Source organism: Colossoma macropomum, unplaced genomic scaffold, assembly GCF_904425465.1.
Source record: "Colossoma macropomum unplaced genomic scaffold, Colossoma_macropomum, whole genome shotgun sequence".
In the NCBI taxonomy this organism is placed as follows: Eukaryota; Metazoa; Chordata; class Actinopteri; order Characiformes; family Serrasalmidae; genus Colossoma; species Colossoma macropomum.
The window spans coordinates 42,758,180-42,830,268 of record NW_023494788.1 but is presented as its reverse complement, the minus strand read 5'-3'; the positions used below and the strand labels follow the sequence as shown (position 1 = coordinate 42,830,268).

Below are 72,089 nucleotides of genomic sequence, written 5' to 3'. Positions count from 1 at the left end.
AGCAAAGCTTTGTAACTAACCTTATGGCAGATAAAGAAACTACTTAGTAGACAGAGTATAACTGCATTTCTACTAAACTGGATAGCAGCAATAATACAGAAGTAAGTTCAAGACAAAAATCTTTTTTTTTTAATATTTCCCCAGCAATTTCTTTGTCAGTTTAGCTGGTTTACTGAATGAACAGCTAACATAGTGGTCCAAGTTCAGTTCTACTGTAAGTAAAATAACTTTGGAAGGTGAAGATGTATCTTGTTCAGGCCCCCAGTGGCCTGTGGTGGTCTTGCCAGGGGGCAGTTGGCTGTCATTTTACTGCAAAGATTCTTTACAATATAAGCATTTAACCTAATGCAATTGTAAGTCTGACAAATATTATTACAATAATTATTTGCAAAAATAATGCTCATTGATTAGTCAGGCAGAATGCTAGCTAATTATGTGTACAGAGGAAACTAAAAAAATAAGCATACACCAAAACATAGAAAATACAATAGTGAATATTTAGCGCTAGGCTTGACGTGCACTGGAACTGAAAATGAGCAATTGACGCTATGTGCTGTTTGTTCAGTGGTCTCATCAAATGAGGCTTTGAAGCCAAACGATTTATGTTCTCACTTGGAGACTAAATATTATGAGTATTATGAGTATTAATCTAAACCTTCCAAACTATGACTTCCCTCTCTTCAGCCAGTACTTGGTAGCTGCCAAACAACATCTATCTCATTACGCGAGACAGAAAACAACATCAGATGGGTTTAATCATCTTGTGGGCTGTGGAAGTGTTTGTGGTTTGTGTTGTTTGTGTGGGCCACAAGTTGCAAAAGGCTGGGGACCCCTGAGCTAAACCAGTTAGCTAGCCTGCTACCTCTGTTTGTCTCTGTCTCTCAGCTTCATAGTGGCTAACCCTGTGACTGAGGATGTCATGCAACAGTCAAAGCTGTAGCCAAACATATGAAGGTGTATGAAACTATTTTCCTTTGTTTAAACATTGTTTGCCATTTTAATATCTTTCATGAACTTATTTTGCCTCAGTCTCAGAAAAGGAATGACACTGCAAAATCATATAGAGAAAGTTAGCCTAGATTACCTGGGCATGTCATGATTTTTGATAACCTAATATTGCATCCTTTTTTAAGGAATTGCCATTTTTTCTTGGTTTTATGATAAAACAGTGATAAATGAACCTCTAATTGTCAAGAATCTACAAGCATGAAAATCACTGAAGTTCAGCCTTTTTTCTCTCAGAGTGACGCAGAGAAACATGTTCATGCATTTGTTACAAGCAGACTTGAAAAACGTATCTCTTTAACATAAATGTAATTAAAACTCTATGGCTCGTGGTATTCATCTTTTAATTTGATCTGTCATGAAATACTTAATTTTTTGTATAACTGTTTTTTATAACCTGTCTGTAAAGCACTTTGAGCTGCCACTAGCATGAAACGTGCTATGTAAATAAAAAATATTATTACTTTATTATTATTATTATTATTAGTAGTAGTAGTAGTAGTAGTAGTAGTAGTTTTTCCAGTCAGGGAAATATCTAGAAAATTACAAAGTTGTGTTCAATAGCTTTCAAAACTAAATCTACTTACTTACTATGTAATTTACTAAAATGTGGTGATGGTCAGGCCCGGATCATCAAGGTATTGGCCCTAGGCCATCAATAGTTGGGCCCATATCTAGCTACTTATTTGGTGGTCAGGGAATTTTTTACCCAAGCACAACAGAGAGGCAATGCAGATTTTGCCCTAAGCATTTTTCTCGTCTGACTTTTTAAACATCTTCGCTCTTTCAGCTTCAATAACCATAAGGATAGCAGTAAAGTTTATTGCATACTGAGGTGATGTGTATTGTTGTGCATTAAACGAAACCATCTGTGATTTATTTATTTAACATGTATCTTGTATTAACTGTTTTGTCTAAAGAAATTTGCTGATGAAGTGATCAGTGAATACAAAGAACATATGAGCAAAGACATTTTAACCTGCTTGCTACAGGCGGTCATGGGCCCTATGGGTCTAGATTAAATCAATAAAATCGGTATAATGCACAATGAACCAAGTTCCCTCCTGACTGATGTGGACAAATTGCGCAGACATGGTTTAGTGAGCATGGAAAGAGGTAGTCATAGGCTAACATTCAGCATAACAGACGATTAACATTACTGTGTGCCAGATAAATCACAGCATCCAAAAACTCTGAACTTTTGTTTTTTTTAATGTCGATGCACACACCACTGGAAACAGTTAGCAACTTCCAGCAGTGATCATTGTCTCAGTGCCACCCATTACTTCTCTCTTACTGTGTTACCTTCCAGAACCAGACTGCAAATAGCCATAGGAGGTCACATTTGGTTTGAAGTCAGTCTAAAGTATGAATCATCTGTTTTTACTAGAGCTAACCTTACTAGTCAAGTCACATCTTAGCATTTCACCGAAGTCATATTTACATTAAATTATTTTTTTAAATATCTGAATTAAAATGATATGAGCACAGTTAAGTTTAAGTAAACTTATCTTGAACCTGAGATGAATTTAAACTTGAGCTTGCATCATTTTCCTAAGGACAATAGCTGCACTCTGTCCCATCTGCTACACCACATTGCAGTGCTTCTCCACCAGTGTGCAGTAGAGTGTATTCAGTAAAAACCACTAGCCTCACCAAAATAACCCAGCTGTACTATAAACTATGGTCTATAGCATAATCATCATATAACATGGGGCAAAATGATTCTTTTTCCCACTGCAAGAACTGTTCCAGTGCAACTTGAAATTAATAGAAGTTTCCCGTTTTCTCTTTCTTCTCCCTTTGTTGGCTTAAATAAAAAGTTTTTAATAATGTCTTCAGTGTCAAAATGAATTTCCACAGTATGCCAAAGATACCTGGATGATGTACTACTATGAAAAAATAATCCAGTACACAGGCAGAGCTATCATCTTGATATACTGCATCCCAAAATCAGCACAGCCTTTTCGGGTGGACGTAACCACAGACATAACTGCCTGGTTTGCTCCGAACAGTTTAATAGCCCTGAATTCGGTCATTTCTGGAAACATTAATGAAATAATGAAAGGAAATAATTTATCCTGCTGTTGCTTTCTCCTCGGGTCTTGAGGTGGGTTTTTTTTAAAAGTTAACTTTCTGCATGGATAACATGGTTAAAACAGTAATTTAATAAACAATATATGAATAAATTTGAACTAAACAATCTGCACGGCATCTGCTTTTCAGGCCCTTTTAGGGGATAACATGGCTTATTATTCAGGCAAACTAGCTCATATTACCAACTACAAATGTAATGAAAATGAAATGACTGACCTTTTAGCAATTGGAGAAAAACAGGTGTGTCCAAAGCAGACATTTTGAAAGTTTATTTGCGGAAAAACTTTTTAGCTACTTTCAAAGCGTGATTATCAGAATGTTTGTGAATCTCCACCTGACACACCAAACAAGCCCAACTGTGAACAAGACACTGCTTTTAATCATGTGCCAGAAACATACAATTGAAAAGCTGCAAATACACAAAAAGATCACCAAAAAGTGAGTTTAAGTGTAACCAACAATCAAACATGCAACCAAAGGTGTGATATCCAACAAAACATTAGACCACGAAAAGGCAAAGTCAACCTCATTCCAGGTTTTTCCTAACAAAAATCAACAGAAATAACTGAATACAAACCATATACATACAATTTTGTGCAAAGCATTGTCAACTGTGGAAATAAAACTGCTCCAATTTAAACATTTCAGCAATATACAGACATTCAGAGTCTTTATTAAATTTCAGCAACACTTTAGCCTCAAAATTCTCATCAGTGACACTGGCTCTGCGCAGTACTGTTAGCAATAGTCTATTACCAACATTTGGTTTAGCTGAGCTAGGGGTCAGCATCACATTGCTCTTTTACTGTCCTGTTGTGGCTCCACAGCAGAATCAGATTTGTAGGTAAAAATAAAATAATCCTCCTTTACAGTAAAATAAAGCTCTGCTGATCGTTCAACACAGTTTAACAATAAATGGTCTTAAACTCTGGAGTTAATGTAGAACTGCTAATTTACCCTGTAACCCTGAAGATCAGCGCTGACTGCTGGTCACCATAGCAACACAGACAACAGTCTCGCCTAGCTAGTAGCTAACGAAAAGGCAAAGAGAGAGATTTAAGACAAACATAAATAATTTGGAGACGAATGCACTTATTTGCGTTTATAATCACTCCAGCTGGTTTCTTGATATGTTGAATCTGCAATGAGAAACTGACAAATACTGAAAAGTTGCGAGGCTCATTTAAGGTGGAACGAGACAATTCGAATGAGAAGTGACTTCAGCCTTGTAAACAGTCAAACGTTGAGAGACGTTTTACAAGAAACTGTTCTACTTTAGTGGAAAAGTTTCCTGCTGGAGATGGGAGAAAAGCAGCTATAGCTGAGCTAAAGCTCAAAGCAGATCAAAGTAAGTCTTTATTCTTGTTTATCTCATATTTTTCAAACCTGTACTAGTACATTAGCACATACTGAGACATTTTCACAGCCAAGATGATAAAGCGGCATAAATTGGCTCCCAACGTGGTTTGATTTTTGTTGAAAGGACAAAATGGCTCTTCTTACCATTTTGGTTGCGATCCTTGAGCTAAGCCTACTAGTAAGGAGTGATCAGCGCATGACAGTTTGCTCAAACTGTCCACGGCTCAGCCAGGATTGCACATTTCTGTTTTACCTTTGTTTACTTTTTTTCTATTACGACATGAGTCGACAAACTTGGCTCAGACACATGGTCCAGAGAGCAAGAAGGCTCTTGATGCTAGTCAGCACTCAGCAGATGCTCCATTTCCACTTGGGTTATATGCACTCAAGATCCGTAGCCTATTGTAATGCTTTCACAGTGCATCCTGGGGGTGTTTACACTTGGCTGTTCATGAGATCAAATGAAATCCGAATGCGATCGCAAGTTAATTCAAGTTAATAAACGCAAGTTAATTCAAGGTGAAATCAAGATCTGCTCTTCTTTTTCTCTTTTTAGCGTATCATTTCAGAGCTCTGCTCTCTTACATTTTGCAAAATTAACTTCACCTGGTTCCAGCTTTCAAGTCAGCTGCATCCCATACAGCCACCAATCCGCATCAGAGCTGATGTCTTGAATAAATCCAGCCAATCAAAAGTCACAAATAAAATGAAAAATAAAAAAATAACAGCGACCCTGAAAAAAAATTGGTGCCCTGAATTACTCTGGGCTCTAGGATTCAGCTCAAATACACTTGTCCATTTAATTGCCCATGTGGGAGATATTTTAATTAACTGAACATAGATATGACTGAATAAAAAGTGGTATATTTCCATTTTGTCTATCAAAAATTCTCAGTATAGAGGCTCATTGATAGAGCTTTGCAGTAAAAGGCATTCTGAAGCTGAGTGCACATGTCTCTATTTTCCCCATAAACAGATCACGCTCCCTTTCCATTGCCCCCCTGCTATGGTTAATAGCGTGCTGAACTATAATGACCTTGTGTATGTTGTGCAATGTAGCACCATCAGCCAAAGCAAATAGCCCAGGCCATGATAATTAGTCTAAAATACCATGTTCTCCCAGATTTGCAGGCCCCTGCTATGATTTAATAGAATCTTGCTGCAAATGGCTATATTAGCATGACATGGCCACAAGCTCTTGTTGCTCCACACTGGCAAGCAACCTTATTCAGTCAGCCAACACAACAGTGCATCACGCTGCACTCGCGAGCTCACAAGTGTGTGGAGCCAATACTGCGTGCGAGTTTGTTTCTGTGGGAGTGTGAGCAGGTCTGTTTGAGTAAGCAGCGTGCACGCCTGTGTTCACATGAATATTTATGAATGTCTGTGTATTCTTGCAAATGTGTACAGTAATTTGAAGTTGATTGGCTTATGTCCTTATGTTGCAATGTCTAATATGGTTAGACTTAAATAAAATAATAAGCTACATATTTTTAATTTAAACTTTTTGTTTTTTAAAATGTTATTATAACCATCAAAGTTAATTGATGCTGCTAACATTTTTTAGTTATAAAAATATTTTTAAATATGCTGGTGTAAAATCTGATTGTGACATTTTGTGCATGAATGAAGAATCTTTTCGTTTTTGAGAATTGCAATGTATCTAAGCATCAGCTGTTTTTCCAATACCTTACCATATATGGCCATGTGTTGTGTCCATGTGTTCATGAATATTTGTTTCTGTGTTAGGGGTGAAATTATACACTGCTCAAAAAAATAAAGGGAACACTTAAACAACACAATATAACTCCAAGTAAATCAAACTTCTGTGAAATCAAACTGTCCACTTAGGAAGCAACACTGATTGACAATCAATTTCACATGCTGTTGTGCAAATGGAATAGACAACAGGTGGAAATCATTGGCGATTAGCAAGACACACTCAATAAAGGAGTGGTTCTGCAGGTGGGGACCACAGACCACTTCTCAGTACCTATGCTTTCTGGCTGATGCTTTGGTCACTTTTGAATGTTGGTGGTGCTTTCACACTCGTGGTAGCATGAGACGGACTCTACAACCCACACAAGTGGCTCAGGTAGTGCAGCTCATCCATGATGGCACACCAATGCGAGCTGTGGCAAGAGGGTTTGCTGTGTCTGTCAGCGTAGTGTCCAGAGCCTGGAGGCACTACCAGGAGACAGGCCAGTACACCAGGAGACGTGGAGGAGGCCGTAGGAGGGCAACAACCCAGCAGCAGGACCGCTACCTCCACCTTTGTGCAAGGAGGAACAGGAGGAGCACTGCCAGAGCCCTGCAAAATGATCTCCAGCAGGCCACAAATGTGCATGTGTCTGCACAAACGGTTAGAAACCGACTCCATGAGGATGGTATGAGGGCCCGACGTCCACAGATGGGGGTTGTGCTCACAGCCCAACACCGTGCAGGACGCTTGGCATTTGCCAGAGAACACCAGGATTGGCAAATTCGCCACTGGCGCCCTGTGCTCTTCAAAGATGAAAGCAGGTTCACACTGAGCACATGTGACCGACGTGACAGAGTCTGGAGACGCCGTGGAGAGCGAACTGCTGCCTGCAACATCCTTCAGCATGACCGGTTTGGCAGTGGGTCGGTAATGGTGTGGGGTGGCATTTCTTTGGAGGGCCGCACAGCCCTCCACGTGCTCGCCAGAGGTAGCCTGACTGCCATTAGGTACCGAGATGAGATCCTCAGACCCCTTGTGAGACCATATGCTGGTGCAGTTGGCCCTGGGTTCCTCCTAATGCAGGACAATGCTAGACCTCATGTGGCTGGAGTGTGTCAGCAGTTCCTGCAAGATGAAGGCATTGAAGCTATGGACTGGCCCGCCCGTTCCCCAGGCCTGAATCTGATTGAGCACATCTGGGACATCATGTCTCGCTCCATCCACCAACGTCACGTTGCACCACAGACTGTCCAGGAGTTGGCGGATGCTTTAGTCCAGGTCTGGGAGGAGATCCCTCAGGAGACCATCCGCCACCTCATCAGGAGCATGCCCAGGCGTTGTAGGGAGGTCATACAGGCACGTGGAGGCCACACACAATACTGAGCCTCATTTTGACTTGTTTTAAGGACATTACATCAAAGTTGGATCAGCCTGTAGTGTGTTTTGCCACTTTAATTTTGTGTGTGACTCCAAATCCAGGCCTCCATTGGTTAATAAATTTGATTTCCATTGATGATTTTTGTGTGATTTTGTTGTCAGCACATTCAACTTTGTACAGAACAAAGTATTCAATGAGAATATTTCATTCATTCAGATCTAGGATGTGTTATTTGAGTGTTCCCTTTATTTTTTTGAGCAGTGTATATATATAACTGCATACTCCCTGAAAATAAGTGCTCCCCGTAGACTTACATTGATTTTCACCTATTTGTAAATGTCTTTTCCTTTAAGATATCAATCAGAATCGAATGTATTTTTGTTTTCTGCAAAGTACATCTTTTCATAATATAATGCATTTGTTTGTTTCACTTGATTTCTCTTGCTCCTCTTTCTACGGTAAGGCTAATTTTGGCCTCTCTGTGTCACCCTGTGACAATGGCATCAGGCTAAACTAAGGTATACTTTCATTTTCCACACTGGATTTAATACTATTTTAGCAGCTCTAAATAAATGCATTTGAGGCTGGTGAGACCCACAGTACTATGCAATAGTTTGGACAACACTTGTCAAATGTTTTGTTGATGTTTTAAATAGGTTACACATCCTTTACAGAGACCACTCTTAAATATGCCATTTTTTTTTTTGTTTTTAATTTAAATGTTTAATGCACAATTTTAACTTATTTACTGAGGTCAACATGTTGGGGGAAAATATATAATGTGCCATTATTTCTGCACAGGCCACAATTCCATTTTGTCAAATTCAGCAAATAAACAGTAATTGTGCATTAAAATGTGCAGAGGTGTGCTCCCTGTAGAGGATGTGTTAAACCACATTCTTACACAGTATGTTTTACTTCACATACACACAAATGCACTTTCTGCTTATGATGCACAATCTGACTGAAACTTAAAAATGACAAGATAATTCAACTTATTTTGTTTATTTTTTTATTCCAAACTGCACATGGATTTTTCAGCTACTTAATGTTGGATATCCATACATTCAAACAGCCACACCCAAATCCATAAGAAATGAATCAAATAGCATATATTATATTATACTAGTCATAAAAATAAAACTTCTACACTCATGAAATATCTTGCCACAGCCCATTATTTAGATATTGTTAAATTGTTCATTCAATTCATTCAGATATTGTTCATTTTTTGGAATATGTTTACATTTCATCTGTAGACAACCATTCATTTTACAGTGCAAGGAGAGAGTACCAATATGGTGGCCAAGTGGCTTTTCTTCACTATATAGTGACATCATCAGTAATCTATATACATATTTCTATGGGTGTAACAATGCACTCAGCCAGGCCCATGTTCAGACATTTGGGGGTGGCAGAGACTCGAGGGGATAAAGGGCAACATGAACATCAACATTAATTAAACTTAACCTATTTACAAAGGAAAATAAAGAGTTAAGTGTTTTTCCAAGTTACTATCTATGCAGGAAACTGAACTCCACTCGACAGCCTGCACAGTCATGGTTTTACTCTCTACACCATTTACCCACCACATAATATTTTTTAATAACTGTACTTAAAAATCCCAGAGCCTTTGTTTTATAATAATGAACTTGGTGTGGTAAATTATGAACACACCTTATTGCTGACATTATGTTTAGTTGTTGTTCAGCATAACCATATTTTGGAGTATGAAGAGGTTACTAGTGTTTTATTGGTGGTATTTCCAGTGCTGTGCTGTGAGTTACTGCAGAGAAATCTCCACAGGCAGGTTGGTACTTTACCAGAGGGGTCCCAAGATTAACGACTCTCACAGAAACCGAGATAGCCTATGAGCTGTATTCCCGTCCTCAATAAAACAGAAGAATGGTGGAGTTATCATACACACCAACCTAGAGGGCATTTGTACTTTCTGAGAAGGATCTGGGACTCTGGGATCTATCTGTGCCTATGTACCTGCACTCAGCCCATGATTCCATTTGAGTTACATTACTGGGTTCATGAAATTTTGAACAAAATTCTCATAAAGAAAAATGATGACTGTAAACATGATGTTGCAAAGTTGCTAATGACACCGGAGCTGCGAGGCAGGAGGAGTGTGTGTGTGAATGTGTGTGTGTGTGTGTGTGTGTGTGTGTGTGAAAGCATCTGTGTGCCTATATTGCTATGATTGGATAAAAGTCTTACATAAAAGTGTACATTTATGAATAATTGTATGTACAGACGTGCACACAAGTATAGTAATATCTGTGTGTGTGTGTGTGTGTGTGTGTGTGTGTGTGTGCACGCGTATTTATGCTGGAAGACGGGACATCAGGGGGAGTAGAAGCCCATTAAGAAAATGGATAAAAATCTCAGTGGTGCTTTCCAGCTGGCTGACGTCAGTGCTGCCGTCACACACACAGGGCCCAGAGAGTGATTCCCATGAGACCTTGGAAAAGGGGAAAAGGTCTAATAATTACCCTGCATCATCTAACTGGAGCTCCTCATCTCTGCCTCTGTCTCTGCCTCTGCCTCGTTCTCTCTCTCTCTCTCTCCCTCTCTCTCTCTTCTTTTCCCTCATTTCTTTGAGTCTTTACTTGCAGTGTCCCTCTCTGTATTTGATCTTTATTTCACACTCTTCTGTTTTGAATGTGTGTGTGTGTGTGAGTGTGTGTGTGTGTGTGTGTATGAGGCAGAGGGAGAGAGAGAGCGAGAGACAGAGGTGGTGTGTTCTTTGTTTCCCTTTTTGCTTGACATTGCATCTCCATGGCAACCTGCTATGGACAAACCTTGTCAAGGTTCTGTGATTTGTGAGGCTCTGACACCATCCACGTTACACCACATGCTTGAGCTGACACTTTCATCCCACACACACATACACACATACAGAGTGATGAGCCAATATACAGATGGAGCTGCTCTCTTTCCTTTAGATGACCATGTGTGATTTTGTCCTCAGCTCTGAATGAGATTTTCAGGTGAGCCCTGTTTTTCGCTTCATGGCCTGTGCAGCTGAAAGCCAGGCCTTCTTAAGGCACTCGGGGGCCCTAGCCTAACTCTATGTTGGGCCCATTACCATGTGCCCATTAACTCATCTGCACATCCATCATGAAAGAGAAATGCGGATTTCTCAGAGACATACAGTTCTATGCAAAAGTCTTAGACATCTAAGCACATTTTATTAAAAAAAAAACATTTGTCTTGGCTTTAAGTGTACTGGTGCTAAGAGCTCAGTTGGCCCCCAGACATTACATAGATTTGTTAAATTCCATCACCAGCACACTTGATTTGACATAACAAAGTACTAACTGGCCAAATCAGGTATTGGTTGATACTACAAATAATACCAGTCAGCCATGAGGAAAGGCTTGGAAACAGTTAAACAAACACACTGATATTTGTAAGATCACATCATATTAATATTTTCTCAGGTGCCAAAATCCTTTCCAAGGCACTGTATATAAAAGTATTATAAAGTAATACTGGTTTTATATAAGACTAAAAAATGCGGTTTGCATAAGATTTTAACCCGTGTGGTGTGGAAGCTCCAAGTTTACACAGATGAAAGATATCGTCCAAACAAGGATGTAATAGAATTATTTAAAAATGTACCTTTTCTGTGTAAATGACCCCCTTAATTAAAGCACCACTGATCAGACTGTGAATATGAAGGAAAGTCTACTAAAAAACACAAAGCTTGGGGAAACCTCCCCATTTAGCAGGATGATAATCCCAAGCAAGGCAGAAGCAAAGACGTCTTAATCCAAAACTGTGGTCCAAAAGCATCATTCCAACAAACCTGAAAAACCTGGAACAAATCTGCCTGGACAAATGGATAAAAATCTCTCCCACACAGTGTGCAGAGCTTAGCCCAACACATTTACTTAGTTTGCTATACAAAAAATGATAACTCTCACATCTATGAGGTTAAGGGCATTCTTATGACTGAAATTATTGCTCAGACAAACAGTATTTTTTTTTCTTTGTTGAGAAAACAGATTCACAACAAAAAGACATGTCATAAAACATGTTGTTCTGTTATGGAGCTTGAACTGCAAATTAAATCCAGATTTCACTCTCTGCGGTCACCAGTGATGCCTCAGTGACAGAAACAGAGACAATATGCAGTTTATATGATATTAGTGTTTTGCGTATAGTTGATATCTGAAATATCTGTATGGAATATACAAGAATTCGATCTGTGTTTTTCAGGTGTCTGTTTGATTGTCAGTGAAACTTATTGTTCACACTCAGTGCAATTTGTATTTACAAAAGTGGTGTGAAAGTGAAATACACTCTGCAACTGTAGGGGGAGCCCAGGATCAAAACATTCTTGGATAATGACGCAGATGATGGAGCTTCATTCTGTCCATCAGAGTAAAGGTTTTCTTTAAAAGTGAAAAGTTTGTAACTTGAAGCCATATTGAACCTGATGCTGCTTCAAGGACTATGACTTTAGAGTAACTGCAGCTGTTTATCTTTGCCCATTTTTAACCTCCAGGCTGCAGTCATGATGGCTCAGGAGCGCTGTTCCCATAACCTGCACCAGTGTCAGAAAGAGTTTAACTTGCCTGCTTTTGTAAGTATTATCTGGGATAATACTCATGTTTTGGCGCTTTTCCTTTTCCAAAAAAATAATTAGTTAGACCTGAATTTTAGTGCAACACTTGACATTTATTGTAGATAATTATAAAAACAAAGCCCTTTCAATCCCCAACACTGCATGACCGTAGTTACAATGAAAAGCAAAATTGCATGCATAAGTTAAGAAATAAAAGGTTTTATTTGTTTATCTTGTTAGGTTCGGCTCCTAATTCACTCAGTTTAGTTTGTGCTTTTTTCCTCTGGCTGAATTTGACTTGAGTGCAACTAGAGGCCTGTCAGGAGTCGCCATCTCTGGTTTATGATACTAAAACTAAAACAAACTAGATTGTGTCTTTGTAGGTGAACAAGCAAATTCATTTATAAAAGTTCTTATTGTGTTTAAATGCTGTTTTATTGTGACAGTTTTTGCAGTGAAGAAATCTGCAGTGGTGCTGTCTGATTTATCTCTGCATGGCTGTCTTTCAGAAGACCTCAGCAATATCTCACCCATTTCACTTTAACTCCTCATTGCTCACTAGCAGCTCCACACAGTCTCATTGGCTGCTCAACGCAGAGCCAGCAGTGTTCAACTGATAGAGTAAGGGGCAAAATGTTTTGACTAATAGGTATGGGATTTAGTGAAATATATGGATATATTTGAAAGGAATTAATGTATGCTAATATACGAAATAAGAAGTTTAAACAGTCCAATAGCTAGTGTTGTACTCCGTGTGTTGTCTCTTCATTCAGTGTCCAATCAAAGAACCTTTTTTTTTTTTTTTAAAAAAATGGCCAAACATTAAGTTCAAGAAGCAGATGGACAACTCTACTAATATCACTGAGTGCAGCATATTTGGTGAAATTAAAGACTATGTACATCTTGATATCACCTGAATGGGAGTTTTATTTTCTTTTTTTTTCTCCATCTCATTACCTCCATACAGACGATGCAGTGAAGAACACAGTGTGTATGTGGTTACTTTGTTCTTTGGTCTAAAGTGAATCTTAAGGAGAGTCTTTCACTGGAAAATGAATTCAAGGCAGATTGAATCTGACAAAGTAGCGTAAGAGATGCATGTTATGCTCCCTGAATGAGCGCCTTCGTTCTTTAAACTCACTCTCCCCTCAGATGTTTATCAAATGGCTCTGCTTTGGATGCCTACCGAGCACAGAACACAGGACTGTCACCTGAAGCTGGAGCGTTTCTTTCTTTCACTTTCCTTCTTTCTGTTATACTCTTACCTGTATCTCTCCTCTTCTCACCCCTCCACACACTCACACACACACACACTCCACAGAAAGTGAGCAGTGTAACGGGTTCCAAGATGCATGTGTGCCATGGAATTCAATTTTTCATGAAATGAGCCTTGTTTGTGTTTGCTGCTTATTTTCATCTGACCCCCATCTGTGCTCTTTCCGGTCCTCTCTATTTCTGTTTCTGCTCACGTGTTCACACACACACACACACAAACACTCACACAGTCGACATGGAGAGAGATAATGAACATAAAGGATCTTCGCTCCTGTCTATACAGCCACACCTGAACACAAACAAATGCAGATTAGAGTTAAATGTTTGTTTTCATACAGTTTCATGTAGGGTCACATATATATCTCGTATGTATAATATACACACATATTGTAAGTTAATGTAGGGTGACTATATTTTGGTTATCAAAAAAGAGGATTCTTGAGGCACAAGGTTGGCACAGGGCAAACTGTAGAAAGCAAACATCAACATGAAAGCAAAGCTAAAGACATTTTATTAAAAGCTAACGACATTTTGCACTACTTTGAATTTTGCAAGGGCCTTTTTCAGGTCTCAAAAAGAGGACATGTCCTAGAAAAAGAGGACGTATGATCATTTCTTGTTTCTTTGGATTTTTACCCAGTTTTCTCCCAAGAATCTCCCGCTAGCTCGATCTTCTCATATCACACAATGCTATCAAGCTGGGAGGCTGAAGGCTAGCATGTGCTTCGTCTGAGACACATGAAGCCAATGCAACTACTTTTAATGCCTTTGCACAGCTCAACACACTTAGCTAGTGTTTCACTGATTGTTGGGGAGAAGGAATGTCGTTCTACCCACCCAGGGCGGGAGGCCTCTTTACCCTAAATGGCTGCAGCATCACCAGTGATCGAACTCATGATCTCCCAATGAAATGGTCAGCAAATCTCAGGAGCCTGTAAAGAGCTTTTATTCCAAATAATTTTGGACCATTTCTATTGATCTATTCATCATAAATGTTCAAACAATGTAAAGGATCAGTGGTATTATGTCAAAAAATGAAAATTTTATGATTTTTTTTTTTCTGACAACAATATGTAACTTCTTATGTGGGATAATTATCTAACCCCAGCCCTAAGCCCAATCCTAACCTTAATCTTAGTAACTAAATATAAAGGGGTTTGTGTTTTTAATTAAAAAAAAAAAATAGAACAACAAACCTCTGTTAGAAAAACTGTGATGGTGATGTGCATCAGTAAGGAAAAAGAGCAACTGTTCCTCAGGTGACTGAGAGCTTCAATGCAGAATGTGATCAGACTGTCAGCAAGAACAGTTTGTCCATTAATACATTGATGGGGACATTATAGTCGGATTGCAACACAAAACGTACATTTCAGAGTTTAGTTGTGCAAAAAATGTAAACACTGCTCTACATGGAAAAAGTGATATAGTCAGAGTGCCTGAATGCTTGACCCTAATAAAAGGGGGTCCAGTGGGTCTGTTATGGTTTGGGGAGCATTGTGCTTGAATAGTTTGGAGGAAAATTTGGAATTCTTGAAACATATATAAGCTTAACAAGCTTCAATATGACATTTTTACCATATTTTGCCAATGTACGATGACTGTTGCAATAATATGAAACACACACACACATATGTATGTATACAGTATTTAACAATATGTTAAAGTTAGTAAATAAACAGTAAGAAGTGTGTTCTCTATACAGGATGTGCACTTATTTTCACCAAGTTATTTTAATCACTTAATTTGACCAGAGGTGGATATTAATGCAAGAAGTCACAAGAGGCTGTGTGTTACTGTGAAGGGTGTTCTTGGGTCATTTCATTTCAAGTTTTTGTCTACTATTAATGCTCATTTCATAACATTGCACTGTTTAATGCAAAACCTCTACTTTATAAGTACTTTTTGGTCACCAAATTACCACCGTGAGTTTATATAGTGCCAATCCAACTGCATCCTCTTTTGGTGCTGGGGCTGAAACTCAAATGGCACCCTGCTCCCTAGTTACATTGTGCACTATGTAGGAATTTAAATACTGGCACCTGCACTCCAAGAGTGCATAATATAGCTAAAAAAAATAAGTCATTAAAAAAAGTCATTTGAGCCACATCCACACTCGACAAATACTGCTCTATTTGTCTGTAGAAGCTAGAATTTCTAAACTTTCATAGCTAGCGCACTATTTAGTGAGTACGTAAGGCGTTTGGGATTCAGCCTGGGTTTGATGCGACTTCTGACTGAAACACGAACATTTGAAGCATGTCAGACATTCAAGTGACATTCTTTAGTCTTTTATATTGTTGTTTTATGGGAATCATACTTGTAGCCTGTTAGCTAGCTGACCAGCCTCGTTCTAGTTAATATGTTGTAAACCCCTCAGATTCTCACTTAATCAGTATACTTGGTGCTCCATGTGAGAAGCATCAGAGACAAAGATTATTCCATTAACAGCTCAAGGATTTTTCGTGCTGTGGCACAGAGAGTTAAGTTGTTATGAGGTGGTCATAAGTGTGCATATGTTGTGTATTTTACACTGCCTTCAAACGTGGCTCAGGCGATCAGAAATTAGGACCAGAACTATCTGTATATGTATATATGTAGCCTGGGGTGTGTGTGAGTTTATATAAATATATACATAAACCTCACACACACACCCAAGTGCTTGGCCCCCTGAAGCTTCCATAACAATATTCTTGCTTATTCTGTCAACCCTTGAATCACATTTTAAAAGTTATAAATGCTGCTTTGGCCAGTAGCGGTGAGTAATGTGTGTCATTTGGCCCGAGTCAGTAGCATTTGACTCTGAGCCGGGCAAAATGCACCAATAATCAAATCCAGCTAACCACGGTGGCAGGGGCTATGTCACTTATTTTGATTTCCTGGTGCTTTCCCATCTTTTCCCCTTTGTTCTTTTCTTCCACATCGATCTCCACAATGTCTTATGGGGATATCCCTAATGCCCACTGCTCATATATCTAGCTTCTCCTGCAACCTTCCACATGCCTTCTACAGCAGCAGCTCCAGCACCTCCTCCCCTCTCAAGAGGCTTCGATTCTTATTGACTTCAATAACAGGTAAATCAGATTACGGCTCATTTGCTGTGCGCGTGGCGGCTGGAGCCGGCCAGGCTCCTGACTGACAGGCAGGCCCTGACCACTTCTCTACTACTGCCCTCCCCCCAGCATCCTCCTCCTGGGTCCCTCTTATTGGTTTTTACACTTGGTGCAAAGTGAAGATTAAATGGTGTGAGGGTGTGTGTGGCAGAGAGAAAGCAAGAGAGAGCGAGGAATCTCAACCATTTCATTAGAGCTACTTCATCTTGGGCTAAGTGTGAATGAACCACCTGATGCTCAGTCTATTATCAGGACTCAATAGCACTGCAAGCTTTAATATTATGGCCATATTTAGTTACAGTAGTGCCAAAGCATCAGTGAAATAACAAGAAATAACATTAACCCCTTAAAGTTGCCCCAACAAGAGCACATTGCAAACTAATTACTAATTATTTCTCACACGTAGCTCATTAAAACAAGCAAATGACTGGCTGAGCTGTTGGAAGCCATTGTAACACACTTGATGTGGGCACAGCGATGACTGACACACCAAGACAACAACTGAATTCTTTGTTACTGAAAGTCACTAAAAGTAATAGTGCTGTAAATGGATTGCAATGCTGCTCACATGGACCACAAAGTGTACAAGTAGATGAAGTAAAAGCCCAGATTTGTTTAAAATGTTCTCAATCAGTACAGATAAAGCAATAAATGGATTTGCCTCTTCTACCTTTCTAAAGTCCTTCCTCTGTACATAACATTCTGCTCTCTTTTCTATGTCTATTTCTGTTCTATTCTTCCTACCGCAGTCTTTATTCGCTTGGTGGCAATACGATACGCTAAACTTATTACAATGGGGAAGAATTGTTGATTGTGGCTATTATTAATTAGAACTAAAATTATTTATTGAAAATGTATGCATTTTATCAAATTCATGGTGTCTTACAAAAGCGGTAAGCCACCTGAGACTTCAGTGCTTTACAATGATTTTACCACAGGCAAGTGGGTTTTACTCTGGTGTGCATCATGCCCAACATCACCTCTTACCTGTAATAAAATCAGAGGAATTTACTCTCATGACTGTTTCTCACTGTATTCACTGTTTCTCTCTCTCTGCTGTAGTAATCTGAGAAAGATCCACAGCTCACCAAACCAGGCCAACTAGCAGCCCCTTCGAATTCACCCACTACATGAATATTTGATTCCCTCTCTCAGCACCCCCTTCTTTGCAGCTCTTAACATGAATCTTTCTCATCATGCTGTGAGTTAAAACACTAGTATTTCTGCTGAGTGTAATTTTTGGTGGTTGTTTGTGGCCTGTGGTTATGTAATTGTGGGTGTGTCCCTGTATGGGGCTATTCGTCTGCGAGGGCTGCAAGCTCAATTCAGCTTCTGAGGGCTGCCGTGTGTGGCCATGCTGGGGTGAACCTCAGAGTGTGAGTGTTAGTGTGCGCAAGTGCGCATGCATTAATGTTTGTGCATGCGTAAGTGCGCGCGTGTATTAGTCACAGTGTGTGGGAAGCTCTAGGAGGAGGCGGTCATGGTGACATTAGCATGATTACTGTGCTCATTACCAGCCTAGCACAGTAAGTCTCTCTCTCTCTCTCTGTCTCTCTCTCTCTCTTATCTCTCTCTCTCTCTCTCATCTCTCTCGCTCTCATCTCTCACTCACTCATCTCTCATTCTCATCTCTCACTCTCTCTCTCTAATCTCTCATCTCTCTCTCTCATCTCTCCCCCCTCTCTCTCTCTCATCTCTCACCTCTCTCTCTCATCTCTCACCTGTCTCTCTCATCTCTCACTCTCATCTCTCTCTCTCTCTCATCTCTCACCTCTCTCATCTCTCACTCTCATCTCTCTCTCTCATCTCTCTCCCTCATCTCTCTCTTGCTCTCATCTCTCACTGTCTCTCTCTAATCTCTCATCTCTCTCTCATCTCTTCCCTCTCTCTCTCTCATCTCTCACCTCTCTCTCTCTCTCATCTCTCCCCTCTCTCCCCTCTCTCTCATCTCTCACCTCTCTCTCATCTCTCTCTCATCCCTCATCTCTCTCTCTCTTTCTCTCATCTATCGTCTCTCTCTCATCTCTCACTCTCATCTCTCACTCTCTTTTTCCTCTACATGTGTCTCTCTGTCTCTCACTCCTCATTCTTTTTACTCTCTATCACAGTTAGCAATGACTCTGTTTTTCTTGCTCCTTTCCTCTTTCCCTCCTTCACTCACTCACTTTCTCCCTCAGCCCTCTTACTTTCCTACTCATCCCTTTTCCTCTCTTCCTCTCTCTCTGTCTCTCTCTCTTTCTCTCTCTCTCTCAAACTCACTTTCTTTCTGTCTCTCTCCCTCACTCTCATTTATTCTCTTGCTTCACTGTTTCCCTCTATTTCCATCCCCCCTCACTTTGCTGTACACGTCAGTCTTTGATTACTCTGTCCTTTGACTATAGACACAAAGGACCTGCTCTCTCTCTGACTCTCTCTCCTGTCTCCCGCCTTCCCAAGCCTCCCTATGATGTGAGACGGATGACTGACCAATCACGTCGCTTTATCCCCAGTGATTAGGGAAAAAGTGAACCGCGTTCATTACAGATGATCATGAGGTGCTTAAGTGACTAATGTAGAGTCGTATTTGAAAAAAGCGAAATCTCTCTGTGGGGGTTAACAACGTTATCATTACTATAATGCACACTCTGTAAATTATTGTTTTCAGATGTGCTGATGGCATAAACGATTACCAGGCCAGGGAAGGTATTGTATCTCATCTGGCTTCTCTGCAGCGTAATGGTGCTGTTGAAGTGGCTTAATTACTGAGCTCAGGACTCTGGCCGTGTGTTGATGAGCACCCGGCGGTTTAATGCTGCTCAGATCCTTTCTTGCTGTCGTTTCATGCTCTGAGAGTCCGCAGCTCAAAAACTGTCTGAATGACATATTGGTCATCTGCAGTATGTCTGTATGTCTGTACATTCACATAGACACACCCACACACACTCCCACACTCCCATACAAACACATACATACACAAAGAAAATCATCATGTCAATAATCGTTGTCATTTTTATATACAATAATAACTTGTACAGTGTACAACAATAACATGTACAGTGTAGATTTAAATATTCTAAATTACATTTTTTCAACATTTTTTCCCAAGTTATTGGCCTTCAGATTTGATTACAACTTAAAATAAGACTCTGGATATTAATTTATTAATTGTCATTTAATTAATGGTGTCAAATGACATGTTTTGTTGATTTCTTAAGTGAAAATAAGTTACACATCCTCTACAGAGCTCACTCATCTGCACAGTTTAATGCACAATTACTGAATTTAACATAAGGGGAAGAAACATAAATGTATAAAGTGCAGCCTGTGCGAAGGTGCAGCCTTCCAGCTCCCAGCAGTCGCCACCCAGACTTCCCATCCGTGTTGTCAGAGTTGCCTCCCCTTCCTCAATCAGTCTCAGTACTACCACAGTCCAGTCTTGCATTTCAATCTAAAATATATAAGTTACTATTAAATAAAATGACAACTATAATTATCATCACATGTTAACGACAGTTGAACGCTAGTGTATGTGCAACAAAAAATCCATTACTGAAAACATTAATCTAAGGGTTTCTTAACCTTGGGGTCACGATGTGGTGCTTTTGAAGAGTGCATGATAGCTCTGCTGAAGAGCTTCACCTACAGGCCACTGAAGACAGGCTAATGACGATGAGCTCGTTACTGAGGGAGAGTCTTGCATGATCACTAAAGTTGAAGTATTTTTTCAGCAACAGGCAAAAGATTTGTAGTTTGTGCCAAAGTGCTAGGTTAGGAATGCAGCCCCAGCAAGTGAGGAGACTTATTCTACTGTAAGTTCTTTAATGTTTTTACTGGTATGTGAGAGGAAGAGGGGTGGGGGGGCTGGAGAGCTTGGGGGGAGAGTAGACATTGAGGGGGTCACAAAATATCTTTTAACCCCAAAAAAGGGTCCCATTGTGAATAAATCAGGAAAAGGTTAAGAATCCCTGATCTAACTTTGTATATCGCTGTTGTCAGAAGAAAACCTTGTATCTCCATTTTTGGCATTTTTCAGTTTTTGACATAATTTGAAAATACCTGTTGCTCTTTACACTGTGTGCAATTTCATGATGAATGGGCTAAAAGAAATGAACAAAAATGACTCTGAAAAAAGTCTGGTTCCGACAACAGCAATATACTTGTATATGCTGTTATATCAAAAACAGGATCATATAATGCCAGAGGGCATCTGTGAGTGAGTCCTAAATGAATAGGGGTTGAATGAAGCTAAAAGGCAAAAAATAGTTTCTAATTTCTTGCACAGGACCTTACTTTAATTTTGGAAAACAGAAAGATGTTTTCATTAAAAAAACAAAGAAAAATTACCAGTATGTTTCCTTTTTTCCTCAGCAAATGGGTTTTGGGCAGCAGGATGCTAACATTACTGCTACTGAGTGCTGATTAGTTAGCATTACTGCTACTGAGAGCTGATTGGTTAACATTACTGCTACTGAGTGCTGATTGGTTAGCATTACTGCTACTGAGTGCTAATTGGTTAGCATTACTGCTACTGAGTGCTGATTGGTTAGCATTACTACTACTGAGTGCTCATTGGTTGGCATTACTGCTACTGAGTGCTCATTGGTTAGCATTACTGCTACTGAGTGCTCATTGGTTGGCATTACTGCTACTGAGTGCTGATTAGTTAGCATTACTGCTACTGAGTGCTAATTGGTTAGCATTACTGCTACTGAGTGCTGATTGGTTAGCATTACTGCTACTGAGTGCTCATTGGTTGGCATTACTGCTACTGAGTGCTGATTGGTTAGCATTACTGCTACTGAGTGCTCATTGGTTGGCATTACTGCTACTGAGTGCTGATTGGTTAGCATTACTGCTACTGAGTGATGATTGGTTGGCATTACTGCTACTGAGCACTGATTGGTTAACATTACTGCTACTGAGTGCTGATTGGTTAGCATTACTACTACTGAGTGCTCATTGGTTGGCATTACTGCTACTGAGTGCTGATTGGTTAGCATTACTGCTACTGAGTGCTGATTAGTTAGCATTACTACTACTGAGTGCTCATTGGTTGGCATTACTGCTACTGAGTGCTGATTGGTTAGCATTACTGAAACTGAGTGATGATTAGTTAGCATTACTGCTACTGAGTGCTCATTGGTTGGCATTACTGCTACTGAGTGCTGATTGGTAGGCATTACTGCTACTGAGCACTGATTGGTTAACATTACTGCTACTGAGTGCTGATTGGTTAGCATTACTGCTACTGAGTGCTGATTGGTTAGCATTACTGCTACTGAGTGATGATTGGTTGGCATTACTGCTACTGAGTGCTGATTGGTTGGCATTACTGCTACTGAGTGCTGATTGGTTGGCATTACTGCTGACTGTGGTAAATAAACACTGTTCAATTCTGTAAAAAACAAGACCATTTCTGTCTTCAATGATTAGCACCGTAATTGTTAAGACTGACCACTGTTAGCCAGTTAAATGTGAGGAGAATCTTGTGTGTAATATTCAAAAGTGGGATTGCGGTAATAGTTGGGTAATTTGGTAACGATTTAGCCTGGCTTAGATGAAATTGGTTAGTTGGTGGTCATACTCAGTGTAGATTTCTCTGGGGCTTAAAAGGGAATTCCATTGATTTTTTCAAATCACCAATATAGTTTAGTCATTGAGATATAGACTAATTAATACTGAGTGGTTTGATGTGAAATACTACACTGTAGAGAAACTGACTGACTCAGATGTCTTTACAGTGGTGGTGATTGGAACCAGGGTTTGTGATGTCTACAGAGTAAATATAGACATTTTAATTACTAACTGTGAATAATTTTTACTCGGTAAGTTCCTCTAGAATGGAGCATTTCAAAACAAATCACTCTGAATGATAACCATTTTATTATGCATATTAACCATTTAATTATGCATTAATTTTTTTAAAAAAAAAATTGGAATTCACTTTAAATGCTTTCTAGCTGGCCTCCTTCACATTTAACCAGCCTCCTCCCGTTCATGCACATTCATGCACTCATTCACCATCGTGGCATATTCACGTATTTAAACACACAAGGGCACAGACATGCGTTGAGTCATACACCATCAGACACACAAACACACACACACGCACACACACACATCCTGGAGAGGATGATTAGGATTAGAGGTTAAAAACCCCAATTATGCACCTATGTGAAGTGCGTCAGAGATGCTTTGTGATGTGCAGCTGGCTTTGTGAACTTCAACACAGCGTCAGTCGCTCCTCTTCAGCGTGACACACACGCCAAGCGTCAAGGCTGAGCAGTTCACACACACACACGCGCACACACACACACTCACTCAGGGGTAGAGAAGAGCAGAGTAATAGTCCCTGTTATAACTCCATCATTGTGGTGAGTCCATAAAGTATTCATGTAATCAGTCCTGCTATTCTTAGCCAACAACAATGCTTGTCCCTTCTTGACCGTTTATCTGTCTCAGTGCTGTTGTTATCCAGTGAGCACAGTGGACCTGTAATAGCCACAACCTGAGAACCACTAGGGGGGCTGTTTTAGGACGTCTGGGGCTACAGGTATCTGCCACTTGAAAAGTAGCTACAGAACTCTACCCATATATTCGGATGAAGATAAATGCTGCTGTTCAAGGGGAATTCTACCATTTTTTTCAAATTTTCTACATAAATTAATAATGAAGATGTAAACACAAGTAAAGAGGTAAGTATGTGTGTGTGCATGTTAGTTGGGAGTTACAGGGGAAAAAAATAGTATATCATGACACTTTTCATGCCGCTAAAGTTGAAGAGGGCCAGCTAGCAAGCATTGAAGGGGCAATTCCATGGGTTTTTCTCAAAATCTTTACTTAATTAAATTGCTAAGATGTAAACAAATGTAAACGAAGTCATTGAGATGGACGTAAAATGATCTGCTTTGGAGAAGAGACTTTGGACAGAGTCCTAATTGTTCATAGCAGTAGTGATTGGAATTAATACCTCTAAAAGCTCCCTCACAGAAACTTATTACATGAAATGGTTATGAATTCACTGCCCAATGTCTGAGACATTGTGTGCCAATAGTTCTGAAATAAGATTTTGGCTTTGACATTTTACATTTTACATATATGTTAAAATATGTTTTTGGCAGAGAGGTACATAAATTTGTGTCATAGGCTTTGCAGCCCCTAATTTCTGTGACCCTGTAAATAAATCGGAGTCAGTCAAATTCTCTACAGTGCACAATTTTAATGAACACTCTGAATGACTTCTAATTATTATGATTATAATATGCAGACATTTTAAAAAAATCTATGGAATTGGCCTTTAAGAAATATTAAGAGTGTGTTACTTAATGGTCAAAGGTACAAAGAATAGAAATGGGCCAGGCCTGATCTTAAATGTGTTATACAGTTTAAATAGGTTATTGGAATAGTTTCTCTCTCTGAAATTCATAGACTGATATTTGACCATAGTTGCTGTTTGTAGAGTCAAACACTGTTGTGTATTATCAAATGACAGAGTCAGAAAGCTACTCTCAAAGCACTTAAAATGGGTCATTTTCAGCAATAAATCTTCAAAGATAAAGGTGTTAAATACACACACACACACACACACACACACACACTAGCCATATATATTTATATATTTTTCCATTTTATCAGGTCTGCTTACCACATAAATCTTTGTAGTTTTACAATTACAGGCTGTAGCTAGAAACTGACCAGTGGTAAATGGGGGCAGAGGGGACTGATAAATTGTTCATTGATAAACAGATAGGCTTCAATCTATAACTGTACACCCTACATAGTGAACCTATGAGGTAGGTGGAGCTCATAAAGGGGCCAGTGAGTGGAAATACATGGTCAGTCAGCAGTGAGTGTATATCCTGGTCACTCACTCTTAAAAGTGTTCCCTCTACTGGAGGACTCTGCCAATCACACATAGTGACCATTCTGCTTTCTACAGTGAGCTGCACAGCAGTTCTTGAAAGGCTCTAACAGAGCTCACAATTAGGTGGACTGTTTGTGGGACCAATGCTTAAAAGCTTTGCTTGAATTGAGTCCTCTACACTACATAGATTTGAAAAGAAATCATCTCTTTGTCTCTTCAGTGATATCGTCTCTTCATTGATAGGTTCTGTACCATAAATCCTAAAATGTATTGTTTGCACATTAATATATTCAGCTTTTGAAGAGATGTGTTCACATTCATTGCTGCATCATTCTTAAAATATAAGGGCTCCAAGCCCATCCAAGCCCAGAATATATATTCTGGGCTTGGATGCACGGTTCTTTAGTTGATATTGAAACTTCACATGACGTGTAAAAGAGCATCTTTACATTGTAAATGTCATTTATAAAAGAATCCATCTATTGAAATGTTTTTGAGGGAACCGAAAGTGGTTCTTCTATTGATTGCTCCGAAAAAAACTTTTTTAAAAGTGCAGGATCTAACATTCCTCTGCCCACCAGGTTCCTGTTTTTACTCTAACGTGTCTCCCAGTCCCCATACCAGGTGCTGTTAATGGGTTGGTTTGGCTGGGATAGAGTAAAATTATGGAATGTTTTAGGAGCCACAAGGACTAGTTTAAAACCCACTAATATTGAAGACAAATGGAAGCGTTTGGTTAAGTGGGTCAATATATTTTTTATTAAAGGTGCATAAACAAGCCATATTACTAGAAGAACTACAGAACTGACATCAACACAACCAGCACTAGAGGAGGGCAAGGAAAAAACACACACCTGAAATTATGAGGAAAAGCCATAGCTTTGTTTTAGAGAAGGTTCTTCCCCTCTCCTTCTTTCTCCTTTTCCTCTTCTCTCCTTTTGTCTATCCCTTTTTCTCTGTTTCTTTTGTAGTTCACCTACTAATGACCATCATTTAGGCACTTAAGTTTTCCTACAAAACCCATCTTTGGTCATATAAACTTTTTTTAGGGTTCCATGATTGGTGTGTGGTTCCATGTCTTGAAAACAATTCAAACCAATCTAAACCTATATCTAAGCACAGTGTTACTAAAGGTTTTGGCAGTAAGGCCAGATTTCAAAAGAGTAGACAAAACGTCAGGGCAAGACATCATAAGGGACTCGAAGTCATCATACAGTAAAGCTAATAATACTTCACAAATTCAAAGCTAAGACCTCACGAGAAAAGGGAACTCCACAACTTATGAACAGTGACATAGGTTTATATTATATGTCTGAAAGATCTACTTCAACAACAGGTTTAGACATTGTATCTTATCTATATATAACCGTCATTTGTATGTGTGTGTGTGCGTGCATGTGTGTTTGGTTGGCATAAACTCTTTGTACTGTTCTATAGAGTCTTCTTGGAAAAATAGATGTGTTTCTGTTACTAACATGTAAAAAAAAATAGTATATTTGCACCTCGAGCAATCCCGATAAATAGACATTTCCGCACCTGTGTCCGCGAGAGGAACTCGATGTTCCCCTTAGGCCTTCAGCTGTGTAACACCGTCCCTCGGTTTCCTTTGAGGCTGAATATGCATCATAAAGTAAATAAAATGCAGACTGCATATTACTCAGTCCATAAAGTTGACTTTGTGCATCACAGATACACAAAAGACACCTACACACTTCATTAATAGCCTTTTTTTTCCTTCCCTCATCACAGTCAATGTGTACTTTTGCAAGTTCATCAGACTCCAGTATGACTCAAGTCCTCATATGGTGAAATTTGGCAGTAACATTATTCAGTGACAACATTTCGCTGTTCTCTGACGCCTATGTGCACGACAGTTTTTGACATTGATCCAAAAACATAATTCACATTCTGGACACACAAACAAAACATTTACAGCCACTGAGGATAAAAGGCCGAATGGAAGAGATACAGACATTTAACTTCATATAAATTTCACTCTGGTTTACATCTGAGATCAATCATGCAGCTGGTAAGTATCAGCATGGAGCTGAGCCATGAGTCATAGACTACTTAGGCTTGTCTCTAAAAACGTATGACAGGAATAAATTGAATACATCCATAATTCTCTCATAATCACATGTCATAATACGGTATAAAATTCTACAGACTCCCTAGTAGATTTGCAATTAAAACCCACACCTTGTAAAACACTGTTTTTGCATTATGTGGTTACTGGACAAAAAACGAATTATGCACTTGGCTCTTATACAGTAATTTAAAACATTTGCTTGGTAATTTCAGACTACAAAAGTTTGTGACCATTGGATGCAAATATATCGTACACCATGACTACTTTCCATGCACAGTTTTGGCACTGTAGTGCAGAGAGAAATGTGTAAAAATTGGCACATTCTTTATCTAATTTTGTTTTTGTTTGTTTTTTTTGTTTTTTTTTTTGGCAATGCAATTTAATGCACGTCTTTCATGACTCTACAGCATTACAAGCAAGATACTCCAAAAATAAATTGATGCTAAAATATTTACTATGGTCCCCTGATAAGAGAATTGTAGAACTGGCCAAATTAGCAATCCCAAGTTCAGCGTATATTTTACATTTTAAACATCTTACATGGCCGAAGTAAAAGAAGATTCTGTAGTTAATTACCATTTTCTCCAAACATCCCTTTCACTGTGTTCTCTTTTTTCTACCCTTATGTTTTCAATGTGCCAGGCACTCTCACTGGTAGCTGTGGATTTTGCTAGTGCAATAGTCTTTAACTGTTTTCGTGTGTTCAATTCCCAATTATCATTGACTGTGCTGATCCCAACAAAAGCTGACTATGAATCCAGGAACAGATATGGTCCCCAGGATTTGCAGAGTGAGTCTATTGGCAGCCAGAACCACTGTCAGTCCCTGATTTATGTACATGATTTCCCTTTTTCTAAGTTTAAAGCACTCAAGCTGGGATTTTGTCCAATTAAGTGCTGGGACTTTCTCATGCTGAGGATTTTATTATTTGTGGTGGCCGTTTTAACTTGCAGGAGGTTATGGTTCTGCCCAGTGGCAGCTTCCCATGTATAGATCAGGTTCAGTGCTAAACCAGTCCAGTCTGCATGTGTATGTGTAGAGGATAGGGGTGATATATAAGGGGGGACTGTCCGTTGGCAATATAATAGTTGCTGAAGTTGTGGTCGGCCATGTACGGAGCAGGCTGGTAGTAGCAGGTGACGTTGTTGGTGTTGGGGATGATGTTCTGCTCCCCCAGGACCTTCAGAGCAAGGATGGTAATCATGTTGAGAGTCTGTCGCCGCTCATGGCCCATCAGGCACACGGTGCTCTCATTGACCACCCGCCGCAACGTCATCAAGTAATCGTACTTGCTCTTCTCTTCGCCGATGAAGTGGTTGCGCAGATAAGACTCAATCTTCCTTTGCTGCTCGTTCACGTCTGGAAAGTCAATGAAAAAACGGGAGCACATGTAGCGTTCTAATGTTTTAATTTCAGTCTCACTGGCAGGCTTGAAGTCCCGAACCAATAGGTTGCTGTACTTGAGCAAGCCACCCCCTCGGATCTCCTCGGGATTGCGTGTTGCAATTAGCCTGTAGCGCAAGTGGTCCATGGCTTGCTCAAAATCTCCATACATGCTTTCCGCCACCACTGTGACAGAAGGCACCTCTCTGGGAGGTGATGGAGACTTTTCAGCCTCAGAGTCAGATGGATTTGAACTCTGTGTAGTGTCTACAGGGGTCTCTGACTCTGGTGTAATAGGAGGCTGTTGATCTAATGATGGTAATGTGGAAGGAATGTTAGTTGACAATGCAGAAGGATGTACAGCTTGTGGGGATTCTACAGAAGGTCCCAGAATCTGTGTAAATACTTCAGGTGGTTCTAGGGCTTGAGGGGATACCATAGAAGACACGGATCCCTCTGACGATAATGTGGAAGATTCCATAATGGTTGATGGCCATACAGAATACACTTGGTTTTCTGATGATGTTATGGGAGGTTCTAAAAGACATGATGAAATGTCTGTTGGTTTTGGAAAATCTACCGATAACACAGGAGATTCTTGAGCCTGTGGTAATAATATAGGTGGCTCTAGGAGGTGTGACATTAACAATGAAGGTTCTACAGCCTGTGTACATGGTACAGTAAGTTCCTGAGGCTGCACACATGGTATGGAGGACTCAGTAACTTGTGTTGAAATAACAGGAAGCTCCAAGCTCTGGGGGGCGGTTTCTACCTCCTCTGAATCAATAATACGATTTGTAGATAGGGGTGGCACTGACTTGGAGAAATAATCAGCTGTCTGAGTGACAGTTTCTGGAGACTGTTCTTGAGCACACTCAGCAGTTTGGGCAGCAAGCTCAGTCTCCTCTTTATGGGCAAGGTTTGGACTGAGGGCAGGGCTATCATCTACCTGAACTATGGGCTGGGAATTAACCTGAATAAGTGGTTTCACTGGCTGAGACTGAGTTTCTGTCACTTTCTCAAGACAAGGCTGGATCCCAATGTTTTGGTTCTTTGGGGCACTAAAGAGTTTAGACAAAGGACTTAGAATTGTAGCTTTGCCAGTCTCTGGTTCCAAAGACTGTTCTTGATTTTGAATGCTTTCTTCTGGGGGCAAACATACAGAAAGTGTCTCCTCTGAGCGTTTACCATTCTCCTGGGAGGCAACACTAAAGGCTTGGGCAGATATGTCTGATATTCTAAGCAGAGAGTCTTTGTCATGTGAGGCACTGGGTAATGTGTCAAAGCAGTTTGTGGTAAGACCTGGCAATTCAACTTGCATAGGAATTGATTCTTTTGTGTCACTTCCATTAAGTGAATGGCTGACAAGCTCACAAGGTTTAACTGTCGAGTCTTTTGACGCTGATTTTTCTGCTGAGTGTGGCACACACGTGACCTTCCTAGACATTTTCCTGGGGGGTTTTGGTGAGGAATGCTTTAGAACAACCATTTGAGAACTTCTACTAGTTTTCTTGGCAGGAGGTGGTAAAGGGTACTCACTGTTTGAGTCTACTGTTGCTTGTGTAAGAAAGGTGATAGTAGGAGGCTGAAATGTACATTGTTCAGTGAGAACCATAGGTTCAGGTGGTTTTTCTGAAGTCTGCATTGGCTCACACATTGTGTCTGTGTGCTCGATTTCAGGTGCAGATTCAACATTGGGGGGCACTAAAGGGCTTGCTGCTAATACAGCTTTAGTCTCTTTAGACCCCTCCTTTAGAACGTTTGTTTGAGGAGCTGAGAGCTGCTTATCACTCTCTTCACTGCTGCTCTGTACAGTGGCCACCTCTTCAGTTTCTGTTTGAACGTCAGCATCGACTCCTTTCGAATTGACCTCTAGCATTTCCTCTTTGCGCACCAACTTATTTTCATGACTCTCATCTATTTCTTTTTTAAGTGCTGTTCTTGTATCAGACTGCTCTGATACTTCTTCCACAGCTTCAGTCATTATTACAGATTCACTCAGCTCTTCATTTTCCTCCTTATGGATTATTTCAAGACTCATTTCTTCTGTGGAAAGCTTGCATTGGTCCTCCATCATGACTGTTTTGCTGTGGCACCCACAGTCCTGCAAAGTGGGCATGTCCTTAGTTTCACCTGATATGTCAATGTCTGATTCACTGTGGCTCTCCGTACCAGCAGAGGTGGTTTGCTCATTTAACAAACCCAACTGAGAGTCTGTACTCTGAATCAGGGAAGGATCCTGTTCCTTCTCCTTGCGTTGCGCTGCCTCTCTTCTCTCAGCCTCAAGGTAGGACTCCAACATAGTATCCAGGATGATCTGGAAGGAGTCCACGCTGAATTCAAACTGTCGCCGCAGAGAGCTGACAAACTTGAGCTCCACGTTTTTGCCACTGTTGTTGGAGAGTGAGATGAGGCTCCAGCGGTCATGCTCAGTGAAGACTTTGACCATTTTCTGCACATAAGCTTCTTTCATAGTGAGAGCTGTGATTTTGTCCTTGTTGACTCCTTGTGGCAGAAAGTCCAGCAGGCAGCCCAGAACAACTTCCTTTATTATCTGAAAGTCTTCCTGTTTAGGAAGCTCCACACCAAAGATAATGTCCAAATCCTTATAGCTTGTCCCATTCTCTTTGACCAGTACGTGACTTGCCGTGGAGCCATTGAGACGGACGTCCCTCACCTTGATGCTTTTGGAAACCAGCCTCTCTCTGACGACATGGATGATGTCTTTAGGCTTGATCTCCAGGGTGGGGAAGTTGCCCCTTCCGTGAATAGGAATGACCTCCGTGAGAACCTGATCCAGTGTCTCCACTTGCTCTTGGGTTAGATTGTGGAATCGCCGGTCGTCCCTCAGCTCCATCATGTTTTGCAGGACTGGAGAACATAGAGAGACAGGGATAGGGCACAATGAGACAGAAACATAGAGGCAAAAAGACAAAGAGAGAAGGAATAAGAAGGAGTTGATGATAATGCACAGCAGATTGTTGCTAAGAGGCTCTTGAGTGCAGAAAAAGGCTTTCAATGTGCAAATAAAACTGCGTGCTACACGGTTCTCCTGAAGTGCAATATGCTACCCAATTTCACAAGACAGCTGTTTCCCCCAAACATTCATACACATTTTCTTAGCCCATTTTGTATGACAGAATACTCAGTTGCAGACTTCCTGCATGATGACGAGAGCTACGGCTGTACATTTAGTATGTTAAAAGCTTATTCTTTTAATCAGTGCCTGGGAATTAGCATATGTGGTATAATAGCTTCCTTATTTTCTTAGTGCAGATGACTGAAAATATGAAAAAATGCACACAGAATTCATGGACATGTGTTGTGAAAATTTATGCTGCTTCGTTTTCACAGTTTTGTTAACAGTTTGCAAAAATGCAAATGATGTCAGCCTGGACTTAAAGGGAGACAATGCAGTCTGTAGTAATTGTTGTTTTTTGTTTGTATAAAAGACATTTTCTCCTTCCCTGAGTGGGTAAAAACATGCATCCCTCTTTGTCACAAAGTATCTTCACTAGATGACTCATTCTGTGAGGTAAAGGACTGTATCACGTTTCGCAGCCTTTGGGCGTGGGTCCTTCACAGCATTTGGTTAAAAAGAAAGCTCTAGAACAAAATCTACTCAAGACTTGATCAATTTCATGAAACACAGAAAAAAAATTAGATAGCAGTACTTAGTTTTTCAGTGCTTCAATGGACAGAACTAAGACAAACACATGACTATACAAATAATTATTTCTCATGAGCTCTTAAGTGGATTCTACACTTTGGAAGAAAAGGAAAAATAAGGCTGCAACATTAGATCAGTCAGTCTCTGCCAGACTGTGGCCATTGATCGCCTTTCTACCAGAGCTAACAGGGTTAATCTGAATGACTCACTGCCAGCGGAATGCATTAATCATCTGAGCGTCATTAATTAAAAAATATAAGTATAATTATGAATGGCAGAATGAGTGGAAAGAGAAGGAAAACACATGCCATGGGTCCAAGCTGACGTGTGTGTGTGTGTGTGTGTGTATGTGTGTGTGTGTGTGTGTGCGCGCGTATCTGTGTGGGAGTACAAATACAGATCTGCAATTAGACAAACAGAATGATTTATCAGTTCTCCAACAGAGCGAAATGAAATAATAAACTACACTACTTAAAAAATCTTTACATTTTGTGTTGCCCTCAGTAACCATGACAATAACTCTGAGTACTGCAGGACTAAAAAATGGATGGTTAGTGTGGTTGAAAGGCTCTGAGGTTTGGTCTTCAACAGTGAGAGTCAGTTCAGCACTTAATTCATTGAAAAAAGAGCATATTAGATAAACATTAATCAAATGCTTTGATAAAATGATGGGTAGTTGTACATTAGATCACACAAACATTCACTTTAATTCCACAGTTATCTTCATGTCATGTTGGCACTAAACATCAGTTCTCAACAAAAACCCAGTTTCTTTAGACCAAATTTAAGTGCTTATACTGTTTACTGCTTATAAGGATAAGTGAAAGCTGCTATAAACAGATTTGCTTATATACCACTGAAGGATGAGTCCTGTAGAATTTAAAAATTTTAGCAACTTTCATTTTTCAGCTAAAGATTCTTTTGGCTTATTTTGCTTTTTGAAGTATAAACCTGTTCTTCAGCTATTTTGGCACAAGAAATGACAAAAATATGTTATTCCCAGTGAGACTAAAGAGTGCTATTTACTTATTTGTATTGCTGATTTTAAAAATTGCAGAAAAAAATGATTTTTTTTTTTTTTTTGTAAATGGTAGCTTTTTGATATGAATATCAGTTTAGAATCTAAACTTCATCTCCAATAATAGAGCAGTATTTTTGTTCCACCTAAATTTATTTTACAAGTTTTCACACTTTATTGTGTCTCTTTTATAGAAATATCCAGTATTTTACGTCTCCAATCTATTTTAAAGTCGTATTTCATTGATTCATTGTTGAGGGGCCATGATTGCCCACGTTGCTTCGCTTGCGAACTGCTACAGTGGGGGCGGTTGTTTTCCAGCTGTTCAACTGAATCAAGAGATAATCTGCTTCAACACACAATAATGAAGTCAGTGGGAAGTTTTTCAAGGGTCCGCGTGCATTTCCTCTGCCTCCTTTAGAATAACCAGAAGATGTGAATAAGAGAGATGAAGCATGGGGGAGAGGGTAGGGGTGGGGGTGGGGGTGGCGGTTGGGGGGGCAGTGGCGTAATGGATTATAAATGTGAAGCCAGCCAAAGGGCCATGTCGAGCTATGGGGTCCCACACTCAGCTCAGCAAGTTCGCACATGGAAATCTGAACGCCTGCCCATCTCAGCTGATCCTCCGCTGCGCTCTAAAGATCTTTGGCACTCTGTCGTGTTTCGTTTGCATCAAACAGCCAAATGAGACCTAACGGGAGACTTGAGTTGGATGCGGCAGGAAGGTTTTGTTTTCCTTCTACACCCCTTCGCCTCCCCCGCCCCTCTCCCCCCCTCTTGCTCTCTCCCGCAAACAAGCCGGTGTGAGTCATAGCTGGGAAGGGGAAAAAACTGCACCCAGATGCGCTTTCCCACCTGACTCGACTCGAATTTCTCTCTTCTTCTAAAAACAAAGGCCAGCTAATTTAAACACGACTCAGTCCGTCACTTAAGGATCAATGCATCACTTTTGCGTTGGAAAATGATTGCACGCGCTCGTGTGCAAAACTTCGGATGCCTTTCAACATCCTGACTCTGAGTGCTCTAGTTTCATTCATACTCTGCATTTCCCGTTGCTCACGGCTGAAGACAGCAGGCCACCGGCTCCAACTTCGGCTTCGCCCATGATTCGTGTATTTTTATGTTAGAAATCTGGCTTCATTCTTACTTTCGCCAAATAGTTCAGACTCGTTCACAATGAGCGCCACTATATTGTTATTATCTTTATCTCCTGTGTCTTGTTTAGTATAGCAACGTCAAAATAGCCCGAAGCCAAATGCACAAAGGCTGCTTAACGGCTAATCTAACGCTTCCTCGGTCGGTCACGATTCAGTGCATCTCGACATGAATTCGTCACTCGGTGCTTTTTTTCAACTTCGCGGACACGCACGCCACGTCTGCGACCATAAACAAACTCGTGCTACGTCCACGTAGCCTGTTTTACCTCCGTAATCCGTGCACACTCAAGTCAACTCGCCGAGTCAAGTTAACAAACGCAACCCAAATCTGGTCAAAAGCCAAAACAGTAGGTTTTGGAGAAAACTTGCCGATGGGAATTCCTCAACTCACCTCAGTTTGCGATATTAAAAAATTGGAACCACAGATTTGCGCGTCGGAGTTGAATTCCAGCAGGGTAAGAATCCAGCGGGGTCGGTGTTGGCGGCGTTGGCGGGGTCAGTGGCTCCGCTGTGTGGGAATCATACGGGCTGGACTCGGAGGGCGGAGGGCAGTGCGCGGCGGCGGTCGCTGTCCAGGCTGAGCGTGGTGCTGAAACCAAACTCTTAAATATTCTCGCCCTGTTTTCTCCCTCCGAGCCTCAAGCGTAGAGCAGTTTCCATGACGACGTGGCGTCACAGTTTTTTTTTTGAGGGAGTCCGCGCAGCGCAGTCACAACAGTGCCACATATCGAGAGAGCGAGGGCCGAGAGTTAACAGGTGTCAAGTGTGTGCGCGGCCAGAACCACCGAGCCGCCCATAAGACCCCCACAGAAACAGCCTGATGTGCTGAAAGAGTGGACAGTGTTCATTCAGCAGGACTGCTGGAACGACACTGGTGACACATCAACAAAAGACAGAAGGCATTCTGCTTTTTTGTCGAGACTGACTGAATGAATTGCATTCAAAATGTGCGGAGTGTGAGAAGTTCAGACGGCTGAGTTAACAATAAATGCAAAAAGATCCATAAAGAGCAACACAGACTACATACTTACAGCACAAGCCATTCAGGGAGCAGTATCAGGGATGCACTAAGCTATTGATCACTAATGATATTTTTACAACGGCCTGGGATTCATTTTAAACCACCTTCTATTAACGAAGCAGTATCAGAAGGCGGCCTTATGGGCTTCTTTTCCTCATTAACATGGCCTCATTGTTTGAACATTCACCTGTAAGCAGTGGCACATTCTGCATTCACTTCCATGTGGAGGCAACAGTGCATTTCCGCATTTTCAGCACTCGACTGATTAAAGACATTTCTGTCCCCCCCCGCCCCCCCCCCCGCCCCCGAAGACCACACAGAGATGTGTGATGGAAGGCAGTGAAAGTAGTAATAATAATGATAATAATAATAATAATAACAATAATAAGAGGAGTGAATCTGGGCTTTGTCAGCCAGTGGAGGATGCTCGCTGCAGCGCAGTGGCCGCGCTGAATATTGTATCAGGCAGCGAGTGACTCATCCCTCTCTCTCGTTCCCGTGATGTAGAGACGCAAAACCCAATCATCAATCAAGCCCTCCCCCACCCTGCTCCACCCCCACCCCCCTGCCCACGTCAACGACGGCTCTCCGCAGTGGAAGTCCAGACCAACTATTCATGCCCGTTGCTTCGGGCTCTCCTCAGTCCGTACTCCCACTCCAGAATCGCGCATTTTCTGGCAATAAGCGGTCGCTTCCAGGCCTTTCAGCGAGGATAACAGCAGCCCACGCTAACCACTGTTTACAGCGCACGGTAGCCAGTTCTGTATCGCACCGTGATTAGTGAAAGTGGTCCGTGCCAGCGTGGATAACACAAGCTGCCCTCCATTAAACTGTAGCATGGTTCGTGGCTCACAGCACCCGTGATTATCTGCCTTTAGGTGCAGCTGTAAACAAACACGGCCCTATAGCGGGATGATGTCCCTGTATAGCCCTTATACTGAAAGCACCGCTCTGTTTATGACTCTGTTTATGACACACGGGGACAGGTATGAAATGTTGGTGACATACTTAGTCACTGGCCAAGAGGAGTAACGCAAATCAAAGTTCGACCGCGAAGTGATTGTCCAAAAATAGCTCGTTGAAGACGCGGAGGAGCCACGCAGGGATCCTAAACATAAAGGCGGTCGCTCTCCTCGATGCTCCGCCGCCGCTGCTGCGAACGCTGAGAGCGAAAGATGTGCTCGGTAAGATGAAAGGTCAATTTACTCGTTACCAAAAATAAAAATGACGTCACTGGACTTGTACCACAACCGACGGAGAACAGCGAGTCTATTAAAAAAAAGAGGCAGATTCGAGCACGAGCTGCCGAACGCTTGTGACGTCGGCAAAGGCGGGGCTGCGACGGCGTCAGTGGTGACGCGAGCTGCGCGTCGACGGAAGTGGCGTTTAGCGTGTCACAGAAAACCAAAACAAGACTCGGCGCGCTGAGCTTCGCGCGGAGAGGCTCGCTTTTACTTTGAACCCGGGGCGACTAAAAACCTCGAGAACGACGCTCTGAGCTTTTTCCGCGAGTGTGAAGTGTCCGCGGGGGTGTCCAGTATGGACAGTATCCTTCCGCGGGGCTTTGCTCGTTCACTGCTGTTCTGGCCGCTTGGTTTGTGTGAGAGGCTAATTAGCTTAACCTGCGGATGTAACGGCTCCTGTCACTCATTACTGACGGGCCGTTACTGTCGGACTGTCTGACTGTTTGACCCTCTAAGTCCTCTAACTCGGTTTTCTTAGGAGTTGGTCACAACGCAGATATTTAGTGACCATTTACTTTGTTCAAAATCGCTGCGTGATTAAACCGTTAGGATGTAAACAGAATCATTCAGAGAGTTTTGTGAAGCGGGTTGTTTAAACTGTTTGAGCTGTTTAGGCTGTTTAGGCTGTTTAAGACAAACTTACTGAGTCAGAACTGTTCCCAGTGGTGGTGACAGGGACCGGACTAGACGTCTAAAGAGTTTATTTCTTCTAAAAGTTACGTTATAGAAAGTTATAGAGCTGGGCATTATGACAACATTTCACGCTATCGTGATAAATGACGTCACAATATGCTTTTTTTTGAGCATATCGTTAATACTGAGAGTACGTGAAAGAGTTACACCTGCTAACGGCATGTTTGATTACAGAATGGGGATTATTAATCCTGTTTATTTGGATTTAGCACAGCACAGTGTGTAAAAGGTTAAATACAAATAAAACAGTTCATAGCTTTTGATGGCATTGCTTTGTCTGTTCTAACTTATGAGCCATCAGAAAAAATACAAATTGTGACAAACTGTGTATCATAAAAAACTTATTGAAGTACCGTGATATGATATTTTGCCATATCGCCCACCTCTAGGAAGTTAATAAATGAAGTGGTTATGAATGCCCTGCCTGATGCCTGAGACATTGTGTTATATGAAGAATTTGGCCTAAAACAAATTTTTAAAAGAAATTCATGGTGGAGAGCTACGTGCAGGATGTTATAAGATAGAATCCAAAGTAATTTTTTTCTGATTTACCGCTGTTTTTTTTATTATCAAGAATAATAGTCATTTTGGGTAGTAAATAAATTGGCTATATTTGCATTGTAGACATTGCAACTTCTGGTTCATATAACCACCAAAGTAAAGATATTTGAGTCACTAAGTTTCTCTACAGTGAACCGTTTCACACCAGTCACCTCTGGATAACTTCTCAATGGTTTAATTAGTCAGAACTTTTATAGGTATTTTCATACCTAAAGTTTATGTATCCTACATGCTACTGGGATAGTATTAATACGGGCAATAAAATAATCAGTCAGCAACACAATTATACTGATTTAGCTAATGCTTCTTTCTCTGCGGTTCCCAGCCCTGGTCTTGGACTAGCATTGTGCTGCACATTTTGGTGTTTTCTGTGCTTCAACATTGCCATAAATTGGATCAGATTATTTAGATGGATAAACGCCAACATATAATCGCTGTCCAAGAAATCAAACAAGTATCTTTAAAACAGTAATTTTACAGGAGAGAGCAAAAACGTTCTTAACCTTCATTGTAAGTCAGTGGAAAAAGATTTTTTTCTAAGCAGTTTTGGAGCATGTCTATTGGTCCTTTCATCGTGAGTTTTTCACACAATCTACAGAACAGCTGCCATGCCCCAATGTAGCAAAGTAAAAATCACAAAAAATGGAGATGCATGTTTTTTCACTGTGCAATATGTAATTAAAAGCAGAATGCAATGATGTGCAAATCATTTAAACCCTATATTTAATTGAAAATACTAAGACAAAATATTAAATGTTGAAACTGAGAAATTGTATTGTTTTTGAAAAATATATGCCAGTTTTCAATTTGACATTTCAAAAAGTTGGGACGGGGCCTGTTTACCACTGTCTTGCGTCACATGTTCTTTTAACAACACTGTGAATGCGTTTGGGAACTGAGGAGACATTGCTGTAGTTTTGAAAATGAAATGTTTTCCCTTTCTTGCTTGATATAGAATTCCAGCTGTTCAACAATTCAGGATCTCCTTTGTTGTACAGTATTCATTGTTTCATAATATGCCAAAGTGTGATGATGACATGCTGGATGATCCCTCTTCTCTTTAGCTTGAAGAATGCAGTGTCCATGATTTTCAAAAAAGAATTTCAAACGTTGATTTGTCAGACCACAGGACACTTTTCCACTTCCCCTCAGTCCATTTTAAATGAGCTCTGACCCAGAGAAGGTGGTAGCATTTCTGGATCCCTTTTATGTACAGTTTCTTTCTTGCCTTTTAGAGTTTTAACTTGCATTTGTGGATGCAGTCATGAACTGTTTTCACAGACAGTGGTTTTCAGAAGTGTTTCTGAGCCCATGCAGTGATTTCCACCGCAGAATCATGTCTGTTTTTAATGCAGTGCTGCCTGAGGGCCCAAAGATCACGGCCAGCAAATACTGGCTTTTGGCCTTGTCCCTTACATACAGAGATTTGTCCTGAGTCTTTTAATCATATTCTGTACCGTAGATGAAGAAAAACAAAAGTTCTTTACTATTTTTGTTGAGAAACGTTATTCTTGAATTGTTGCACTATTTGATTGTGCAATCTTTCACAGAGTGGTGAACCCCTCCTCATCTTTATTTCTGAAAGACTCCGCCTCTCTGAGATTCTCTTTTTATTCCCAATCATGTTACTGACCTGTTGCCAATTAACCTAATTAATTAGAGATGTTCCACCAAGTGTCTTTTAGCATCTTTTACACAACACCTCTGTGCTCTCTTTTTATCATTTATACACAACTTTACCAGTCTTTTGTTGTCCTTGTCTCAACTTTCTTGAAACATGTTGCTGGTATCAAATTCAAAATAGACATATATTTTTCAAAAAATTAATAAAATGCTGTCTTTGTACTATTTCCAATTAAACATAAGGTTTAAATGATTTGCACATTATTGCATTTTGTTTTTATTTATATTTTGCACAATTTCCCAACTTTTTTAATGATCAGGGTTGTATTTGTTGTGGCGCGTAGTTTCCTGTTAACTTCTCTGGCCATTTAATGCTATTATTGCTGCAATGAGAGGGAAAAAACTCTTTGTTTGCTATAGCATTGTCTTTTACTTTGTTACTTGAATCTCATTACTGTTTTGTGTTTTGTTAGGATTGTTGTTATGAATTTGCGAAGTATAGACTATGTGGACTTTGTTTGGTCAGTAGTTTCAGTGTCTTCCTTAAGTTTAAATCACAGAGCATCTTTTCAACCTCAAGTTTGCTGCCAAAGAACTAGAACGAAATGCAAAGAAATGTGACAAGGAAGAAAAGGCAGAAAAAGCCAAAGTCAAAAAGGTGATGCATTTTGTCCCAGATGTATGTGTTTCTTCTGGTGTAGATGTGCCTCTGCAGATTCAAGAACATTGAATCTAAACTGTTTTTTATTCATTACCAGCTTTTTGTTGTGGTCAATAGGAAGTTACCTCTGAAGCTTATAAATTCAGCCTGACAGTCATTGCTATGTTGCTAGTTTAATGCTGTCCTGTGGTTCACAGGCTATCCAAAAGGGTAATATGGAAGTAGCACGGATACATGCAGAAAATGCAATTCGACAGAAGAACCAGTCCATCAACTTCTTGAGAATGAGTGCTAGAGTGGATGCAGTGGCTGCACGTGTTCAAACTGCTGTTACAATGAATAAGGTCAGAACTGGCCACGGAACAAAAGCAACATTAAGGCTGTTTTTTTCAAAACTGGTCCTAATGACTGCTGTACCTTATGAATCTTTGCTATTTGCATCTTCTTTTTTATAACTGGGGAAAAAGTGACAGGACAGGTGTTAATTTTGTAGCCTGTTTAAAGCATGTTGGGAACTATAAATAACAGTATGGCAGTCAACTGAGACTGGACGTATGCCCTTGTTGAGAGTGACATCTACCTGTGAGACTGAGAAATTATATTTTAAAAAGAGGACAATGTAATTTAATTTTATTCTCTGAGTACAGGTGAGTTGTTTTTGCTTATGTTATGTTCTATGCCAGATCTTTTATTGTCTTCATTTGTATTTATTTATTTTTCAGGTTACCAAATCCATGGCTGGGGTGGTTAAGTCTATGGATGCTACACTAAAGAGTATGGATTTGGAAAAGGTGAAGTGACTATGAATGCTTGGGGTCCTTTAGATCTGATTCTATAGATTTTTATCCTACTGTCTTGCCTATCCGTAAGCATTGTACACATATCTGCAGGAAATCTGAAAAACATTTATGGTTTAGATTGTTTGTAACATGATATTCCAGTAAACCACAATTCATATTACAGGTCAGTCTCTGAATTTTTAAGCCTTACCTTTATTCATTTTATAAACTGTATTTTCCTCAATCAGCTAAAATTAAAATAGAGGATGCAAAGTTTCACAAGCTCGTATCCTAATGCCTAACAATAGTGAACATTTATATTCTCAAGACCAAAATTTACATTATTATTATGAATTGTGTAAGGACTGAGCAGCATCTGCGGTGATCCCTAATTTCGGTGTTTGTTTTGTGCTACATAGATCTCGGCTCTAATGGACAAGTTTGAGCGCCAGTTTGAAACACTGGATGTGCAGACAGCACAGATGGAAGACACTATGGGCAACACTACAACACTAACAATGCCCCAGGTACTGCAGCCCATCGCATCAGCAGTGATTTTGCTTATTTGAACTCATGGTACCTGATATTATTGTGTCGAAAGGTTTGTAGCATGCAGTCTTCCAACATTTCTTCCAAAATTAAGATAATTATTAAAGAGTTTGTCATTCTACTCTTCTGAGAAAGTTTACAGAAGATGTTAGTGAGGTCAGATACTGATGTTGGCTGATCAGTTTTGGAGTATTAGCTGACAGTAGCTCAGTTCATTTATTAGAAGGAGTGTCTAGTTACTTTTTACACATAGTGTACATGAAAAAAACAGAGTTTTTGAGTTATTATTATTATGATTATTATTATTATTTTACCTTTTTATATAATTCCTCTGTGAATGTGTTTCTACAGAATGAAGTGGAGTCTCTAATGCATGAGATGGCAGATGAAGCTGGGTAAGCCACTGCTATTTTTCCTGGAGAACATTACAACTAATTTCCCATAAAAAAATCACAAGAGCCATCCTAGAAACACATAATACCACCCACAAGAGAAGAATGATTCCATTGTTTGAGTCCATTATTGTTTGCATTAGGTATCTGGTAAGCATTTATTTAGATGTTACAGACAGAAGTCCAGAAAGAGAACATGCTGAGAATGACCACTGTAGACTTTTGCATTCCTTAGCATTGAATAACACTGGCCAATTTGTGAAAATAAGTTACATGCTCTATAGGAAACAAACTTAAATATGACATTTTTGTTGCACAATTTCTATTTATTTGCTGAGTTCAACTTATTGGAAGGCAATAAAAGAGAACATATAAATTGTCAAGCAACATTTGCACAGATCACATTTAATTTTTTTATTTGGCAAGTTAAATTTTATTTTGGTCTGTAAAGTCTTCGACTCAAGCCAACTAGTTTGACTTATTGACATTACGTCTTACTTTGGCTTACTTACCGTCTTAAAACAAATTTTAATTGTTGGAGGTTCTGGAGAGCAACTGAGGGCTGGTAGCTGAGGCTTGAAGGAGAATTGTGGCTCCTGTGGGCTCTTTGTCACGGATGTATAAACACGTATTGTGTATATTGCAGAGAGGCAGCTCTGTCAACCAGCACTACCCTCAGCAAATCACACACCAAGTCATTGCCCACTGGGCTTACTATGAATAGCCTCAGACAGGAAGAGCAGGCGGCGGCACAAGAACTCCCGCCCCAAGCTGGCCCACCGTTTAGCTGGATTGCACATCTACCAGTCAGATCAATAGCACTCTGTCTCACCCACCTGCCTGTCCTCCCATATGTGCTTCTAAAGTGGAATAAACAGTACTGTGGGCTTTTACAGATGCACCTAGAGTTTTTCTTTCCCCAGCAGAGGTCACCAGTGGTGCTAGCAAGCAGCTCTAAGAGCAGCTGAAGTCCAGATGAAAAGCTGTTTTCTGACCTGTCTGCCTAAGACTCGATTCTGTAGGACAGCTTCCTCCCAATAAAGTAGCTCACATGATGTTTTTACTGTGTTGTGTGCTTTATGTGCATGTATCACAGGTTGGATCTGAACATGGAGCTTCCTCAGGGACAGACAGGCTCAGTTGGCACTAGTGTAGCATCAGCCGAACAGGTAAAGCACCACTGTCTGCTCTATTGCTAGCTAAACTTTTACACATGACATTTCCCACCATGTTCTTATAGCAGTGCTGGTTTCAACACAGTTACTCCACCCACTGAGTTCCTCCAAACCGTTTAGATGATATAAAAATGCTAACGGCAGTGTGGTAGAAACATTTAATAGAGCTAGAGGGAGTGTGTTATCGTGAATAACATTACGCCTGTGACTTAGTCTTAGGCACAAGTTGAAGGCAAGTACTGTAGATCATTTGGGTTTGTGATGTTATTCATGATAACACACAAGTCTAAGTGCTCTGTTGCTTTTATACAACAGTTCTGCAAAATAATGAAAAAGTAAAGCAAAAAAGCCTTGTAAGTTGTATTGAATGTGCTTTAAAAGTGACGATACCTTACACTAAAAAAGTAATAGCCTTTTGAGCTATAGATAAATCTGTAGGTATCAGAATGAGCTCATTCTTTTCTGTATTTTCCAAATAAACCAGTCTGTAGAGCATTTCACAGCCCATCTTTTTTGCTGAATTGTATTGTTTGTTTCTGGCTGAATTCAGTTTGTTTAGTCACAGCTGAAAAGCATGCTTAGGGGCAACGACTGGTTCGAAATTTGATCTACATCTAGTCCTGCTGTCACACTCTTCTTCAGAATGTGACCAAACGAACTGCAGGTCAAATATCTTACAGAAATTATGTAATGTATCTGTTTTCTGTTTTGTGTGTGCAAATACAGGAACTTAATAAGGATTAGCTACAGCTTAAAGTGAGTCATTACTTAGCAGCTAGTGCTCAGTGGGGTAGCACGCTTCTGCACCTGTCACAATTATCAATCGCCTAATCACAATTATTTGAGATGATGGCCGTTATTTGAGGTGATTACAGTTAATTAAAGTGACTATAGTTATTTTCCACAGTCGTTATATTTCACAGTCATATTATGCTGCAACATGCAGAATTTCAATTAATGCGTTCAGTGAGAAACATCGTGGAACTCATGAAAATTTCTAACGTGGTGATCTAACCTTTAGTGGGCAGCACAAGTAATGTGTTTATTTGTTAGCTACAGAGAAGCCAAATAGTCTGAAACCACAAACCTGGTATTTTTTCCATTTAAACCTGAAAAATAAACAACAGAAAGTTTTAAAATTTTGAAAAACAAAATAAAACAAAGTTATGACAATTACAATGAAGAAGAAAAATTCAAAATTTCTAATTCACTATTCAATGTTAAGCAAATCTGTGAAATTGTCTTCCATTGAAGTTTGTGTTCAGATGACACTCAGGTGGATTTGATCTGCTGATCAGAGGCTTTTGCACAAACGTCCATGCCAGCTTGAGTGCACATTGTCATTAAAGCAAAAGGAAGACGTACCAAATATTAAGACATTCTGAAATTAATGTAAATATTCAAAGATTCCACTTTTTACTCTAAGTGTTATGCTGATCACAGCCTCGTCACCAGTGGTCTCAAACTTTTAGACCTTACTGCGTGTAGGTAATTCTAATATTAGCATGTATGCTAGCATGTTTTTTATGTGTATGTTTATGTATGTATTTCTCTGTAACTGTAGACATTTGACTAAGCAAATGTATCTAGCAATCAAGATGGCTGATTTGCAATCAATGAACAAAAAGTAATTAATTTAGTCATTAATCGCAATTATTTATATGACAATTAATTGCCAGCTAAAATTTCATGACCATGACAGCCCTGCATGCTTCTCAACAAATCAGGATCCAGTTTCATAAAAGCATCTTAGTGCTAACGATCATGATTTATAGAGAGATTGTTCCTGTCATGCTCTCTCCACCATTTAAGAATTATTTTTGTGTCAAGATGCTTTCAGGAACCCTAGCCCTGATTGTGCTGTCTTAAATAACTGTATAATATTGTTTTATAGCAGCACCTGCAGATATACCAATTGCCATCTACCAGTAGGAATCTACCGTATCTCTGTCAGGATTAACACAGAACACTGTAATTTATCACTAACCTGTTGTTTATTTGCAGGATGAGCTCTCTCAGCGCCTGGCCAGACTACGAGACCAAATCTAGAGTTACATCAGTGTATATTTATGGGAGAAAGGATCTGTGAATTGATGAAAGGGTGAGCATGTATCTTCAAACCTGCAAAAAGGGGCTTGCTAATATAAATTACTAAAGCTGACCTGTGCATATGAGTGTTCTCTTCTATGCCTAATGGTGGCACTGCTGAGTAGGAAAACGTCCCTCTGTGGTGAGGGGCAAGAGCTGGGTCCTCATCTCATGTCTTTGCCTAGAATACTAAGAACCTATAACCTTATATGGGACGTGCAATGGAAACTGTGATGTGTGTTTTGCGGGCTACTGACATGGCAATGCCTTCTTAACATTGTCCAGCCTAATTCAAAGTCTGTGCATTCTGAATGATTTATGATGGCGTATGTATATATTGTCTAGGCAGTATGACACACATTGGACACATTTCCCCTGAATAATCTGCTTATTAACATACTATAAGAGACAAAATAATGGGAACCTCAAGGGAAAGGGGGTCTTATTTTGAGATGGCTAAATGTATTTTACAAAACAATGCTTTTATTTTTGTGTGAAAGAGGGTCATTATTGGATGAACAAATAATAGGTTTACCAGTCACAGAACTAGCAAACAGAAAAATGATCGTAAGTTTATGATTCTGACTATGACATTTATGTCCATATGTATGCATTCCATTATTTTGTGTCATTAACACAAACGTGTCATGAACGTGGGTCACATTTGGATTCTATTTATTTTCAAAGTAAAGCATTTGCACATATTTAGGCTTATGTATGACTGATTTTGTGAAAACAACTTATGTTGATCAGTGTGGTCAACCACATTAGTCAATAGTTGTTTATTATTGTGTCTCTAATTTTATCTCCCATTGTGAGATATTTAAGTTTGTATTAAATATTGTTTAGAGTGAAATGTTGAAAAAATAAACAGTTTTATTACGTTATGACTGCTTATGTACCATTTTGTACCTGCTTTAAGCAAGTCAGTAAATTTTACAATGTCTGTTTTTAAAATGCTAAGATGTTTATTTATAACCTGTTGCTTAGTTTGTTCCATGTGTTCTGTTAATATTGGTAGGTGTGGAAGTTGATGGATACCCTGAGAGAACTTGCTAATAAGTTTATCTAACAACATGCCAGGACAAGGTCTTGCACCTTGTTTATAGGCTACTAATATTAATATTGAGCTCTATCATTGATTGTAGATATACATTGAATCTTTTGAAATTTAAATAGAAAAGTCTCTCTTTTAAACTAAGTAGATTATTTTTGCATCCTTCTCATCTTCTTATTCTGCCAAATCACTTATTGTTGCTGCTCTGACAGCACAGATCAACGTGCCCTCAGTCTGAGGAGCTCAGACTAGGAGCTCATTGTGCCGTAAATGGTCAGCTTTGATAGCAGCTCTTGGTCGAATCTCTTGGTCTCCCCTCTGCTCCGGCTCTACAACAGGAAACAGATGGAAGGTCAAAAGTCTCACCTGGGTCGGAAGCGGCGCTCAGTCACTCGCATGCCAAGCCGTCATTACCGTGCGATGAAGGGAGTGTTCTATCTGGCTCAGCTGCAACCAATTTCAGGTACTGAGTGCGGCCCGTGTGCCGACGGATCCTGCCAGGGCTTGGACACATGACCTCTGGCTCCCAGGGAAAACCCATCTTGGCCAATTATAATCAAGAGCCTTTGACTGACGGCACAGCTGGGCAGAAGCCTCCATTATGCACATTGGCGCAGACAATTTTATTACCTGTTGTTATGCCATTACATTACCTATGATCCCCTCAGCTGGGGATGCTAATTTAAAGCAGGGATCTGATCCTGTGTCCATGGAGAAGATAGGACTACCCTGGACCCATTATGCTGGCGACTAAGCAATGTACATTTGGAGTAATCTTTAATGACTGTCACACCTTTTTTTGTCAAAGTGAGTTCCACAGTTTTGAACATAGACCTAACAAAGCTGTTCTTGTGAAATATTGTAGGTGTGGACTGCTTATTATTGTGCCAACATACATTACTGTTGAAATGTTTCAGAATTTTTTACTCCATTTTGTCTGATAGAGCGAGCTGCCCTTCCACTGAGCACTGCAATATTTATTTGCATGTGACTATTTCAAATAGTTATGCTGAACAGATGTGTTGCACTGGTGGAATGTCTGCCTGTTCTTTGCTTTTTTTCTCTTTGTGTTGTCATGTTAAGCAGCAGGCACCAATCCACGTTCCTGTTCTCTGTGAGTTGCAGGACATTTTCTCTTAACTAAGTGCCTTGGTTCTGTGAATTTGCTCAGGATGCTAGGGCTGTGGCTGGGCAGCAACCACCACCAGCAGCATCTCCCAGCCCATTGTCACCTCTGTAAAAAGGTTTGTTAGAAGAAACTTCTGTCAGAGGCTGGGGGGAGATTTACTAAAGCCGCTGAGGTGAGGACAGTGAGTATCTGCTCACGGCACAAAAGAAGGGGCTGGACTACAAGTTAAACTCCTAACTGACTCTCTCTTTCCACGGGTAGGTGCTCAGTGCTGTGGTGGTGGCCCTGCAGACAGGCAGCCTGGTGCTGGAGCTGAAAACTGAGCATTGCTGCATTCAGTCTGCACAGCTTGCAGACATGCAGGATAATTGGGCGCTTCCCTCGCCCCTGCCTCCTCTCATGGGTTGTGAAATCATAGTCATTTTCTGAAGGCAACCAGGCCCCATACAGATGGAAGCCTGTGATGGGCATTAATGTGGGCCCCTCCTCTTTTGAAACATTCAATTTTCCCTGTGCCTGATGGCTGTCGGAAAGAGGCAACAGGGCAGACACAGGAAGCTGCGTGCATTGGTTCCGCTTGCTCTGGTGGGGCATGTGTGTCCAATCACTTCAGCAAAGGGCTTTCCCCAGCTTCCTTTACACACATGCACGCACGGGGCATCTGCTGATGACCCCGCAGCCATGCACGGTGCTTCCTCACAGATGTGTTAACGCTGCTTTTAATTTGTTTTTATTGCTTTTCGCCACTGCAGCTGGCCCGATCATTCCCACTTCCCAACTGCATGGGTCATTAAGCTTAAAACAGCCCTAGGCTTCATCCTAGTAACTGAGTCTCTGCATCCCCAGTGCTTGCCCTCTTACAACCTCAGTCTTCACTATCTATTTCAGTAGCGCAGTGTATGGACAAATAAACCCAATCCCACCGCACCCAACTTCAAATGTAAGAGGAGGTTTTACTGCGATGCCCTCCTGCACTGATGGCCAGGCTGATTGACAGCTGAAGACGGAGGTGCGGGGTTGTCATAACACACTTTACTGTCCACAGGGCCTTGACAGGCCACTGTGTTTTATGGGACTGGGAGGTCAAAGTCAAAAGGTTAATAAGGTGTCATCTTCTGCACAGTTGGTGACAGGATGCCTGGCTGCTGAACTCTGAAGAGGCCTGTTGGGGAGCGAATGCACTCTGAGGTGTTCAGCAGTAAACCAAGTATGAGGTCAACTGAGGCAATAAGTGACTAAAAAAATTTTTTTGCAGTATTAGCTGAAGGCATTAGCACATCTTAGAGCAACACTGTTGCCTGAACCACTTTGTAAAACATAATGTCAACGCTGATCATGCTCCCTGTGTTTGGACATTACCACGTGTACATGTGGTGATGAAGATTACTGCTCAGCCTGGAGACAGAAAGGGAAGAGAGAAAAAATGCACACATATGGAAAAGTGCTTGACGGCCTGCAGTTAGTCACACTCCTGCGTCTCTAATTGAATTACCGTTGACAGCACACCACAGGCCGAGTGCTAGACCCTAAGCAGCCGGCAGGCGGGGTGTGAGTGTGCCGGGGACTGGGGCATTCGCCCTGAAATCAATTACCAGCAAAAGGGGCCAAGGGGATCAGGGCCCACTGGCCACATCCTGCAGGTCAGCCCTGGGACTGACAGCAGCATCTGGGGCCATCCTTCTGCACTGACCCCAGAGCAGCACTTGAAAGCAGGCTTTGCAGGGAGCGGGCAAAGGGTGGCTCTAAATCACCTGCTTGCCCCTGCCACCTGATACCCAGGACTGGAGCATCCCATGCACTGGCACCCTCCCCTGCCTGTCTTACTGAGACAAGAAAAGATAACCTGTCACCTACAGGAAGCAGGCAGAGCCAAGCATCTTAAATCTTTAGAAGGTTATTATTTGATCACTTCAAAAGCAAGGCCCTATCTCATATCAGTGCCTGGGCCCACTGCCCTGGTCGTTTGCTCACTGTTGCTATAATAGCTTGAACTGCAGAAGCCCAAAGAAAGGGAGAGGTGAGGACAGTGCACCTTTTCCAACCCACATAAGGTTTTGCATGAGGCCAGGTGGAGAACTCACAAAAGAAAAAGAAAAATACATGAACAATGATTGTTGATTGAATGACCTTCTGCTTCTTGATATGAGTAATTGAGTCCGACTATTTTCTTCAACTTAACAGTAACTGTGCTTTTATGGAGGAGTCATGGAGGGTGAAGGTTTCTGTCATTTCTAATGAACCTAATAACTTCCAGCAACTAGCATTGCGGGGATATTCTGAGCATTTAACACCGAAAGAGTCTTAACTCAACACTCAATGCCTTATTCCCATTCTCTGCAGAGTTTATTTCTCCACAACTAAGCAAGACTTCACCTGTGACCAAGTGTTCCTTTATGGGGAACTGCAGGAACATGAGTTCTGCCGAAGACATTAGACCATGCAACAGGGAGTTGTGTGAGGAGGGACTACAAACGGGGATGATGGACAGCAGGGGTCAGAAAGTGGAAAGTGTTTTGTTGGTCCAGCACAAGGTCCCTGAGACTTGCTGACAGGTCTCTCCACAGTTCACTTCCCCTTTATACAGCTGAGAGCCGCTGTACCAGAGAGAGTAATTAGGGGAGTGTGCTGCAGAAACCTTCAGGGGAAGGGATTTATGTGTAATCAGGCCGCGTTGAGGTGAAAGACCACTGACAGATAGCAGGACTACTGTAACACATAGCATGATGAGCTGGATCTCCCATTAACTGTCAGCTTTCAGGGTCTGAACATTCTTTGCATGGGTCTTTTTTGTAGTTGCAGACCACGCAAGCAGCCGTTGGTTCCGTATCGTTCAGATGTGACAGTATTTGTTTTATTGTCCCTCAGATTTGTTTGGATTGCTCAAGGAAGTGTGAACGCTGTTAGGGTCGTTAACGCTTCTGGGAGGGGGGCAAAGTGATGGATGACATCAGAGCTCGAGGAGGGAAGGCAGCCCACACAAACAGAAGCCAAACGCCTGGCTTCCATGAGTCTGGCTGGGAGGCCTCATGTGAAAGCAGTTCCTTCCACTTGCGCCTGACCCCAGCAGCCCTCTGCTAATGGTGCATAGGCTGAACACATGCCTGACCAACACCAGCATGACCCCTCTTCTTAATTCTCCAAAAGTGGCAATAGGTACGCACCTATGCAGAGGTACTTTACATTACAGTTGCTGTCTTGCCATTATATTTACCACCAAAAAGAGCCAAAAAATCAATAATACTCCAGACGTGTAACTGGATGACTTTCTGAGGTTGGCATTTGAGTGTCTGAACGATAAAAATCTGAGGTTTGCACACAAACCAATGAAGATACCTGTAAGTTAGTAGATGGTGAAGTGTAGGTTGTGCACACAGGCAGCTGTGGTGTAGAGCCAATGAGCTAAATGTGCCTCAGTGTGGCCAGAAGCAGACCTGCTGTTTGATAGAAGAGAAGAGGACCGCTTAATAAGCTGTTAAACTGCCCTTGCTTTTCACATTATTGGCTGGAGGTAATTCAATTTCTACAGCAGCTGGTTTCACTTGAAACTTTACAACACCGTTCAGTCACATCCCATAAGCTGACCTGATAAATAACCTTCTTTTATTGAGTTTGCAGAGCAAATACCGTCCAACATAAACCTCACATGAGGCAGCCTAATAGGACCCAAACCCTGACAGAGCTGCGGGGCATGTAATTGTACCAGAGCCACACTGAGATGGACAGAGCACTTGGAATTCCACAGCTACAGCAAGGAATTGTACCAAGCAGTCCCAGCCTATTAACAGACAAATTGGACCAAATTTTGTTTCACAAAGAAGCCTCTCAATCTTGTGGACATGGTAAGAGATGTTTACACGCAGTCTGTTGATTGAAGATTTCATTAAGGTGCTGAGTGCAAGTCATTACTCTGAAATAATATTAATCAACGTGGAGCTTAAATTTCAGTCATCCACCACTCCCCCTGAAGTTGTCAATCACTTTTCATGCCACAGATCCTGTTCGTTGGGTTCCTTGCAAAAATAAATTTATGTTAAGGATTTGCTTTGCTTTAAATTATGAGATGACCTCAATTTTCTGTCAAATGCAGTGTGTGAAAATTCAGTTGCATCATTTTTCCAATCAAATTGCCAGAGAAGTCTCTACTTTTATAGGATTGCTGGTGGCTTCATATCCTGCTACAATTATGGCTGTGCTATTTTAATTGTACACATGACAGAAATGTTCCATTCTTGCAAACCTGTAGGTTATGTGATGTGCAATTATCCTCAAATCTGCATTTTAAAACATTTCCATTGTTCACCGGAGGAGTGTGGAGGCCTGTTAGGCTCTGTGTTCACAAACCATTGTAAAATTGTTTATGTCCACATGCCAAAGCTACGAGTTTTGGTGATGTTTCAGCAGGCCGACTTCCACATGTGCGAATGGAGGCAAGCATGAAAAGACAGATTGCAGTCAGGTGAAAACTTTCATTCAGCCATTCAGTGCATCAGTATTCCGGATGATCTGCGGCATCAGGAAGTCCTAATGGAAACCAGGCTTTCCCAATCAATCTGTTAGTGCTTGCAGGACAAAACGGACAGCTGATGACTTCAAGCGTGAGTGCTCTGACTGACAGGTAGGGGGGCTTTGGTTTAATCCAGTGTTATTATTCTTGTTGGAGTTAAGGCTAAACTGATTAAGAGGTGCAAACTGTTTACACATGATCACTGAAATAACAAATTCTCTGTTGCTTGAAAGTAAAAATTAAAAATAGTGGCGATGAGGGTCCCTTAAAGAGATGAGCTCTGCATCGTTCTATTAAATCAAATTAATCTTTCCCTTTTCCAAAACGGACGTACAGACGTTACGTTGTAGCAGGAGAAGCTTTGACAAGAAAATTACTCCTCGGGTTTTTGCGTCAACCAGGGAAACAGGCCATTTCCACAGCTTTGGCTAATCCTTCTCGCTGAGCCTTGAAAAGCGGAGCAGCTAGCTGTGGAAATGAGCCCGAACTGCAGTGGTGAAAATGATCATAGCAAAATAGCCGAAGAGACCACCATATGGGGGTTTGAGGTACACTTTTCTTGAGTAGGTGAGCCACACAAATATTTGTTCTTTTTGAGGAGCTTAGTCGACTTCAGCTGTGTTTGGGACTCGAGTCTGTGTGTGAAGTTCCTGAAATGTGTGGCAGGAAGGCAGACCTTAAACTGTAGAAAATTAGGACTGTAATATTTTGCCTCCATGTGCCATATTACACATCCAGTATGCAATGTTTGTTGCACACTTAAAAGGCAATCTCACTTTATGTTTTACATTTATGCATAATCCAGTTGTCGAGATGTAAATAATATCATTCAGAATAGTTTAATATGAAATTGTGTATTGTAAAAAAACTCATCGACTCATATTTCTTTAATGAAAGGAATGAGGGGCTGTGATGACTAAACCACCACATTTAGCCATTTTATTTGCCAAACAAACAACCAGTAAAGCTACATGTTTATGCTAGTTGTTATATGTAATGTTGATCCTGGCAAATAGAGGTAAATCTGGAGAAAAAAGGTTTCCTTTGGGTCCTGTTTTACCTTTTAATGCCCTACAAATACTTTCTTTTAAATACATTGTAGACCAAAACCTTAACTTAAAATTATTAACTAATTATTGTTATATTAAACAGTTTCTCAGGGATCCGGTAACACATTCATAACTACTTAATGTAAAAACGTTCAGTGAGGCAGCTTTTAGAGACATGAAATGTCTGGTTCCATTTACCACCACTGTGAACAATTCTGACTGCATGTTTCTCCAGAATGACTGTTTACATCTCAACCACTTAATTATACAGAAATTCTATATTTGAAATTTGTAAAAATATTTTTGAATTAAAATTTTTGAAAAGTCAGTGGGACTTCATTTTTTAATTTTATACAAACTGACTGTCAGTGGTTTGAGGTACTATTACCTCAAAACATTTTTAGTAAAAATGCTGGTGTGCATTTTTGGATGTGGACTAAAACCTTATTTATGATCTGATTTTAGTAACTGAAATTAAATTGGTGACTGGTTTTATTTTTGTTGAAAATGTGTCAGATTGATTAAGAGCACTGCATGTTGTTCTTGTAAGGGCATACGTACAATTAAAATGACATATACATAGTATACTTTAATACATACTTTTCAAAAAAGGAAAAGTTGTCCAACTTCATGTAACAACAGGTAGCTAGAAAAATATTCCATAATCATAATACCTAATATTGGTTCAGAGAATAGGAAGAGATGTTTCTGATTTAAAACAATAAAACAGTCACTGTTCTGTCTCTTTGTACCCTTTTAATAACAATAACAGTTCTGTTAATCTGGTTTGTCTGTAGGAGATAAAATCAGTCCTTTTCCATCATTATACTCCACTAGTCCTGCCTATTTACATTGGCCCAAAACTGAGGGGGCCGGAAACAGCAGCTGTGTATTCTGATTGCGGAACTGTTTTCCCTGTCCAGGGTTCAGTTCCAGAACTCCAGCATCAGGCGAGGTCAGAGGCAGTGGTTAATGGGAGAATCCCAGGCCGTTTGGTGCAGAAGGTTCTCAGAGGGTGACAGAGTCACGCTGTCAGCTGCCTTTAAGGGGTTGGTGATGGTGGAGAAGTGTGAGCTGAGAGGTAAGCTGTAGCTGTACAGTCCATAAGGTGGTGCAAGAGAGGACGCCAGCACGTTCTGCTGGGCCTGGTGAGCTCCAGAGGTACGACTGGCCTGCAGGCTCTGGATGGAGAGCAGGCAGGGGCCGATGGCTGTTGGTGCCTGGAGGCACTGGCCCCGGCAGCTGCCCGCTTTTTTCCCATGGACAGGAGTCAGCAGAGGGAAGTCCGTCAAGGGTCGCAATGCTGGGTAACCTCTGAGTCTGTCCGGTCCGAGGCTGCAGTAGGCTCGGCTTGCAAAAGGATGGTTTGGAGGAGCCACTTTGTAGCAGAGTGGGACGCTGAGGCTGTGGAGAGTGCTGTCAGGGCTTGAGAGTGTAAAGGGGTGGGAGGCTGGAGAACTGGAGTGAGGCAAGAGGCTTTTCAAAGGGGAGATGGTGCCACAGCTCGCTGAAGACCCCGAACTCCCACCTTTAATATATATAACAGCACTATGTAAGGTCAACAATACAATTAGGGAAATTATCATCTCGGACAGTAGAAGATTCTGAAGACAAACAGGTCATTTGGTGTGAAATCACAATTTCCTTAAAGAACAAGGAATTAAGTGTGTGTAAAAATTACTCTGCACATACGGAACTGTGCGAAACTCAGAGACCACCTTTCATTTATTTACTTACAAGATGAAATCACCAGTATTGGTTATTAATTTTAGGGAAAGTGGCACAGAAGCTAAACAACTATATATATATATATACATACATATATATATATATATATGTTTGTTCATTTTTTATTTAAACAGTGTGTCCACCAGTCCTGCTTCTTACAGTCCTAAGCACAGGGGTGCTGAGGCATGGCCAGTCGATTGTTCCGAGCACCAGCAGCATTTGTTTAATTTGCAAGTTTTTTTTTCCTTTTCTCAGTAACATCTTCTTGACAGCTACACATCCTTCCAGACCCATAGTGCTGAGTCATCTTCTCACAGTGGAAGGATGGACAGAAACAGCTGTGGATGTTTTTAGATCTAAAACAAAAGTGGACCTTGATTTTCTCCTCTCAAAGATGTACCGTTTGTCTGATGGTGGGTTCTGGTGGTCTATCAGGTCTCCTGCTTTTTCACTTCTTTCGTTTGACTTTCCCTTTGCGTACGCAAGTGGATTATTGTCTAGCTCATCTTAAATGTCTCTTTAAAAATGAATAACTTGTACTTTGGACTGGAAATTTAGTAAATGAATGGTGGTCTCTGACTTACGCAAAACTAATTTACTATGCAAGTAGTATTTAAAAGTAAATGTTGTACTGTGTAATTCATTAACTCAATTTCCAGTCAAAAGTACAAGTCATTCATTTTTAAGGAGATATTTCTGAGGAGATGAATTATAAAATATTCCACTTAATTACTATCTCTTAAGATTTTTAGTACAAGTCTCAGTTGTAAATGCAGTGTTTCTGTAATCAAGTGTCGCTACATCTGTATTTCAGTGAGAATCAAGAGTGTATAGAACGTGTTCTGCTACAGCTGATCATTTCAGATGTGTACTAGCTGCACCTCCCATGTCCAGGATTAGTTTGATATAACTTGTCCAGTTAGTACCTATGAATTCCTTCGTTCTATCATTACATTATTTCTTAAGCTCATCAGCTAATTAGCAAGACCTTCATAAACTGAATTCAGAGCGTTAGATGAGGGTAAACACGGATCTCTGCGGCCCAGAAGTTCCCCAGTTTGACACGCCTGCCTTATAGTAATCTTTTTTTCTCCATTCACTACCATCAGAGATATTTAATAATAAGAGCTTTGAAACAATGAGTGATTTGGTGCTCTGTACCTTGCAGCTCCAGGGTAAATGGCTTCAAATCAAGGCCAAATGGACTTCGCCAGGGGTAAGACTCCAGAATCCCGTCCAGTACACCCCTGTGGGAATAAGGAAGGGAAGAGGTGTCAGTGGCAATAAGTCTTTCACTGGGTAAATGTGCAGTGCACTGATGTTCTTGACACCATGAATCTTTCTGAAAGTGAATTATTGCAGGTTTCCTCTCGGCTGTAAATGTAAAACGAAATACCTTTCAGGGAAGTTTGCAGGCACCAGGTTTGAGTGAGTTATTTAAGGAAAAGAATTTCACAGCCAATACAATGCTTGTCTCTATATTTACCTGTTTCTTCCTGGGTCTCTGAAGCCCTTGGCAAAGGGATTTCGGTCAATCTTCAGTTTTGTTATCTTAAGAAAAGAAAGAGGAGTAAAACACTGCACACAGTGAACGCTGTATGAACTTGTAATATTCAAAAACTAACAATGACCTCAGTTCTCATTGAGCAGGGCATGTGGTTGGCCTTGCCTTCCAGTGGGCATATATAATTCCCAGCGCCACACAGGGCGAGCGGCCATGTCAAACACAGCGTTCTGATAACAGGGGACTTGTAAGACATCATTTCATACAGTGTCTGCAACCGCCTACAGAGTCCGCAGGCCTCCCCAGTTGAAAGCAGTCTCTAAAATTCAAATAACAAAATAATCCTTCCCAATAAAAATTGGACCCTGGTGACGAGAGCTGGCAGCCCATGCTGTGGCCTCCAGTTTCTGTATAAAAATTGAAGCATTTCAGGAACCTTCTCCACTTCAACCCAGTAAACTCCCAGTTGTGCCTTACACGTTCAGGTCTGCTGCTTTCTGGGAGCTAAACGGCGTGATTTATGTACCCGGGAAGGCGTGAAAACAGCAAGATATGTGTTCATATGAATATGATATGCTTGAAACGAGAAGGAGTTGGTAGAGATTTCTGTGGAGCTCCTGTATAACCGCCGTGGAACGAAACACTTGCAACCAAAATGGACTGGAGTCTCAGCTTCAGTTCACAACCTGGTTCTTCAGGGGTTCTTTATTAAAGACAGTGGTTCTATATAGGATCATTTACACTCAAAAAACCATTTGCATGCCTAAATGGTTCTTTGCATGGTAAAATGGTTTTTCAGAATGATGGATATATTTCTATATATCTACATAGAACCTTTTGGAATATATAGCACTAAAAAGAGTTCATCTATTGTTACAAGCTTGACATCGTAAAAATAATAAAAACCTTTTTGGTGTTGTATAGAACCCTTTTCAGAAAGGTTCTATATAGAACCATCTACAGGACATTCTCCTTCAATCTGTAATGATGCAAAGGGTTCTTTGAGTTTTCATGGTTCTGTATAAAAGCATTTTTTCACCATCATTTTAAGCATGTATATAGAACCATTTTCAAACACAACACGTTCTCCATCAGTCTGAAGAGCAGTTTCACTACGGGAATGGTTCTTTGCGTGTTCATTGTCTTTACTTAAGAAACCTTGAAGAAGCATTTTTTAAGAGTGATGACAGAAATAATCAGACTTGCTGATTGACGTTGCCTCCTAGTCAAAAATGAAAGTTTCCGATTTCGGATCAAAGCCAGACGGTCCTGGTTTGTGTGTGTGATATAAGAGGAAAACATGGGTTTACCTGCTGGTTCTGATAGGCCGTCACGGTAGTGAACTGTGTCTCGGGGAAGGAGAACGTGTGCACGCCGCGCGCGGGCAGCGAGGTCAGCAGGGCCGGCTCTGGCCCGGGTTCGCGCACGATCACGTGCACGCGCGGCTTGTACTTGTGCATGGACTGCAGGATTATCTGAGTTCCAGATGCAGCACAATTAGAAACCACAGGACGAGGAAAAGAAAAGGAAACCAGGAATGAAAGACGCCGAATCGACGCAACCTACGTGGCCTTTATCGTCCATCTCGTTGTTGGTTAACTTGACGCGGTCGAAGCTGATCACCTGGCGCATCCACGTCTCTCCGGAGCAGGGCGAGTCCGGGTGCACATAGAGGCGCGGGGTGATGCACGAGTGGTCCGTGTTTCCAGCCACCATCCACTGGGAGCTGTGGTACACGTACCTGTAAGGACCAGCAGACATGACCACAGGAGATGATGATAATAATAATAATAATAATAATAATAATAATAATAATAGCCTAAACTAAAATGGAATGGGTTATTCTGGGGCTCGTGCGTATTTACGCACCTCGCTGAACCAAAGCCACGCGCACGTTTTCAGTCTCTAAAAGACGAAATACTTCTGTATGAATTCAGCTGTTTATCCGTGTTTTAGAAGAAATAAAGTGGAGAACTTTAGACTGAAAATGCAAACATTTAAAAGCTTTATTTGTTCTTTATTTGTTCCGCCGCTGTTGTAACATTCTGCACTTCAGCTCTTTGTAGTAAAACGTGATAAATCATTGCTTTGTTTATATTCCGAATTAAACGTTTATTTGCCTGAGATTTAAAGTCGTTTTAAAGTTTTACTCCTAACTGCTCCAGAAGGGCTGGTAAGGTGACTGTAAGGGGTGTTTTCTCCCACCTGTATCTCTTTGAATCCACGGGCATGATGTCCATGGCGATGTGGTACTGCTTGGTCGGGTCCAAGTTGCGCACCTTCACTCGGATGGATGGAAACATTCTCCTGGTGGAAGGTTGTACATCTACATCAGTGGGATGCGCTTCATAGTGTCTAACATTAACTGCATAATTGAGCTCGAGAGCTCGACTGTGAATAAACTTTGCGAGATTTGGCGCCAAAAATAAAGCGTTATTTTTTTAAATTGGTTGAAAGAAGTTAAATAAAACGTAATTGACTCATTAATGTCCTGCAACAAAATGTGTTCTGTTATGAATTGTTGTACAATCATTACAATCATACTTTGGATTGACATTAACAGTTTATATAACTGAGTCATTTATTCATAATCAAAAATGGAGGGTCTGTTATTTCGTTAAAAGGCCCCGTGTGCTCAAAGCTTACTTTACCCTGATAAGCTGTAACCCTCCTTGTCGCCACATGGTGTGATCGATGTTTATTTCTTCAGATTTGTGCTCAGACATCAACGATTTAATGGGTCATTGCGAGTTTTAATGAGATTTAATGACACATTAATGAGTTAAACAGCCACAGTTAGTTTTACGTGTTTTTTTATTTTGTATAAAGTCCAAGACTAAAAGGAATTAGATTTGCTAAGTTAAGCTTCCTGTTGGATTTATTACTCTACAACACATCTGAATCACAGTTCAAAAGTTTGGGGTCACTGATTTCCCTAAACTAAAATAAAACGTTGAAGATAAATGTATGAAATGATTCTATTATGATGCTAATACTGTACAACTTCACAGATTTCAGCTAATTAGTGTGAAGCAGTAAAAAGGAAGAATTTGTACGGTGACGATTCATTACTCACCGTACTTACTTCACAACTGAACAAGCTGTAAAACACTGAGAATGAAGTTTTATTAAAAATGCACACAGAATATGTTATATTTAAAATTTCAGGCAGAAAAGTAAAAAAAAAAATTATGAATAGATATTTATTTTATATAGTCAATTATTTATTCATATAGTCAATTAATTATTCATAATTTTAGAGCATAATTTAATGACGTTTTGTTGCTGCCAAACAATCTTGAAATATAGAATCAAACGTGTTAAAATGTTTCTGGTGTCTCGCGGAAAGTATTTTAATCTACAAAGTTGAAACTGAATAGCAGCGGTTATTAATATGGCGAGTGATGACGTGTTTGTGAGCGGTAGCGCGCATTAATACGATGGGTATTAAAAAGAAAATCAGCAGTTTCATTTAAAAATGTGACGTAGTTGTGTTAAAATCTGAGCTCGAACTCGCAGAACTGGACTGAATGAATCTGAGTCGATTTGACCGAAGAGGAAAGTTATGAATAAACTCTAAATCATGATTTCAGTCAGCTTGTGTTTCCGCTCACAGTAGGAGCTTCAGCTGGACGGTTTAAAAGGCCAGTGAGCGCGTGCTGCTCACCTGCGCTGTATAAAGCCTACAGGACAGAGGAGAGGGGGGCGACCTACCTCCCCGCTTTGGTGATGATCATCTCGGTGCCGATCTCATGGAACCTCTTCCACAGGTCGGAGCCTTGAAGGTCCACGCGGACCTGTGGCTCAGGATCACAGGGCTCATCGGTGGTCTTCCCCGGACTCTCACTGTCACGCGCTGCTCAGCACAACCAGCACAATGTCAAAATGGCATAAAGGCCAAAAACAGCCTGAAAGGCTACAGGTCGAACGGCTTGCTGGGAATTCAGCCTCCTCCCGCATAGGATGTTTTTATTTATGTATTTATGATGATTTTCTGAGTGAAAAGAAGTGAACGCGCTTAAATATGGTGTTTTTCTACTAATGTTACAGCACAATTTACTTACTGAGTTTAATACACTGTGGAGAAATAAAACAGAAAATATGTCAGAACTTATTAAAAAACGTTTATGAATATTACAACTTCACACACCGCTCTATTCTTCTCCCTTCTTCCAGAACTAAAGATCGTTTTTTCCAGTCTGTTAAATTCAGCAAGTAAACAGTTACTGTCTCTGAAGAGGATATGACTGATTTTCACTTAGAAAATCAATAAAACGTAAATTTGACCAAACTTTTCCATATGAGGATAGATAGATAGATAGATAGATAGATAGATAGATAGATAGATAGATAGAGATAATTCGTGATCAAATGCGCTGAATAGTCTCTTTTATTCAGTTTCCTACAAAAAATGTTTTCATTTCATGATCCTGTTTACAGTATTTACTTTTGCTCATTTAACAAGACTTTACTAAGGTAAATCAACTGAAATTGGAGAAAATGTGTTTCTTACAGTGTCGCTCGATTACCAAGATCATTTTATTTACAGACAGACAGACAGACAGATAGATAGATAGTTAGACACATACATACATATATACACACACTCTCAGAAATAAAGGTGCTAAACTGTCACTGGGGCAGTGCTCCTCTTGTCACTGGTGTGGTCCCCCTCAAGGGTTCATCTCAGTACCTTCAGTCAGGGAACATAACTGAACCATAATCCACTGAATGATATGTTCTAAGCTGTACTGACTCCACACACCCCGTCTCGTCTCCAGGCTTTTATTTTACTGTTCTGTTTAAAACATTCGGTTATGAAAAGGTACAAATACGAACTTTTCACCTGGAAAAACTTATTTAAGGTTCACAATCAGACCTTAAAACCACTGTTGGAGCTTTGAGGGAACATTTACACTGTTTGTACTTTGATGAACGAAAAATGTTCCTGCATAGAACCTTTATTTCTAACAGTGTACATACATACATATAGACAGATACATTGGCAGACATCGAGTACTCTCACTGCTGGGTCTACTGATATCACCCGAGTAAGAACAGTCTCGCTCACCGTGGTCCTCTCCTTCTCCACCACTAGTGTCCGGGTCTTTATCAGTGATGGGGATGGTCTGCAGCGTCTCCTCCTTCACGGTTTCCACCTTCATCCTCTTGCAGCTCTTCCCCACCAGAGCCTCCACGGAGAACGCGTGCGCCCTGGAGCTCAGGCCCTGCATCCTCGGACAGGCTGAGGCAGCAGCAGTAGCAGCGGCTCCGTCTCCGTCTTCACTCTGCATGACGAGCGCTTCGCTTCATCCGGGACTAAAAGCCTGTGCACTTTCAATGGGCCGCCCAAGCTGCCGTTTGGACGGGACCCTTATTCCACATTGCTCTCCAGACTAGTTTCCCCCCAGATTTCGAGTCCCGTCCACCTCCACTGTCCGTCCAGCCTCCCTTTTCAGAGACCTGCCCATTGGTCACAAACTGCGAGGCGCCAATGGGAGAGGAGGAGGAAGGACAGAGTCAAAACGACATTGTTCTTTTCACACCCGTATTCGTACAAGTCCCGCCTCCTGCGCTCGCCATTGGCAAAGAGTTCACGCTCAGACTGGCGGACGGCGTGTGAGCGTGAACTTCTACCCAATCTCAGCGCCGGGGGCGGAGCTTGCCTGAAAACAGGCGGGTGAAAGCAATAACGCCACAGAAGCGCAGCGACACCGGCTACTGAATTTCTGTACGCGAGGTCGGTTTCACCGCCGGTCGAAGGAAGATCTACACTAGAAAAGGTCTTCCGGCCGTGTAACACTTACTTCCTCTTTGTCTTTTTCCTTTTTTATTTTTCTCTTTTGTATCTAAAAGTTCAGCTTTTGTGAGAGATTTTATGCCGAATGTGTGACGTTTTTACAGCCTTTGAGTTTCTGTCCATCACAGACAGTTTAAAAAACAATATAGACTTCAATAAATTCTGTATTGAGCAATTTTATATATCATAATAATGCAGTGTTACATAGGCCTTTAGGAACCACAAGTAAATTTAAATATTAACATAAAAATGGCTGATAAAATATGTTTATTAATAACTCCTCAGATTTAAAGTTCTCTTCGCTTCAGATTTGTAGGCTTCAAAGGAAAAATCGGTGTTTGGAGTTTGTCAGTATATATATATATATATATATATATATATATATATATATACATATATATATTTCACGGGTCAACGCTGGAAAATACAAGACTCCGTTTAAAATGCTCAGTTTTTTCTTTATTTGTGAAACTTTTCTGATGAATCTCCTTATTTGAGATCCTCTCTCATTGGCTGATTATCGCGCTGCGCGAAATCACGCATTTCAAATACGAATTAAACAGAATTTATTCGTAGGAAAAAGGAAATCCAGGAATAAATGTTTTAGCCTCGCTAACTGTTCCCACCTGGAGGCTCGTGTTTAAAACGTCTCGGTCCTTTTCGGTTAAAGCGAACATTTCCTACATCAATTTAGGGGCTTTCCGTAAAATAAAGTCTTCAGCAGTTTCTCCCACTGCCTGTTTCTCATAACGCGGCACGGTTTGAACACTGAGAACCTGCTGCTAATGACAGCTTCGGGTTATTAAATTACCGCTCGACGTGAAACGGATCCGTTTTACACAAATACGCTGAAACCGAACGTCGGTACCGGCGCTTTATGACGAGCTGGTTCTCCTGTTTATTCAGGTTCTTTTCCGCTCTTCTGCACATTTTTACAGGAATTGCTAAAATTATACACATAATAATAATAATAATAATAATAATAATAATAATAATAATAATAATAAAGCGATTGTAGTCGCTGCAGAATTCCCGCCATGCGTGTCCATAACTGAGAATAAACCATCCACTGTTCATTTTCTCCTTTTCCGTTTCTTGCGCAGTCTAATTAGTTCTGGATGGACATTTAGTTTCGCTCTAAGCGCGCGTGTTTATTATTCGATATTATTGAGTTAAGGCGCTTGACAAGTTCAACACAAAAGACCAGAAATTCCTAAAATGTATTTGGGAATGGTTTGGAAAGTGCTTTCCTACCTCTCTTTTTTCTTTAGTTTTTCTTTTCTTTCTTTGTTTTTGGAGCCAAAATTGGACAATTGCACGGAAATTGGCCTAAATAACAACATTTCCACGCACCCCTCGTGCAGCTGGAATCAGAAAGTTAGAGCTCAGCTGGGAAGTGAAGCCCTGATCAGTGGGAATTACTGAAATTTCCGAAACGAGCTCAGACATTTCCACACACGGATTATCGAGGGTGGTCGCTGATCCCACCTTAAGCACGAAGTTCCCTTGGCCTAGACCCATTTTACTGGCCTATGTGTCATATGTTTTCGCCTCTGGCAGAAATGAGCCAATTTCCAACAATTCGGTTACACTGTTCTCGTGATTGAAGCTGAAAATAATATGAAATTCTCCATTTAAGGTCACGCATTAAGACTGACGTGCAGAACTCTGCATGGAAAACCCTGAAGAATTCAATTTAGCAGGTTTATTCCTGCTGAACACAACCAGTTCTACCTTGACATCTCCAGTCCTCCAGGGCTGTGCTGTGACCGAGCCTACCTGAAGGAACTGCTCCTGAAGCTGGATGGAAACTTGGCCCAGCGAGGCTGCTCTGTGTTGAGTTACATACATTCAGAGGCGCTGCGCTCCATACAATCAGTTAGGGAGGGCAAAGTAAACATTTAAGTGAAATGCACCATGAATGACTGATTGCTAGTTAAATGATAGGCATCAAATAAAGTTCCCCAAGCTGTGTTTGGAGACTACAATAAACACATCCTTTCCTCCACTCATGAGGTGAATAGTGATTAGGATGGCCATAAAGCACAAACTGAGCTCCTCCACTGTCAGTCAGTATTCTTGGCTGATGTGCTTCCAGGACCATGAAACTGCAGCTACTTCAGAAAGGGCCCAGGCAGAGCTACAGGGTCACTTAATTAGCCTCTCCTCACGTTATTTTCGCCAATTGCCTTTTTATTGAGGACCATGACTGGTTTGCCTGCATGTCAGCCATGAGGTCTGGCTGACAGACTGGCGGGAAATCAGAGCTTCTGCATGGAGTTTCTCTCTGTAAACATTGGCAGGCTCCGCGGAGCACAAGCGTGGTGCCCAAACCAGGAGGCTAATTGTAGACAGCAGGGCTGGCCAGGCCAGCCGAAGCCGCCGCTAATTGGGAACGACTTTTCCCCCGATGGTTTGTTTTAGGGCTTCAAACTGACACAGAGCAGAATGCAGAGGTTTCTTGGAGGCACCTTGCATGTGGGGAGGATGACCACCACCCCAAGGAGCAAGCTGGGTCTTTCCCCTACTTTAATGCCAGAGGGTGCCAGGAAATCCGCCCTTGAAGCATTTACCTTTTTCAGCCAGGGCGGCCCACGGGTTCGAATTCTTGCTGCACGGTACTCCTGTGTCGTACTCCATTCACCTCAAGCTCTGACTTGCATGGGAACCTCTGGAACAGTGTGGGCTCTCAGAAGCTGTGTTTTCCTGTATATGTTTTCCTTGTAAATGTCCAGGTATGGAAGCGTTCCTGCAGTAAGTCAGAATGGCTGACTTGCATTATGGGCCTGTCTTCTTGAGCTTGTCTGTATTTGATATGCACGTTGGCACTAACTCCACGCCGCCCATCTGATTTCAATAACAAGTCCGACCTGGCTTTTAAACATCCCCTCATGTATTCTCTGTAAATGCCTTTCTCCTGGGTGACACTGGGTGAGACGAAGGGAAGATGAGAGAGAGAGAGAGCAAAAAGCAGAGCAAGCCGAAAGAGAATGAGAAGGCAATGAAAAGCGAGCTCAGTCTGGAAGACGCGCAATTATGGGGTGACAAATTCATATGACCCAGACTATGGCATCACCTCCACCCTGGGAGTCTGCTGTGAAGGCCACATCTGCTCTTCATCAGAGCCCTCTCTGAAAAGTTGTTATCGAGACATTAACGCTGAATACTGCTTCTTTTACAGCACCATAGTGGGCAACGAAATGATAATTAAAAAGGCTTTGCTCATTTTTAAAAGCATTCTCAAAGAAGCTCTATGCAGATGTAAAGGATTGCGGCCCTGCCCGGGACTTAATTGACCATGCCATCCAACTGGAGCACATGGACGATTGCATGCGCTTCTTTGATTGGTTGTTGAGTCTGGGCCAAAGTCCTCCTCTGTGTATGCTCCATTTATATTTACTATCTACTGTTTTAGCGCATTCCCTCTCCGCCGTGTGTGACCCTACTGGGCATCCACACATTTAAGGGGAGGACAATCGAGCATAATCTAGTTTAAGAGCTGGAATGGAAGGAGAGCTAAATGTGCCATACCATCATTAATATAACAAAGGAGATATGCAAGTTGATTTAGCATCCAGTCATTCAACTCCTAAAAGCCTTTGTGTTTAATTGCTCCTGTTGGATTTAGAGCTTTTATATTCTGTGGCATTAATCATATGATTCGTGCATAAGGAAAAGGGAAATTTTCCTCCAGTTATCAATAGCCATTTATCTAGTAGCTCACCCAGAACAATAATGTGCACCTCTTCTTTGAAGTCAGCTTCAAGCTCCACCGTGTCTCACAGTTATTTGATGGTCTAGCATTCCAAGAATTAGTGCAGCGTGTGGTAGGGGGAAATAAATCTGCTGGAGAGAAAGATTAAATGATACTGTGGGGGTATTTTTCAGTGTTATGTACACACTGAGGGAGGCTGAACATATTTCTCAACGCTTGTCAGAGCATGTGGTTCGGCTCTTCACTGAACGGCCCAATATTTGTACAGTTACACATGTATAAAATAGTCTAAGAAATTCTTTAAATAAAACCTCTTTCTTTGTTTTACACATCATGTAAAAACACTGACTGTAAAAACATAAACATAAGCAAATAATTAGCCATTTCAAATAGATTTATGCACACAGGATATTTACAAAGTATATTGCCATTATTAAGTTGGCTTGACAGGCTACAGTTTGAACCACCAAGCCTTGTAGAACCTACACCTGAATGGTGTGCCTTTGCTTTTTAGACTAGGCAGACGTATGCATTATATACAGACTCACAAACTTACTGGCACACATATATACACAGTTACTAGCAACCACCTGGGATCCATAGCAACCATCTAGCAACCTCAAGAGAAACCATAGCAACCACCTGGAACACCAAGAAGTCACCTAATAACCCCCTAGCAACCATAAAAGATACCTTAGTAACTACTTAGTAACACCCTACAACCTAGCAACCAATTGGAATAACTTAGTAACCTCCTAACAATACCCTTGGATACCCCAGCAACCGTTTAACAACACCGTAGCAACCACCAATTATTACCAACAAGCTAGCAACCACCTAATGACCATCCAGCAGCTCTCTAGTAATCACTTAGCAACAACCAAGCAAACACCCAAAATGCCATAGAAGCCCATTAACAACATTCTTGCAACCACCTGGAAGACCATAGCAACCACCTAACAATGAGTTCCCTGGCAAACACCTGGAACATCATAGCAACTGTCTAGCAATATCCTAGCATATTCTTGGGAATTTAGTAAACTGCACAATCACTTTGCATTTTCTTAAGGAAATGCACTTCGTTAGTTGTTAATTATGCATTTTAAGCTGGCTTTGTTAAGCTAACTTAAAGATCAATAATGAATTTTCCCCTTCTGGTTATCTTTATTATTATTATTATTACTATTATTATTATTATTATTATTATTACAACCTGAATTATTGTGCTTCATTCATCCACCCTATTTTTTAACTAAGCTAAAAAGGGGTACAGTGTATGATCCAGTATAAAATCTAATATAAAAACACAAAATTGATGTTGTGCATGAAACATTTCTTTCAGTACAATAGAATACCTTGGTGTACAGCATGAGCTGAAATGCAGTGTGATGTATCAATGACAGCTTGCCTGTGTGCGCATAACAAGGTTTTGCTCTTGTTGATAAATGCAGCCCGAGGCCCCGACATGCTTCTATCTGGCGTCCAGTGTTGTCAATATGTCCTGCCAGACCGAAAGGAGAGAGCAGTTTGTGGCCGTGGTGGTTATTGCCTGGGTTTCTTAGCGGCACCAGTCAAGACATATGGGAAATAGTTGATAGCTCTATTTCTATGTACATTTGTGTTTGTGAGTCTGTAGGTAAAATGATACTATTATTGCATATGAATGAGTGGCTTTTGCATGGGGTCTTGCTAAGGGGTGGCCTACATCCTCTGAGCCCTCTGGGGCACCCTGTGGCCTTGAAGCAAGGCACATATCGGGGACCTGGCACCTCGGTGTGCATTTTGGAGCCTAGGCCCAGAGTGCGGGCGGAATTTAATGGCTCATGTGCCACGGCATCCAGTATTTACTGCCTCATTCAGCTTGGCTGCTGGCTGCTGCCTGAGAATGGGGGAGGGGGGGTGGCAAAAGGAGGGCAGAATGGGCTTTGTAGCTTACTCTTGGTCTGTGACTGCCAGGATGCAGCTTCTTGCCACAAGTGTGTTGTGAATTATCACTGAGGGCTGGTGCTCCTGCTCCATTTGATAAAGGTTCCTGCTTTTTCTTGCTCTTTTCTTTGGTGTCAGAAAGGGTCTGTAAGTGCCTTTCAAGAACTTTTCAATTGATGCAAGGGCAATTTTTGTAAATCAGATGAGACAACTGAGGTACAATGAGGTACAGCCTTGAAGAACCTTCACATAATGAGAGGTTCTACATCTGTTCAAGGTTTTCCTGAACTGTATGTTCTAAGCTGATAACCAATTAGAAACCTGTGTTCTTAAGAATGTACTGTTGTTTAGCCTCACAGTGTCTGAGAACCCGTCCCCATGGCTAAACGTTCTCATGTCATTTCTTCTCTCTCCAACTTCTTCTTATGCTCGCCTGGCCACCAGTGACCGTGTGGTTAATGACTGCGGCCGGGGAAACAAAAACAAGCCCAAATTGATAATGAATTTCAGACTCGCCATGGAGACCATCAAAAACCCATCCAGAGAGGAAATACCCATTACGTGGTCACTGGCTCCAAACTTTCAGCTTAGCTGAACGAACACAGCCTTTAGAACCTCTCACCATTTGAGCTGATGGCTCATAAAGCTCCTTTTGAGCTTTCCCTGTTTTGAACGTGTTGGGACTGAAAGCCCTGCTGTGAGTGCAGTAATAATATGTATGGGCCTTTTTGGGGATGATGAGGAAATTGCTTCATGTCGTTGCGTGGCTACTGTGTTCGATGTTGGTAAACTGTAAGGCGTGACACATTGCCATGCAGTCCACTGCTGGCCAAGCTACCACAAACACAGAGAAATGAAAGTGCTTGGGTCTGGTATGGATTTCTGTTTTTTGGAGTTGTTATGCTGTGTGCCTTAAGTGGATATGGCAGGTCTCTGCTGGAGGAAAAAAATAGACTCCATCAGTTCATAATGCGTTTGAAATCTTTGTGGCTTTTTGGGAGGGGCTCTGTTTTTACCTTGTCACAGAGGTGAAAATTAGATGGCTACACCAGTGACATTTTTCACAGTGATTTCAGTTGCTGTAAGCAAAAACATTTCTCATCGCAGCCTCTCCACCACTGTGATTATTACGTTTAGATCTTCCCTGATAAATTGGGCGGTTCATATATCTGGATGTGGTTTTTTGGGGGGGAGAAAGTCGCAGAGGGAGAAGGGGTTGAAAAATAAAATGGAGTATGAAGCAAAAAAAAAGTCTGGCATATCCGCAAATGCTTTTAAAACAACATGTGAAAAATCAGCAGTTCTTTAACAGTTAGCTTGTCATTTTTATTTGCCTCTTCAAATAGCTCCAGTGTACAGCTTTCAAGATGGTGCCAAATATGAATGGGTGATGGCTGAAAGGCTTAGTTTCTGGCTCAGATTTGCGCTCTTATTATCATTACCGCAAACTGTAATTCACATGTCACTCACAGCCGCAGCAGTGCAGGGGCCGACTTGGCATGCCGGGAGCGGGCTTCTCTGAATACTTCCAGGCCTTAATCTAGCCCGCCATCATATGCATGGAGCAGAGCTGAGTGCAGAGAGGGAGGGAGGGAGGGAAGAAAGAGAGGAGGAGGAGGAGGAGGAGGCCAGTTTACAGGAGGAATGTTTTTGCACACACAGAGAGAGAGATTTTATCCTGAGGTTTAAACACCAGAGGGTAATGCCCATGGTCATGGGCACCAGTTTCACTGCCTTCTCATGAGCACTTGCCAAAATGTGGAATTTCAAGTTTTCATATAGTCAACCAGAAACCTGAGCAGCTGTAAAGGAAGAATGTGAACACTGCATTTAACGAAATGCTGCATTACATTCATTCTTTTTAAAGAAAGATCATTTAAAAAAAATCCTTGACAAAACTGACAGATTTAATTTTAAGTGTAACAGAATTGCCATAATTCCTTGTTTCTTTATACAATAATAAAATTGCTACAATAATAAAACTGCTGATGAACACAGCCATGCCACCCTCCTGACTGTTAGAGAATCCCATTGATTTTCTCCCAAAGTCAGTCATTGAGATGTAAACAAAGTCATTCAGAGTGGTTAAATGGTTTGAAATAGTTCATAGAAAAGAAACACACCGACTTTCTTTACAGTGTCCAGGAGTCGCAATATCTACAACACAAACATACACATTGTATTCACTATCTAAAATAACCAGTGAACCTATAAAGGTCTTATGACCTATATATTTAATGATGATAATGATAAAATAGTAGTAAATCTGAAAAATAGTTTTTTTCAGGACTTTTTGGCCTTGCAATGCCCCGCCTGTACCCCTCCAAACATATTAAGACAAATTATCGTGAAACAGTGTCTTCGGCATCAGGCAGCATATTTCTAACCATTCTGTTTAATAAGTTTCTGTGAAGTAGCTTTTAGATGCAATGCATGCTTTAGACGTCTGGTTCCTATCACCACCACTGTGAACAATTCTGACTTGCTAAGTTTCTCTAGAATGGAGCATTTCACACCAAACCACTCTGAATGACTTTGCTTACTTCTTAACCACTTAATTATGCAGACATTTAGAAAAATCGGTGGAATTCCCTCTTTAACACAGGCTTTTCTTCTTGCTCTTGTGGTTTGCCAAGTAGTGCTCTGCTAAAGATGCTTTGAATCAGACTCAAAGTGACATCAAGTTCTGGCGAATCACATGAAATTAGGGGGAGTCACTTTTAGTTAGAGGGTTTTAGGTTTGATAAGGCTAAAGTGGTTTGGTGAGATCCTATCACGCGAGATGGATCCTCCATTCTCCAGCAACAAGGGGAAAAAAGTCCTGTCACAGTTTGGAGTCCTGCTTCTCCTGTGGTGATCACCCCGAAGTGCCGAGGTCCTGTTTAGCCATAAGAGGAATTATTCTTCATATATCAGAAGTATTTTCTTCTCCCTGCCTTATTTCATACTTGAGCATTTTTCAAACTACAGAGACACTATAATTTGGGTTCTTCCAAAGCGGCAACTCAAAGACAACATGCTATTTCAATCAAAGACAGTACGAGTCCCATCACACTGGCTGCCAGCGTGTGGTTTCTCCTCATGATACTTTAATTCTGCGTGGTTCCTTTCCTTTATCAGGGCCATGCAAAATGATTTATTAGATGGGCCCAGCCTATATTTTTAGAAAATGATCCCTCTGTCACTGTTAATAAAGCTATCCATTCTCCAGCATGGTGGAAGCCACCTTGGGAAACGGATCAGATCGTTTCATGAAGGCCTTTTTAAAGGATTAATGTCAGGACCAAACAATGGGGCGAAAGCTCTAGGCCGGGCTAAAGATAGACATTTTGGGTTTTGGAGGGAGTGATGGTAGAGGGGGATGCCGGCCAAGCCTGGGGCCTCCGCAAACTATGGAAACAATCACCCTGCCTGCTGCGTCCTGCCAAACGTCGAAAGTCCATCAATTAGGGCTTTCAGTGAGGCGGCAGCCATCGTTTAGCCTGCTTTTGACGAGCCCCCTTATTGTTTTTTAAGTCCAAGATCGCCTTTGGAGCTTTGTTTATTTATTCTTCAAATTAATATCCATCCTCCCCAGGCACAGTGTAGTGGCAGCGAAGCGTTTTATAGAGGTTAGATTTGGCAGGTCGCAGCCTTTCATTACAGAAAGTCAGAGCTGTTGGAGAGCCTGGTGTGTTTACAGCGCCCAGTTCCTGTGATGATAGATGGGGGAATATGGGCACATGGATTCGCCGTGTTCTGATGAATCACTCCCCAGCGATGGAAGCCACAAATCTTGAGAAAATGATTAAGGTCTCCATAAATACAGTTAAGCAGTGCACTGCCTTCTTCAGTAATTATTTATGTAAAGCCGTTGTACCAAATATTGTAATTGCCCAGTATGACACTGTAATTACCAAATCAATCGTATCCACTCTAATCTCTTATTCAGAACTGGGTCAGAACAGGCAGTTTGAATACTAGGAACAATTTACATCTTGCAGAAAAAATGTATTCTGTGTTAATTAAGTTAGATTTTTCTGGAACTGTACTAGAGCTCATACAAATCTCAGGACAGTCTGTGAAACTCAGTAAACAGTGATTTGTAAGTCTTTGGCCTGTAATTAAACAAAAACAAAACAAAGACTATATATTTATATTTTACCTCATAAACGTAATGGTTTATTGTAAATAAACACCCATTCTGAAACTGACACTTGCATCATATTTCAAAAAATTTGGGTCAGGGGCAATTTAAACTAGGAATGTTGTGAAATATATATATATATATATATATATAAAAACAGGTGTTGCGATCATGCTTGGGTATAAAAGGAGTATCCAAGAAAAGCCTGGGCTATTTGGGCAAGGATGGGTCACTTTGCCAAAAAATACATCAGTAAATAAACAGTTAATGAAAAGAGTTTAAGAACAACGTTCCAAAAGAGCGACACCAAGGATTTTAGGTATTTCGTCCTCTGCAGTGTGTGTCATCATCTTCAAGGAATCCTGAGAAATCTTTATGTGTAAGTGCAAGACTGAAAACCACAACTGAATGTCCATAACCATCGATCCCTCAGACAGCACTGTGTTAAGAACAAGCGTTGTTCTGCTGAGCTCAGGAAGATAGTCAGCAAAAAGTGTTCATTGCTGCATCCACAAATGCGAGTTAAGGCTATTTTATTCATAGCAGAAGTCATATGTCAACAATGTCCAGAAACGCCGCTGACTTCTCTGGGCTCAGGCTCATCTGAAAAGAACTGATGCACGGTGTAAACGTACATTGTGATGAGTCAGCCTTTCAAATTGAACAGCCTTGTTCTGGCCCATTGTATATACATAAATATATATATATATATATATATATATATATATATATATATATATATGTATACACACACACATACACACACACTTTTTTTTTATTATTAAAGGAAGTTAATAGAGAAATTATTTATGGACCATTTTTATTGGTCCACTCATCTTGACATAACATTAAGGACAGTTGCCTTCTAGATGCTGTCCCTTTCAGAGATGTCCATGCTTTTTTCAACAATGACAACGCCAAACCACATTCTGCACAAAACAGCATGGCTTGCATAATCAGAGACTGCAGGTGCCAGACTGGCCTGCCTGCGGTCCAGACCTGTCTCCCATTGAAAAAGTGTGCTGCCAAAAAGAAGAAGAATACAGTGTTTTTGTATCATTTTCAATTTAAACTAAATAGAATTTACTAATCACTGA

General features: G+C 40.9%; 3 protein-coding genes across 3 annotated transcripts; 1 reads left to right on the top strand and 2 right to left on the bottom strand.

The window, feature by feature from the left end:
- Positions 1–26,690: 26,690 nt before the first annotated feature.
- Positions 26,691–34,214, bottom strand: LOC118807380 (terminal nucleotidyltransferase 5C-like). Its single transcript, XM_036569432.1, has 3 exons — positions 34,060–34,214; positions 30,064–30,694; positions 26,691–28,017 (listed from the first exon to the last, which is right to left on the bottom strand). Exons 2-3 carry the CDS (start codon positions 30,681–30,683, stop codon positions 27,447–27,449), a joined length of 1,191 nt encoding a protein of 396 aa, XP_036425325.1. The 5' UTR covers positions 30,684–30,694; positions 34,060–34,214; the 3' UTR covers positions 26,691–27,446.
- Positions 34,215–36,079: 1,865 nt separating this feature from the next.
- On the top strand, positions 36,080–45,301 carry LOC118807379 (charged multivesicular body protein 1b). The gene is made up of 8 exons (XM_036569431.1): positions 36,080–36,235; positions 39,371–39,468; positions 39,669–39,815; positions 40,194–40,262; positions 40,670–40,777; positions 41,151–41,194; positions 42,288–42,360; positions 44,371–45,301. The coding sequence occupies exons 1-8, from the start codon at positions 36,229–36,231 to the stop codon at positions 44,413–44,415; spliced, it is 591 nt and encodes a 196-aa protein (XP_036425324.1). The 5' UTR covers positions 36,080–36,228; the 3' UTR covers positions 44,416–45,301.
- Positions 45,302–53,149: 7,848 nt separating this feature from the next.
- tbx22 (T-box transcription factor 22) lies at positions 53,150–60,859 on the bottom strand. Its single transcript, XM_036567924.1, has 8 exons — positions 60,497–60,859; positions 59,140–59,281; positions 57,631–57,732; positions 56,992–57,166; positions 56,736–56,900; positions 55,408–55,472; positions 55,083–55,168; positions 53,150–53,721 (listed from the first exon to the last, which is right to left on the bottom strand). Exons 1-8 carry the CDS (start codon positions 60,717–60,719, stop codon positions 53,150–53,152), a joined length of 1,530 nt encoding a protein of 509 aa, XP_036423817.1. The 5' UTR covers positions 60,720–60,859.
- Positions 60,860–72,089: the final 11,230 nt, after the last annotated feature.

Coding starts and splice junctions, on each gene's coding strand:
- LOC118807380 (XM_036569432.1), bottom strand. CDS start 30,683: ATGATGGAGCTGAGGGACGACCGGCGATTCCACAATCTAACCCAAGAG. Junction 28,018..30,063: donor CAACGCAAGGAGAAGGAACA/GGATCCTTCCCT, acceptor AGAGGTGCCTTC/TGTCACAGTGGTGGCGGAAA.
- LOC118807379 (XM_036569431.1), top strand. Junction 39,816..40,193: donor CTGCTGTTACAATGAATAAG/GTCAGAACTGGC, acceptor TTTATTTTTCAG/GTTACCAAATCCATGGCTGG. Junction 42,361..44,370: donor GTGTAGCATCAGCCGAACAG/GTAAAGCACCAC, acceptor GTTTATTTGCAG/GATGAGCTCTCTCAGCGCCT.
- tbx22 (XM_036567924.1), bottom strand. CDS start 60,719: ATGCAGAGTGAAGACGGAGACGGAGCCGCTGCTACTGCTGCTGCCTCA. Junction 57,167..57,630: donor GTGGATTCAAAGAGATACAG/GTGGGAGAAAAC, acceptor TGGTCCTTACAG/GTACGTGTACCACAGCTCCC. Junction 53,722..55,082: donor ATTTACCCTGGAGCTGCAAG/GTACAGAGCACC, acceptor TATATATTAAAG/GTGGGAGTTCGGGGTCTTCA.